This window comes from Pseudochaenichthys georgianus, chromosome 15, assembly GCF_902827115.2.
Source record: "Pseudochaenichthys georgianus chromosome 15, fPseGeo1.2, whole genome shotgun sequence".
Classification (NCBI taxonomy): domain Eukaryota; kingdom Metazoa; phylum Chordata; class Actinopteri; order Perciformes; family Channichthyidae; genus Pseudochaenichthys; species Pseudochaenichthys georgianus.
The window spans coordinates 22,453,499-22,525,587 of record NC_047517.1 but is presented as its reverse complement, the minus strand read 5'-3'; the positions used below and the strand labels follow the sequence as shown (position 1 = coordinate 22,525,587).

General features: G+C 43.7%; 1 protein-coding gene across 1 annotated transcript; it reads left to right on the top strand.

Annotated features, from left to right (window-relative positions):
* Positions 1-39,863: 39,863 nt before the first annotated feature.
* hcrtr2 (hypocretin (orexin) receptor 2) lies at positions 39,864-71,689 on the top strand. Its single transcript, XM_034101437.1, has 7 exons — positions 39,864-40,074; positions 62,741-62,919; positions 68,022-68,265; positions 69,930-70,045; positions 70,151-70,371; positions 70,629-70,750; positions 71,532-71,689. The coding sequence occupies exons 1-7, from the start codon at positions 39,864-39,866 to the stop codon at positions 71,687-71,689; spliced, it is 1,251 nt and encodes a 416-aa protein (XP_033957328.1).
* Positions 71,690-72,089: the final 400 nt, after the last annotated feature.

Genomic DNA, 72,089 nt, shown 5'->3' with positions numbered 1-72,089 from the left:
TAAAAGCAGCTGGATAAAAAAAGTTAGGAAACGCCCCTATAGGAAACGCCCCTATAGGAAACGCCTCCTTGCTGCGGTCTGCAGACAGACCCATCTCCATAGTGCTGCCATCCCCACCATACGTCATCTCACATCATTCAGAGCTGATTGGCTGTAAGTACGTGTGCCGCGAAAAGTGTGGTGTGTGAAGAGGAGACGAGAGAGATGGGCTGCAGTCGGATAGTTTAAAAATCAGCTCCTAAGTTCTAACCCTATCGTCTATTCCTTGACCTCTGAGTGAAACGTCACGGGGTTAAGGGATAGTGGATAGGAGAATTAAAAAGGACTTAGGAGAAGAGACTGAGGTACTTTAGAGAATCCGAATGCACTTTCACTATCCAACGTGTTTATGATGCGCCAGCGGACGCCATTGTGTGCGTCTGCTGCTGTGGGGAAACCATGGAAACCACAGTTTTCTATACAGCGGACTACAACATGGATGTTTAATAAGAACGAGGGACTACTGTAAACTCATCCAGAGACTCTGCTCCGTGCTCTGATGCTGCTGCTTTGCTTTATGAACGGGGACAACAGAGAAACATATTCTTCATGACCAAAGTTGGAATTGAAATAAAAAAGGAAAGTGAAACTTATGCTCGTCACCCTCTCCCTCCGGTCCACATTAATACAAATGATCCCAATACGTATGATTGTATGAACTAAAGATCTAAAAATCAATACAGATGTATTTATTATAAACGTTAGTCCTTAACATCTATCACTGTGTAAATCACCATTCAAACATCTTTTAAAAGTTGAACAAACTCCACACAGCTCAGTAAAGACTGAAATGTTGACTTTATTTGATCATGTCAGTAAAAACTAACGTTCATATTTCTCTTTTTGATTATAATACTGATGAACGTTCAAAACAAAGCACCTTGGCAACTTACCACCTATGTTTTAAAATGCTTAATAAGCACCGTAACTTTCATGATATAATTTCTCCGTCATAATCGGTTGTTTCCGTGAACGGCCGACTGTTGAGTGACGGCAAATGCTGCGGCTGCAATGCATTGTGGGGCAGCATTTTCGCTTCTCCTGTCGGTTAGGGAGGTCCAGTGGTTCCTAAGCTAAAGGAGGTTATAAAGGAAGTTTGAAACCTCCTTTCCTTTCATTCTCATCATTCTAGAGAATTCGAACGGCACTTATCATGGCTGCCACTGAGGGACTTCCGGGTCATTTCACTCCTTTAGGAAGGTTCCTAAGCTAAATGGACTATTCGACTTCAGCCCTGCAGTGAGGCGTCCTAAAACCCGGAAGTAAGCTGCGCATGGCTTCCCTCGACAAAAAAGCAATGATATTTCTCCATAGGATTTTAGAAAATAGCTCCAAATAAGGTCTGTGGGAAACAAATATGTTAGATAAATGAATGTTTTGTTCAGCCGGATAATATCCACATGTCTACCCTACTTTTATAATTTTCGAATCATAAATCTATTGATTAGATTAGATTTATGATAGACTTTTGAAACTACAAGAACATAAGGAGGACTTTTACAAAAAAGTAATAGCGATTTTTGTCCAGAAGGATAGGCAAATTGACTTAATCTTCAAGTCAAGGTAAGACCGCAATTTTATTGAAAATGGGATCTTACTAAGAGAGAACAATTCAATATTTAAATGATAAAATTACATTTTTTGGGTATCCTTCTGTTGAACTGTCTGTTTAAAATTAATTGAAGCATCAGACAAAAAAAGCTTTTGAAAATAATATTATATTTTGATTTAGGTCAAAATATAATATTTGTAAACCTGAAGAGTCAGTGCCAGTGCTTCACTAGCCATGAACCTCACTGCAGAAGCTTATATATAGACATCTAAGTTTTTTGTGCCCCACCACTTTTGTACTAGAAACGCCACTGCCAAGAAAAGCCGGCTCTTTCGGCTCCCAAAGGGCTCTTCAGTTTACCACATATTATACCTTTTAATTAAATAAAATGTAGCCCTGTTTTGACTAATGAATGATGTATATGTGTACACATATATCACTTAAATTATTCAATACATCCTTTGTACTGAAGTATTCAAAAGTAAAAATTACATGTTTAATATAAATTATTTGCTGTGGCCAATTGTTTTCATTGCATTTACAGACCCGTGTAACTCTCTGATACCACCCAATGAATGCATTGACTTGCTTGTAGAACCACGCTACACAAAACAGATAGCAACACCTATAAAAACTATTTTAAAAAAGGGGCTACTGTATCAACCTATATAAAGTATATAAATATAGTTTTTCTCCCTGCAGGAGAGGGGAGCGTGCTTTGAGATTAGCTGCTAGGCTGCAGCGGGGAGAAGAGGGGGACAAAAAGAAATCTCCGTCATCCGTGTTTTATTCTTATAGAAGTAAGAAGAGAAGTAATGGGGCAGAAACCCTCCTTTTTACGCAGTGGTCCAGACATAGACATCAAATGGCGACACATATTCAGTTGCCAGTTACTTTTGGCATTAGGGCAGGGATATCTAGATACTTTCCAAGGTTTGACATAATGAATTGTGCTACTTTTAAAGCAAGCAACGATGTTTTCAAATCTGTAATCAAAAAGCTCCTCAAAAACACTATAGAAGCAGTTCCTGCCGTTGTTACGTTAGTTCAAACAGTAACAACGGACTACTTTTCTTAGCGGATGCATGTCAATTTAAATCAATACATAAAACTATTTTTTAAATCAATAAAATCTATTTCTAAATCCATAAAAGCATTTCAATTATTATTTGGAGTCATGAAGCTTAGCGCAAGTTCAGACAGGAAGACCTAACACTCCGTATTGCTCGTTATGGCAATACTTGCTCGTCATGGCAATACTTGCTCCCTGCATCTAAATGACAGGGAGCGCCACTCCTCAGCTAACCTATCACGCCCCTCCATTTACAAGCCTAATTATCGCACCTGTTAATCCCTCTATATATGCTCTCCCCTTTCCTATCAGCTGTCTTCCAGGTGTCAACGCGCAAATTCCAGGTGTCAACGCGCAAGCAACAGCAGGGCTTCGTCCCAGCTCCATGCATTATTCACCAGCTCCGCAGTCTGGCGGATTAAGCTACAGGCGGCGTTCCCCAGTCGGCTAGCGGTTCCAGCCGGCCGCCCCACAAACCCGGACGCGGGAGGAAAAGACAAGGAAATCGGGCTCCACGGAAGTTCCTCCGGCTTAATGGAAACGGGCTACTTCACCCAAACAATTGACGCACGCCTTCAGTCTCTCAAGAGGGCATCACTGGCTTCAGGGCCGCTCAAATGCGGCGCTTCCGGCTTCACGCGGAAGCGCATGCGAAGCTTTACTCATTCTGGCTTCAAACCACAATCCCTCCTGCAGGCAGGCAGGGCTCAAGCTACATCCCATTGAAGCTACTTCCTCCTGCGCCTCACTGTAAAACAGGCGTCAGGGTAGCGCTGGCAAGAGGCAGTTGCAGCAATTCACGAGATGTTTAGTTATATTGTCATGACATTCGGGGCATGCAGAGCGAGATCACTACCCCTTTAAGAGAGGGGTGTGGCGCGTGCAGGTGTGCTGGGCATGGTATGGCAGAGCGAGCGGGATTCATGTTTTCTAGTAATAAACGAGGCAGCAGAAAAAGGAATGTCTGTGATCTTACGAAACAGAAGAGCTAAATAAATGCAACGACCTCCCAAGAAGAGCTCGCCTCTCTCCAGTCTTTCCGATAAAATGGGTTATTGAACCCGAAGCGTGTTGCTTCTGCCCTGGGAGACGACAGAGTCACCCCCCCCCCCCCCCCCCCCGTCTCCTCGACTACGGTCTGGGAGCCGACAGGAAGCTCAATACGATGCATTGCTACCTTTAGTTCAGGGTAAGGTGAGTTCCACGGCAGTGTTGGGTGTAACATGTTACAGTATGGAGTTTCAGTAACGTATTACTTGCATTACTAATGCAGTCGGGTAATTACTACCCATGCTCAGTAACTAACGCAGTTTCAAGCTTCAACACAGCGTTACCTGAAATGAATGGCGCCAACTCATTTCTAATATGCAAAAGACAAACAAATGCCTCTATGATGTATTTTCGATCAGACGAGATCTCTCTCCCCGGTCTGCGTGCGAGGGGGCGGGGCAGTTTACACACACACAGCTGCTACATGCAGCGGAGCACTCTGCGGAGGTGGCGGAGAGAACGCGCTCCGAGGTGTGGTTAAACTTTACCCGTCTCGACGAATGCTCGTTGCCAAAAGTGCAATAAGAGTTTAGCAATTTGTCTAAACAGTTATCAGAAGTGCTGCACATTCAGACAGAGGAATGCACCGTTTTCGACTGTCTAGCAGCTCTGTAGCCCCATCCACGAGTAACGTTTCCACGTCAGGTGTCATGTATGCTAGCAGCAACACACAGAGTTCACTAAATTATACAAACATGGGTTAATGATTAGAGGAAACTGAGTATTTTATTTTGTTGGGCCTAGAGTCTTTCCCACGCTGTTTTCCGGGAATAATAGTCAAAGCCGTCAGATTTGTCATAACTTTAACGAAAACGTCTGCTCTCACCCATATTGTACATTCCTCCACATCTGCAGTTCTGCAAGGATGCTCATCCGAGGTCTGTATGCCCCAGGCGCAACCGCAGCTTTACCAGTACCTCGCGCCAGGAACCACGTGGCAAATAATCTTTCGAACCCCCCCCCCCCTACCCCATTAACGCCACACATTAGCAGCGGCCGTATCTACTCACTCAGACACTCAATGAGTCTTCGTTTTTTTTGTGTTTTATTCACGGATGCTGCCCATCCGTGGTTTTGGGGGGTTTCTTCAGGGAGAAAGAGAAGTTCACGTAAGATGATAGAAGACAGTCTAATCACCCAATCAAGTGCATCTATGTCTCACCGTGGCGTAATTAAACTGCTAATTAAGCTAGTCCCATATCATGGGTCATGTTTCAGTATTTACCTAAGCATACATCATTTTATGCTGCGCATATTGCACTCATTTATATTGGTTTCATGCTCACATGGCTTACGATAAGCCAGGGTATAACATTCATGTATCATTGTACTCAAGCTAACAGCTGCATTACATTGTCTACATCTCCCTCTTCCCCCGGACATCGACTCGTGCCGGCAATCCAAGATCTCTCCAGTGTACCTATGGTAAACATGCATATAACTGGTGGTGGTGTCTTAATAGCATTTCAGGGCTTCGTCCAGGATAGGTGCAGCAACCCTGCCGCAATCAAGGTAATTATTCCTCATCCCTACAACAACCAGACGGCCATCCAAGATCTCTCTTCCCTGGTATTTATGCATTTTAGTGGTAGTGTTCATCTGTGCACGTTTAACCCTGCATCGCAGGTCATCGACCATCGTGTCGGCAATGTTTAGTGGTAGTGTTCACGTAAGCCCGGCGCTGATTCCGGCCGTCGACTTCCGGGTCAGCATCTTATGATGTACAGTAAGCCCGGCAGCGATTCCGGCCGTTGTTTAGTGGTAGTACGTAAGCCCGGCACTGATTCCGGCCGTCGGCTCTCGGGTCAAGCATCTTATGATGTACAGTAAGCCCGGCAGCGAACAGTAAGCTCGGCAGCGATTCCGGCCGTTGTTTAGTGGTAGTGTTCTCGTAAGTCCGGCGCTGATTCCGACCGTCGACCTTTGGGTCAGCATCTCATGATGTACAGTAAGCCCGGCAGTGATTCCGGCCGATTGTTTAATCCACATGTTAATCTCTCATTTCATCCATAGATCACCGCAGTCCGGAACCTCTGCCCAGGAGCCAGCGCTCAACCCGTCAGGATTCCTCCCCTGCATCTCCTCTCTCTCTCTTAAATAGAAGCCCCCTAGAAAGGCACCTCGAATCAGCCAGGTTTTTTATGAGGAAGGGCTTAGCCGCGTCCACCCTCAAAACATATGATTTCGCTTGGAGAACGTTTGCGACGTTTTGCTTTTCCGTAGGCATCACACTTAAACCTGTTCTCCTCTCCACCGTGTGTGCCTTCATGTGCTACTGCGCCACTGATCGCCACCTCAAACCCCAATACATCCGGGGCCTCTTAGCAGGAGTTCAGTTTAACGTTCGCTGTTCCGATCCCGGCTTTCCCAGCCTGTTCGCAAACCAGTCAGTCAACTCATCCTCAAAGGTCTCATAACTTTTCCCCCCGTCTTAGACCGGAGACGCCCTATTACACTCTCCACTTTACGCCTCATGCTCTCCAAACTTAGAAGTGGGTTATTCTCCCCTTATATCGATGCGCTACTCGATGCTCTATTTCTCCTAGCTTTTTATGCCTTTCTCAGACCAGGCGAATTTAACACAGCTTCCCTTACTTTCGATTCCAATCGAGACGTCAGCTTTTCTGACATATCCTTTCACGCTAGCCACTTTAGCTTATATCTTAAACACTCCAAATGCGGCGGCGCCTGCTCCGTCATCGCCGCCCGCATCGACTCCCAGTTCTGCCCTTATAAGGCCATGATCAAATTGCTACATCTTAGACCTACCTCTAATCCTCTCACACCATTATTCCTTATCTCAGGGAATTTTCCTTTAACTCAACGACAGTTCAATGTCTATTTAAAACAAGCCCTCATTAAATCCGGGTTATCACCCCTTCTATACACGGGGCACTCCTTTAGAATAGGCGCAGCTACTTCCGCTGCTAATCAAGGCGTCTCATCCTCATCCCTGCAACAACTCGGACGGTGGTCCTCCTCCGCTTTCTCATCCTACATTCGCCCTGACCTCAATGCTGTGATGGCTATCCAAAGGTCTCTCCAACCTTAACAAATTGGATGCACCGGGCGCCCCGCAGGTCGGGTCGCCCGGTGCATCCGGGTAGCCCCGTTCGCCCGGGATGCCCCGTACGTCCGGGACGCCCTGTACGTCCAGGATGCCCCGTATGTCCGGGACGCCCTGTACGTCCAGGATGCCCTGTATGTCCAGGATGTCCGGGATGCCCCGTATGTCCGGGACGCCCTGTACGTCCAGGATGCCCCGTACGTCCGGGAAGCCCTGTATAGAGAGGCGAAGTCACGCCCATCTACTTCCGGCCCATGGGACCCCGGAAGCGAAAAATTAACATTGAATTCAATGGAGAGAGAACACGTATCTTTTGATCCCGTTTGAATTGTGCCACGAACTACACATATGATGTTTGTCAATCTTAAACAATAAGTTCCATGTCAAAAAAGTCACATTTTGTTGTAAAACTGTTGAAATATAAGACTATGAAAAATACGCGACTACAAAGACTACAAATCCCAAATCCCATTCTGGCTCACGTAAGTGATGTCACAGGCGATAATGCTCCAAGTGGTTGCGACTCGTAATTAAAGCGAAGAAGAAGAAGATCTCATAACTGATTTATTCCCTCCAATAAATAAGAGATTGCTAAAAATAAATTCACTTTTACAAGATGCCTGTGTGCTTTGTACCAGGTTGTAATCACAAAAGTGATCATACCACTTGCTCTTTCTATCGATTCCCGTCTGATGAAAGGACCAGGAGTCGCTGGATCAGACATATCAGGTAATATCATAGGTAATATACATGTTGTGCATGGAACATATATAGTCAAGTTAGCTACCTAGCTAGTAGCAACGAGTAGCGAGCACGTTAGTTAGCATTACATTACTTAGCCTTGTCATTTTTAGTAGCCTTACCATGAAGTTATTATTTTTATTACATGAAGTAAGAGCAAGAGTAGTCATGATGGTAAGTATTTCGTGAAACATTTGAAGAGTAGCCAACCGCGCCATCCACCGGGTGCTAAGGAAGCAGTCAGGGAGAGTCGAAGGCAGGCAGGGAGCTTTGCATGACATTCTTCTGGACGTATTTCCTTGTGATGACAGTAAGGGTGAGTCAATCTGTTTGTTGGAAAGACAGTAGTTGAGTGATTCCTGAGAGAAAATTATTAGAAGAGATAATTATTCAAAGTGTTGTTACTTTAAATTGTTGTTACTGACCTTTTTCTCTTTTATTTTCTTTACCTCACCTGTAACTGCTGAGACGTTGAGGAACATGCACACTGACCTGCTCTGGCAACCTGATTTCCACTGTACGTAATAGTATTTGGTTATGGTATATTATTTATATACATCAAAGGAACAATGCACCCCCCAGAGACACACATGTATTAAGTGTGATATTTTGCATAGGTCAAGTGAAATCATCTTTACATACTAGAAAACTGTAGGAGCGGCAACTTGTTTTGAAAATAGAATTTTTAATATCCGATAATGAAGTTGATCTGTTTTCTTTATTCTTCTCTCTTCCCAGCTCAATCCATCACCGTTCTCTGTTCCTGCAGGTCCTGCTTGCTAATCAATGCTTTATTTTTTTACACAATTACAAATAAAGTCAATGTATTGTATGACATGAAGTTGTGCTTCATTCTGAGTCAATAATAAATTAATTCTGCCTTCAACTGCAAAATGATTGTGGACTGCACCGACATCCATGTAGCTGCCCCCCCAGTAAGCTGAACCAAGCAAAGTTGACAGTCAACATACAGCTGTGCTCTTAAGTTGACATGAAGAATTTGTGAACTATTGGTAATTATTTGGAAAAAATGACTGAAGATGCAGAAAACCTTTTTTATTTAGTAACAGTGGTCAGGTGAAGCATTTATCCCTACATATGTGTCACACTTAAAAGGCCAAACACACTGTTTGGCCTTAAGAGCTCTGTCTTACTTCCTCACTCTTGGTCCTCTTCTACCTGGAAAGAAAGACAACTAAAACACATACAAGCTGAATGTTACAAGTGCTTCACAAGATAAATACAAGAGTGCAGACTGTATAAACTATGGGCTATTTGGCAGGTTTAAATGATTGTTAGTAATGAATTATATAATTTTCTCATTGTAGACGAGCAGACAGGGAGCCAGATGAGAAAAGCAGAATATGCAGCTGCCATTTTCCTCATGGAAAAGAGAAAGGGCCAACTGTATTTGAGTGGACCAAAGAGAAAGGGAGCTCAGCGGTTAATCAGTCCAGCGACCACAGCTACAGCAAAGGGCCAGAGTCTGCAGAAACTGACCCCAAATTCTCCAACATGCAGTCCACAGACACCGAACCTGGACCCTCCAGTGTGCAGTCCAGTTGTTCCGCAGACCTGGCAGGGGATACTTGGATGCGAATGGCCAAATATTCAGCAGCAGGCTTACCTGATGATGTCATCCGTATGGAAACAGGGCTTCCTGATCAGGCCATGTTTAAAAGGGTGGCGGGGTTGGTGGAGCGCTTTGAGGGCTCCATTGTTTATTTCGCTGGATGGAAAGTGGAGGGCATCCTGCTGGCAGACCAGGTCTTCATGGCTATGATGAAGATCCGGCAGAATTATCCTCACCTGCACCTTGCACAGCTGTTCCACTGCAGTACCGCAACAGTGGGTAATGTGGTGAACACCATGGTCCATCTGCTCCACAGGTTGCTGTTCAAGAAAATGATGTCCACTGTGCCCAGTAGGCAAAAAAAAAAAAACAGCATGCCTGCTGCTTTCCAGTCCTCTGCCTTCAACTGCAGAATGATTGTAGACTGCACCGACATCCACGTGGCCGCCCCAAGTCAGCTGGACCAAGCCAAGCTGACATACTCCACCTACAGAGGGATGCACTCCTTTAAAGTGCTCATCTCTGTGGCCCCAAATGGAGTCATCAACTTCTGCAGCCAACTCTTCCCAGGCTCTGTGTCTGATAAGGCCATTATGCAGCATTCAGGCATTCTGGAACATTTAGTGGCTGGCGACCTTATCCTGGCAGACAAGGGATTCTTAATTTCTGATATTGTGCCAGCGGGTGTGATTGTGAACATTCCCCCTTTCCTGAACAAGGGTAAGTTCACAGAGAGTGAGGTGATAGCTTCCAGGGAAATAGCCAAGAACAGGATCCATGTGGAGAGGGCAAATGCCAGAATAAAGGAGTTCAAGATTCTGGACCTGATTCCTTGCCACCTCAGGAACACTGCAAATGTGCTGGTACAGCTTTGCTGTGCCTTGGTAAACCTGCAAAATCCCCTGATAAAGGAAGTAGCCAGCACCCTCACCGTTGACTAAGCCAGCGGTTCCCAAACCTTTCAGCCTGCGATCCCCGGGGGGAACATCCAGCTAGCCCGCTGCATCTGCGGAGAGGGCTTAAACTGCTGAGACCAGCCCAAAGTCACACAACGGCTCTTTTAAGAGCCACCTACATATTTTTTAAAGAGTTACAATCCTAAGTTATTATAATGATTACACTGGTTCATATTTTACTCAGTTTACTGAACTGTGATGCATGACACCAGAAGGGGAATTGTTGAGGTTTACTGAAGTTACAAAGATATTAATAGATATGAGTATAACAGGCAGGGCCGTATTCACCATATACATTGGGGGGGACACATCCCCCCCAATATTCAGATACACTCAAAATGTCCCCCCCCAATAAATAGAAAAAAAAGTTTTTATTTAAATAAAATTGCTATTCTATGACTTCTTTATTTTGGTTATCTGTATACTTGAAAATCTATATTTTCTGTTATTGTGAGCTTCACCAAAATGGTTTCTTTTCATATGTAAATTGTTTCCTTATTTTGTACCCGCGGGTGTATTTCGCTGTTGCACGTCTGAGTCCACCTTCAGTTAGCTTGATGCTCCAAGCAGGTCAGCCATGTTTTAATTTGCCCTCCATCAGTTCTGGTATCTTTTCTAGTTAGCCCTAAAGTAATCTATATTATTTTATTTCGTAATGGTAATGTTAATGAACCCTCCGGTTTAGCTTCTTTGTGTAAGTAACTTGTAGTTCTGATGTTAAAAAACGAACTTTTCAGGAATAGTAGCTAACTAGCTGTGGGCTAGCTGGTTTCAGTTGTTAGCCAGGGTTTGGCGGGCTAGTGTCAGTATATAATATAGATATCAATATAGATGTTTTTAAAGTAAATTCAGATTGAACATAGTAAAAAAATGTAAATGATAGTGTCCGTGCAAAAAATAAAACATTACTTATTGTGAAAACCACCCTTGAATGATGGGATAGTAGACTAAAAGCTTTAGGAATCCAAACTATAACATATAATAAGTACCCTGTATCAAGATTGATGCAAAACAAGTATTTCCAAGGCACACCTTTATATGATCATTATAGTTATACAAAATATGAGAATAACAGAATAACAGGTATGAAATCATTCCAACTCATACTACAGTTTAAAAAGGGAGTGATTTGTAAAATATGCATAAAGAAAATGTAAATCTCTTCAGTTCTGTTTCACATGGGTGTTGTTGAGATGTATCCATAGATTTAGTCCCTAATGTTGCTCTCAAAGTGCACTAGATTGATGCTTTTAACTTCAACATTTAAAAAAAAAATCTTCCCGGGGGAGCACGCCCCCGGACCCCCCTAGAGGAGGTTAGGTCCCCCACCCGCCCACACCCCCCATCAAATTGTCCCACTCACATTGAGGATGCTTCCTACACCCATGCCTGAGACACAGTTTTGTGACTATTGTTGTGTTTTGCGCCCACGAGCAGGGGCATGGAGTTTAACAGGTTTTAAAGTATCCAATGTGTTAGTGATTTTTATGTATTTTCCTTTAGAATGGCAGGAAATTAGTATTCACATTTGTATTACATTTTTGGTCCCCCCCAATGTTGACTCCATGAATACGGCCCTGATAACAGGTCAGTGTAAAAACAAGCTTCAGTCAGTCATGAATCATTCAAACTATTTATATAACCATGTAATACAGTTATGTAGTAGTTCAGTAAAAGTAATTCTTTATTTCTATGTCTTAAATATCCTTTATTTTAGAGGGGCCTGAGACTTAACATGTTCATTGCCCAAAACTGCACTGTAGTTATTGTGCATGTGACAATAAGGCCTTAATATTAGGGCTGCACGATATCAGGAACACATAACACGATAACACTTGCTATATTTGAACAAAAACGTATACATGCAGCATTATTACTTTTCCAACAACATGGGATTTATTGTTAAATATTGTTTGTGTGTGTGTGTGTGTGTGTGTGTGTGTGTGTGTGTGTGTGTGTGTGTGTGTGTGTGTGTGTGTGTGTGTGTGTGTGTGTGTGTGTGTGTGTGTGTGTGTGTGTGTGTGTGTGTGTGTGTGTGTGTGTGTGTGTGTGTGTGTGTGTGTGTGTGTGTGTGTGTGTGTGTGTGTGTGTGTGTTTATTTACATGTCCTCCTCTCTACTGGCCAACACAGGGAGCATATGCTGGGTGTAGAAGTTCTCCAGGAGGAGGAGATTTCCATGCCATGCAGGGTCTTTGGGGATGGGGATGATGATCGCCTCCTTCGTGGTCCACACAACAAAATAGCAGAGACTCCGGTCTGTGATGTGCAGCTGCCCTTGGACCTGGTGCCAGTATGGGTGATTCTCCTTGAGAACAAGACCCACCCTCCTCACGGAGACAGAAGGATGGTAACAGGACTGCCTCTGCGATGGTCATGTTCCTCTGGCTGTGTGGACACTTCACCTCCAGCGGGGCAGATGGCTGCACAAGTCCATCGGGGGATGCTCCTAAAACACCCGACTCACTCACAAAGAGACCAGCGTCGATCACTGTCACCCGATAGGCCTGCACAAAAGCCTTCACCCCTTCGGCCTCGTTTACAACTCCCCAGTTGACAGCCATGACTCCGTCCAAGTTGTACCCCCCAAGCACCCTCTTCATGAGGGACGCGCATGGAGTGGATGAAAGTCCCGACCTCAGCACAGCACCAAAATTGCTGGCTGTCAACCTGCCCCGCCTGTGTAACTGCCACTGCGGATTTGTCCGCTGTCCTACGGTGGCTGTCTGGATGGCAGCTTGCTGGTCTCTTGTCAGTCGCATTGAGGCAAGAATTGCCTCAAGCCCCCGACCCCCATGCTCCTTCACCAGCTCCGGCACGGTGACAATGGCCTGATGTTGAGGCTGCGGCTCTGGCTCAGGTGATAAAAGCCATGCCATGCCACACTGTGTGCCCCTCAGTGCAGACCTGAACCAGTCTACATCCTGAGTGGCGATGTCTCTGGCCAGTGGGTTGTAGGTCTCCTCTTGCTGTTGATAGAGTTGAGACACCGGCTGGACTACTTTGGAAGTGCCAGGCTTCCTCCACTGGCACTCCACATCTGTGGAGCTGATCTGCCACATGGCAAATATTGCCAATGCTGCAGCGTGGCTGCATTTGTACATCCCCCGTGCACAATCACAGACAGCGCTCTGTATCGCTCCATCGTCTCCCATGCAGATCTGTAAAAATATAGTAAGTACCATGTTTGTTAGCATGCTATAATAGATTGAATGGGCAATACAAGGATGGTCAGGATCTGGGGGTGGGAGGGTTTATTTTTCCATAGTTTTGTCTGATTGTCTGATTGTTGTTATTGTTTGATTTTTCTGTATTACCTATGAGGTTGTTGTGTTTAATATTCATGAGAATATTTGTCATTGTTCAAATGATAATAAACATTTGCATAAAGCATATTTGTCCACTCATATGTTGATAAGAGTATTAAAAACGTGAAAAATATTCCTATAAGGTACATTTAGAACAGATAAAAAATGTACGATTAATTTCCGATTAACTATGGACAATCATGCGATTAATCGCGATTAAATATTGTAATCGACTGACATCCCTAATTTTTTTAAATGTGTATGAATACATTTTTGAAAAACATTTGATCAACAAAAAAGAAGGATTTGATCAGGATCTAGACTCAGTGTGTAGTTTATTAATTAATCAATGCTCTCTACATTAGGAAAACACATACCAGTGTACCAGAGGGAGTCACACACAGCTGTGCCTAGATAACCAAACAAATTGACAAGATAACCAAAACCCTTGAATCTACACACAGCAAATAAACTCAAATGACACGAGATCACACATACAGTATAGTCGATATAAAACTGGCCGCTTCATGAAGAGCAACTAAAACAAAACACGGGAGTGTACCTTGTTCTTGTGAACACTAATGTTATCCACAGCATACAGAGAGACCACGAAGTTCTTAAGGAGAAAACTAGTTGCTAAAACAAAACACGTTAGTGTACCTTGTTAGCTAATGTTAGCTAGCTGACATTAACGTTACACATTGCACTCATATTACTCACCGAAACCTTGTAAAGCCGGTCCCGCATGCTGACTCTTACAGAACCGACTAACTCCCCTTTCCTATATGTACAGCTCTCAACGTGTCCAGACTTGTAGTGATTTTCACCTCGTTGTATACTTTTATTCTCATTCTGAAAGAATGAGGTGAAATTTGCCAACGTGACGGCCATCTTTATGTTGGTGACGCGTATTGTGCGAGACCAGACACCTGTAGTTCACTGAGCGGTTTCACACAAAAAAATGTGTAACTTCACAGTTTTACGACACATTTTTATTTTTTTTACTTGCAAAATATTCTTTTAAATTGACAAACATCATATGTGTCATTCGTGGCACAATTCAAACGGGATCAAAAGATAACCTTTCTCTCTCCATTGACTTCAATGTATAATTTTACGCTTCCGGGGTCCCATGGAGGCTCCCGGAAAGGGAGGGACTTCGCCTCTCTATGTCCTGGTCGTGAAACCTCCGGTCCGTATAATGTGTCCCTGCTAAAGTCAGGTTGCCCCGCACGTTCGGGAAGCCCTGCACGTTCCGAGCGCCCCGCACGTCGGGTCGCCCGGTGCGTCCGGGATGCCCCGTACGTCCGGGATGCCCCGTACGTCCGGGACGCCCTGTATGTCCAGGATGCCCCGTATGTCCAGGATGCCCCGTACGTCCGGGACGTACGGGGCATCGGAAACGGTTCTTCCCTTCCCGATTGATATCCTACAAAACCTGGGCCTAATCGCCAAAACACCATTTCATTCACTTGTTATAAACTGTCATCATTATGTTTCATTTATATAATGTGACCGATAATAAATATGTATTCCATACATCACGTCTCTCCTGATTGAAATGTCGTTACTTTGTTGAGAATGTGGCCATGTGTAATAAGCGGGATAATGTTCACATTGCAGGTAAAAAAATAGTATGCTTAAATTGTACTAAGTACACTTTTAGATAAATGTGCTATTTTGGTCACATTCAAGTATACTAAAGTGTACTCAAGTAGTACTGGAGTACTACTTAATCATTAGTTGAGTATACTTGAAGTGTAAATAGTGTGCTAAATTGGCACAACTTTTTGTAAACTTTAAGTGTACTAAAGTACACCAGTTAAAGTCATGATTTATGTGCATTCGAAACACACTTTAAGCACAATTGTATTATATCATCAGTGTGTTGGAAATATACTTAAAAGGGCATTCGAAACATGCTTTAAGTATAATTGTATTGTATCACCAGTGTTGGAAATATACTTAAAAGGGCATTTGTGTGCATTCGAAACATGCTTTAAGTATAATTGTATTGTATCACCAGTGTGTTGGAAATATACATAAAAGGGCATTCGAAACATGCTTTAAGTATAATTGTATTGTATCACCAGTGTGTTGGAAATATATTTAAAAGGGCATTCAGCTCAATTCATAGTAATTCATAAGTGTGTTTTCAACATACTATTATCATACTTATTCAAGCACACCTGTTATATTTCCAATTAACTTCAAATGCACTTTCTGACTGTATTTAATACTTTTAAATTGTGCTATCATGTTAATAAAAATGTATTTATAGTAAGGTTCTATCACAATTTAAGCACCATAAATCCATGTATTTTAAGTATAATGTTATTATACTATAATGTAGAGTAGAAGTGTATGGTATCACTGCTTATACTACAGAATAGAAGTGTATTTTACAATAATGTTACCACTGCAAGTACTGGGTTATGTGTTACAGAAGCATAGTTACAATACATCACCAGAGTTGGGTGTAACGCGTTACTGTAATAATATGACTTTGTCGGTAACGGAGTAGTGTAACGCGCTACTTTTATAATCCAGTAATCACACTACAGTTACTAACATTGCCCCGACACGCGTTACTTCGTTACTTTCTAAAATCAGTCATAATCAAACCTCAACAAACACCTGCAAAGAACACATGCTAGGTGAAGCTAACGCACATAGCTGTTGTTTATTTATATCACACACACACACACACACACACACACACACACACACACACACACACACACACGCACACACACACACACACACACGCACACGCACACACACACACACACACGCACACACACACACACACACACACGCACACACGTAGTTCTTCTTCTCTGTTTTCCGGTTGTTGCTTGTTTTGAATGACGAATACACACTACCGCTGCCTGCTGGTAAGGAGAGTTATTGCCACTCACGCATGCGCAGTTCGTACGTGCTCGGCTGAAGTCTGGCTCCAGTGCAACACATGGCCAAAACGCAGGAGAACACGCTGACGCAACAGCGTGAGCAGAGATAGACTGCGCAAAATATACAGATAGCAGGAGACAGAGGACAGCCACGGTCAGATAGCAGGAGACAGAGGACAGCCATGGTCAGATAGGAAAACATTCAGGAGCTATCTGGATCAGTCTTATGCGACAATGGAAACTGAACTAAAGAGAACATTTGAAACTTTAGCAGTCTGCGTGATCTGCCTGTAGGGAGGGGCGGGCCGGCCCTGCGAGTAAAGTAACGAGTAAAGTAACGAATTACTTTATGTAGATAGTAACGAAGTAGTGTAATATATTACTTTTTTTTAAAGTAATATGTAATATGTAATATATTACTTTTTTTTAGTAACGACCCCATCTCTGTACATCACTATTATACTTCATACACTTTAAGCTACTTCCGGATACCACTTAAGTACACACCAAGTGTGCTATTCTGTTTCATGACAAATTGCACTTCAATTATGATAAAAACATAATTTTAATGACATAAAAACAACAACAAACCAAAAAACGTGTTTATACTAAATGTAACAAGTAACAAAACATGATGATTAAACTGACTAACTAACTTGCAAAGTCTATATAAACTAAATGGTGACCATCAGTGAGGAGTAACGTTGCTTGTATATCTCTCGTTGTTGTATTTCCTCCGCAGCAGGGCCCGGATCGCACTCACCTCGGCGCCCGGAAACTTTTCTCTCACGGTGTCTTACAAAACAGGAAGGAAGCATAGGATTTAATACTTGATAATATAGACAATATATTAGATTGAAATCCATTCATAATGATAACATTAATACAGAATATCTGTACCTATAATGGCATTGACTTTCTCCGGGTCAAGGGTCTCTGCGGTTTTCCCCTTCCCAGTAAGGGTAGACTTCGCCAGGGTCTCTTTCCCAAAGATTAGTGTTGCTAGTTCCTGGGCAAAGAGAGACATCCTTCTGTTGCCTAATCTGTGGAAGAGGCGCGTGGAGACCTGGACGGAGGAGTTGCCTAGGAACATCTGTAAAAACAAAGAGGCGGATTAAAACAAGATAAATTCCAAATATTGTACCTGTACCATCAAATGAATTTATATATTTGTAATGGTAAATGGACTGTACTTGTAGAGCGCTTTATCTGGTCAGCAGACTACTCAAAGCGCTTTTACACCACATATCACATTCACACACTGATGGTGGAAGATAAACCATCAGAGGTAACACATTCACTCACATCCACACACACAGCGTTCTGAGGAATTTGGGGTTAGGTGTCTTGCTCAGGGACACAACAGCACATGGCTGCCGGTGGCGGGGTGGGGATCGAACCACCGACCTTCCGATTGGTAGCTGACCTGCTCTACCACAGCGTTCCCCCGTAATCAAGTCAAGGTGTACTCAAATAGTACTCGAGTACACTTCTGTTCTGTATATTATGTGGGGCAGCTCTCGTCTTGGCTTCAAGGGTGTGAAAATACAATTCCATTGATCCGCAGAGATTAATTGTGTATAAAACAATAGCAATAGAGTATCATTACTATGTAGGTCATACCAAGTCATTACTGCCAGTATTGCGGCCAGTTTGCTGGGAGTCACCGTGGCCACTACTGGAACAAGATCCTGATGAGGACGACCCTGAAATGCTGTCCAGTGCTGTCTTCATGGTAGCCACCAATCTTGGCATCTCTAAAAAGTGGGTATAAAAAAGTATTTAGGTGTAAATAACAAATTCAGACATAAAATAGTGTCAACCACTAAATACTATGATTGACCATGGTGAATTCCAACAGTCCTGATTTTCTGAAATTCCTTTCTTTTGCATTTGTTTACTGTTGTATAAATGCAATAGATAGTTTATTTTCAAATTTGTAACATGTGGGAAGTCGGGTCGGGTCTCAAAATAAATGTGGGAATTCATGAATTTTACTTCACAACTTCATTCAAATTATTGCAGGTGGGTCAATAAACTGTGTGGGATAGGGATGTGCATCTCCATCACTGAGGCCGATGCGATGCGCATCTCGATAAGTTGCCCAGCGATAAGATACCTTTGAAGCACCGGGCGATGCAATACGATTCACCCTATTGCCATACAGTTCGATACGATTTGATTCAATAATATGCGATTCGGGGCGATACGATGCGATTCAACACGATGCAAAATAATGATATAATTCAATATGGTACAACAGAGGATTTTGTTTTATTCCTTCAATTCAAATTCAAAACCTTTATTTATCCAGGTAACATCCCTTATTGACCAGCATTAACAATGTGCAAAAACAATTACCATATAGCAATGACCATACAACTGCCAAACTGACGTACATAACACTCACTCAGTCAGTAGGCTAACTCACCAGTAAGCAGAAAGCAGCGGTTTCTATTATGAACATATTATAAATAATACAAATAACCTTTCACAAATACGTCTTAATAACTGCTTACAATTGTAAGCAAGACAATTAAACTATTATTGGCAGTCACAGGCTGCTGTAAAATAAAAACCACTCTCACTGACATAACACCTCACTGAGTGATTTAACTCATATGTCTAGCTTGCAGGTATTTCTTCAGGAATATTAGTTGATCAACATGATCAGGATGAAGCAACCTGCGCTTAGCTGTCACTACATAGCCGCGGGAAGTCATTGGACTTAGGGGGTGCGGTGAATTGTCAACGGGGAGGGGGGGTAGCCTCGCTGCGGGGACAAGGTGGACCTCTGTCGCCTGTCAACACAACTTCAATGATGCCGTTTTAAGAACACATTCAGGGCGGTGCCGGCCGTGAGCACTGTGTATTTCGTTCTCCTCGACTTCCATGTTTATTGATAACTGTGACGTGTCTCGTAGTAGCGAAGCAAAGATCAAAGATCGTCTCTGCAGAGTGCTGACAAGTGGATGAGTGAATAATATGATATCAATTAATCAGTTTTTACCGATGCAAATGACGCCACAATCGATGCATCGCGAGTTCAACCCAAACTGTAGCCGATGTGCACTTTCAACCGGTGCACTCGCATCTTGAACATTTATGCCGGTGCACCGATGCGAATCTTAACATCAGTGTGGGAGGATTCAGGTTAGGGGTCGACCGATTATCGGCCTGGCCAATTATCGAGGCCGATATCCCGCATTTGACCGATTATCGGTCTCAAATATCAGAAAAAACAAGTTTTAGTAGTTTTTATTTTATTTTTTAATTAATTTTACTCAGGGTCACAGAGAGGAAAACAGTTTTAAGATGTTGAAAAGTTAATTAAACATATGCTTAAAGGCATTTCAAAGAAGTTGTGTTGGAGTTTGGGTTATTCTTAGGGATGCACGATATTGGGTTTTTGAAACCGATACCGATAACTTCCTGCTTCCTGCTTTAACGCAATTAACGCATGTGTATTTTTTTACCTTGGCCGCCCGGTAGTTTCAGAGCGCATCGAGTTTAAAATACCATCTACAAGCTGATGCTGACAGCCCCGCTCCTGCCGCCCGCTTGTGGCAGACCACACTTCCACGCTCACCGGCAGGCACCGACTGGCCATCTGGAGGACCGGGAGGGTGTGTATGTGTGTGTGTGTATGTGTGTGTGTGTGTGTGTGTGTGTGTGTGTGTGTGTGTGGCCCGAGCGAGCGAGAGAGAGACCTTACGTGCATTGTTGTTGTTAGCATCTGGTGCTAGCTAGCTGCGCTAACGGATATAAGGAGCTGTTTAAATGAAAACAGAGGAGCGACATTTCGCCACAACTGCGCCGAGCACTTGACTTTATGCAGGAAGCCAGACAGTGGGACATTGTAGGAGAAGTCAGCACACAACATGATTGCAGCGTCCAGGCAGCTCCGGTTCGAGCATATGCCTTGAGTTGCACATAGCTCCAACGCGCGCGTGCAGACACACACACACACACACACACACACACACACACACACACACACACACACACACACACACACACACACACACACACACACACACACACACTTTGTATTGTATTATTGTCTTCGTACGCTTTTAACACACCATCGTAGCGATGGCGATGTTTCAGGTGACTGATCAGGTTCGAAGTATTAGGGAGCGCTGGATTTGTGAAGAACTCCCCTCTTCCTAAACCCACTAATACCACAGTACTGGCAAAACGGGAGGAGCCGAGTGAAAAACAAGCGCCCCTCATCCCAATCCACCCACACCGCAGTATTTTTTTCTTTTTTTTTACCCAAAAAATATATTGTATATTATCGGGGCTATTAATTAGACCCTCCAGAAAAACGCGGGCAAAAATCCTTGATTATGCGGGCTAAAATCCTTGATTATGCGATCAAACATGCGGGGTTTTATGTGATTTTATGCGGTGAAATTGCGGGGAGTTGCGAAATGTGCGGAAAGTTGCGAAATATGCGGAAAAAATAAATATTGGGCTGTCTTATTTATTTATTCTCTCTCACACACAACCTGCCACTAACGTTAAACCCCTTTACTATTCAATTAAACACATTCAATGTTTATTTATTGTAAAAGCAATTGGGCTATTTTAATCACACTCTCTCTCACACACACACACACACTTCTCCGCCTCATTCTGTTTTCATTTACTCGTTCGTTATCTGACCAGCTTCAATCTTGTAGGCTTCTCACCTCGTTTCTTGTAGTCCTCGAAAGGGTTTTGGAGGTTGATGCCTCGGTGAACGTGAGTTGTTTGGCTTTCTTGTCCGCAGCAGCAGAAAGCATTTTCGAATGTTTGAATGAATCAAAGTGGGTCGTCACCGTGGATTTTCTCTGATGCTCCAACACAGTTGCACGGGGTGCAGAATAGTTTCCCCCCACTTTCGTGCAAGACATCGGGGAACTGCTTTGACCGGTCTTTAGCAGAGATGTTCGTCATCTTGGTCTTTTCTCTCTCGTGAGAGCTCCACACGTTCACTCTACGGTGTTGTTTACCTTCTGTGATGCGCGAGCTGATGACGTCGCGTCATCATCACTTCACGTCAAGAGGAGTTAACTTTTTTTTCCTCAACTTTGTGTGGAAAAATGCGGGGATTATGCGGCCTTTTGATAAATATGCGGCCTTTTAAAAATCTGCGCCATTTTGCTGATTATGCGGTAAATTCTGCGATCGCAGAATCGCGTTTTTCTGGAGGGTCTAATTAATACTGGTATCGGGTTTATCGGGATGACGTCATAATTCCTAATATCGGACCGATAATTATCGGGCCGATAATTATCGGGCCGATAATTATCGTGCATCCCTAGTTATTCTACATTTTGACACCAAGATTTTCTGATTTTACTGCAAATGTATATCGGTTCCAAATATCGGTTATCGGTCTCCTTGATTACTAATAATCGGTATCGGCCTTGAAATAGCCATATCGGTCGATCCCTAATTCAGGTGGCTGCAGAGCTAACCCAGGCATCACTAGCATGCACATGCACCAACCCACCTTTCAGAGCCTCCAACGTTTCCTGATCCAATTCCACCCAGACCTTCTGTGGTTGCTGCTGGCACGCTGGCTCCTTCTGTGGAAGGATGCAAGTGTCCTCGTCCTCCTCGTCCTCCTCACTGGTCACAAAATAATATTTGCGAATCTAAAATGAGAAAAAGAATTTTAGTGCAAATTTCACACCACAAACTATAAAACTTATATGGGAAACACTGCACATCAATTTGAAACAAACAGTTAAATATTTAGACCTACAAATGGTTGCTTTTTGATCGGCTCAAACAGGTCAATCGAGGTGACATCAGAATCTGAAGAGTGTTGAGGTGTTCCAGATGTCACCTCTTCTGAGGGCTTGGAGGTTCTCTCAGCCTGTAGGGATCTCTTGAGCTGTTCGCCCATGGCAGTTACCATCTGTGAACCAGACTGACAACATACATCATGTTTGAGTGTGCCTTGGAAAATTACCACCCAAACACCAGGCTTAACGCTTGTAACTTAAAACAACATTTCACCCACATTACATTTCCTCATATTAAGACTACACTTTTCCATTAATCCACAGACGTTGCATGTATTTAAAAAGAGCATTTGGTAATTGTAGGATGAAAATGTAGTGGCCTGAAAATACAAAAAAACATGCGTTATAACAAAAAGCCATAGCTGTCAATATCATTCAAGGTGAAATGGAAAATTATTTGTCAGTGAATGTTATAGCAATAAACAAAATCAGTCAATGTCATTCTATTCAATCACAAACTATCAATCTTTTTTTTTGTCCGTATTTGGGCGAGTTCGACTGATGCTGATGTCATTGTCTTATCAGAAACGTGGCTAGATAAATCCATTTTATCTCTGACATTTACATAAATGGTTACAGTGTATATCGTACTGACCGGCCTAAAAAAGGTGGTGGCGTTGCCATTTATGTGAAAAATAAGTTTTGTGTAACTAATATGGTTTCCAAATCTGTTAGTAAACAGCTAGAATTTTTAGCCGTGAATATTGAGGTAACAAAGGGTCAACAGCTCATGGTGGTGAGCTGCTACAGGGCCCCTTCGGCTGTCAAGGACTCTTTATCGTCTTTGGCAAAACTGTTATCGCAACTTTCCTACAAGGAAATAGTGCTGCTTGGTGATTTTAATTGGGACTGGTTAACTTCTGTGTCAGAGGATTTTAAAAACCTGTGTACCTCATTGAATTTTACCCAGATTATAGACAGTCCTACTCGCCCAAATATTAAGTCCCCAAATAAATCCTCCTTAATTGATCTAATTTTAACAAATGTTCCACATAAATACTCATCTGTGGGAGTATTTGCTAATGATGTGAGTGACCACTGTGTTGTGGCCACAATTAGGGACACTAATGGCGCATTTCCACTGCAACGGGGTAGCCCGTTTAAGCGTCCCTAAGCGTCCTCGCTCAGGCCTCGGGCTGCCTCGCTGGCCGGCCGAGGCCGTGGCGCATTTCCATTACAGTTTAGGACCTGGGGTAGCAACGCAGTGTAGGCGGGGCGATCAGCTTTTTGGTCGGAGCGACGCTGGGTAAAACTGCAGTGGCGTCATCTTCAATGCGATACAACTCACAAAACACACACAACAATGGAGGATGTGGAAGCGATCGTTTACTTGTTTCTTGGTGTGTGGCTTGTTATCACAGCAAGAAGGAAAGTGATCACAGCAAGCATTGTATTGTATTCATTGTATTGAACATAAATAAATCCTTTTTTTTTTCAATATACATGTGTTTGTAAAATGTTTTAAACAAATATTATCTGAATTGAATATTTGAAATTCAAGCACCAGTAAGTACTGCCCCATAATAACATTTGAGGAAATATCAGATCATGAAAAGAAAATCTTTCTAATCAATTAAGCAAATATCAAAGCTAACTATAAACATAAATACTAAAGTGTAAAACACAGCAAAACTATATTCATAAATGCAAGTGTAAAATAGTGTGGACAATTGTAAACATGGATGGAGACTAAAGTATCCACAACATATAATATATTAAATATAACCTCAATCTTTCTTCTAGACATGTTAAAAGCTTGCTTGAATGGGTTATAGGTTTATTTTGTTCTCTCGTCTTTCAAATATATAAGGAATGTGTTGTTTGAGTCTAGTAGAAGGAGGGTATTACAATTGAGCAATTTCTACATGTATTATGTATTTATTATGTATTCTTAATACCATTACAAAATAAACATGTAATAATGTTTTAGAGTAGGACCTCAAGCTAGAAAACTCAATTTCTTGCTTTAAATCTCTTAAAAGTAAGGGGCTTTTTCCTAACTGATGGTGTTTGTTATTGCTTTATAAATTCATGTATGTTTATGATTTTTTTATGTTGGGTGCCATTCATTATCAACAAGAAATAAGATAAGTCAAAGAAGTACTTTATTGATGGCAGTATAAAAATACAAATGTTGTATCAAAAAGGCATGCCATTAAACAATCCAAATAAAAAATGTAAAACTGTATTGCAGCCAGCATAAATATACATGGAATTGTAAATATAAAATGAACATTTTAAAGAAAATAAATAAACAAGGAAGTACAAATGTTGCATTTAAAAATTAACTAGATAACAAATATATAATATGTACAATAACTATTAAGGTTTTTTGAAGTATCAGGGAGGAGACGGGCCACGTCGGCTGCCCAGTCATGGTGCCGTTCCTGCTGGGCCCGATCCTCTCCTCCTTGTTTCCTCTTGCCTGGGTGACAATAAGATAATAATTAGCAATAAGGAAAACACACAGGACAGGTACAGGTCACACAAGGATATAAGAATAACATGTATAAACAGAACAACAGTAAGGTGAACTAAAGAAAGTTCTGGCCCTAGATGTTTACAATGATTGTGAAAGTGAATTACATTATGTCCAGCCTGTTGATAATGAATATAAATATATGTATATGATAGGATGTCACACACAACTGTACTAGCTGCTTACTAGCTAAGACTTTACTTGTAACAGAGCATTTCCACACAGTGATATAGCTTATTTTAATTACTGACGATGGATGATCCACGGTTTAAAAAAACAAAAACACAATTCCAGTCGTTTTGCCATTTCTATTTCTTACCTAGAACCACACGCTGCGGTGTCGTGATGGCACTCGGTGTTGGTGGTTGAGTCGGTGTCGATTCTTCGGCTGGGGTCCGTTCTGGATTCAATGACGATGTGGACGGAACACTGCCATCACCCGTTGTTCGGGAATGTTCCTCCTCACGAGTCCCAATGTAATCATCTAGAACAGCAAAATGACTTGTTAATTCCACAAACTACTGCAGCACAATACTAAATAGCAACAACAACTATAGAAAAGAAAAACTGAACGTAAACAATGGCACATATGGTGTTAGCAAACAATAGCTCTAGCTAAGGCTATCTGCCTTAGCTAGCTATGTAGCTCTTTGGGGCTCCATAAAAGCACGGGTTGTCGAACATTAATGTAAGGATAAAATAGACTTCTTTGTTAGAAGTGAGCGTACCTTGCAGGGACTCCAGTAAAGCCGTTCCGTTTTCCCTACATCGCAGGAAAATCCGCGCTCGGACATCTGTGCAGAGACATCCTGGAACACTTTCACATTTCGCGTTGTTCCGTCGAGCTCCCGCTGGATTTTATCATCCCCAATGAGATGTAGGAACGTCGTCACCTCCTCGGTCGACCACGGTGTGCTTTTCTTCGACGTTGCCATTTTTGTAGCTCCTCCGTTTACAAAATGCTGCAAGCTTGCTTCTTGATATATATGTGACGCGAGGGATGATCTCGCGCGCGATCTTGTGACGATTCTCTCTGACCAATCAGCAGTCGAGTGTTGACGTCACAGCCCTGGCCTGGTCTGATAGAACCACGATTTTATGGGGCCGGAAAAAGAGAGAAAAAGTACCCGCTAGCCGGTACTAGGCTATATGGAAATGCCACCAAAAACTGGCCTGGCCGCTTGAGGACGGTCCAGGACGCTTAAACGGGGCTACCCGCTGCAGTGGAAATGCGCCATAAGGTCCAAAAGGTTAAACCACGTGTCATCACAAAGAGAGACAAAAAACACTTTGTGGAGCAGGGTTTTTTACATGATCTGTTTGATTTTGATTGGGGTAGAATCAATGTGTGTGCTGATGTAGAAACTGCATGGTCTTATTTTTATCTTGGTTTTATGAAAATTATAGATAGACATGCACCTCTGTGTAAATTTAGAGTGAAGGGACGAAACAATCCCTGGTTTTCTGCTGAGCTGTCCAGTCTCCTTCATGAGAGAAATAATGCTTGGGCTAAGGCTAGGAAATCAGGCTCAGAGGTAGAATGGCTACGTTTTAGGCAGCTAAGAAATAGCTTCACATCTCAAATAAAAAGTGCTAAATCAAAGTACTATTTGTCGGTTACCACAGAAAACCTGAATAATCCTAGGAAATGTTGGAAAGCCATAAAATCGATTTCCACTGGTGATATCCCAAATGAGCTACCTCCGTGCCTCACCACAGCATCTGGCACTATATCAGACAGGGATACTATGCTAAATTGCTTTAATGAGCATTTTGTGTCTTGTGGCTCTCTGTTTGGCTGTGTGGCTCCTGTGAACGCTCCAATCCTTGACTCTGAACAATGTGGTCTGGAAAACCCTTTCAGTTTTACTCCTTTAACTGTTGGTATTGTTCATGAAGCATTATCCAAGTTAGATCCTAGGAAACCGGCTGGCCCGGACAACGTAGAACCTTTCTTTTTAAAGATAGCTGCAGATGTTATTGCTCCACCTCTTACTTCTCTTTTTAACCTCTCCCTCAGCACGAACACAATTCCAAAAGTATGGAAGTCTGCTTATGTCTTGCCTTTACTGAAAGGAGGGGAGGCAACTATTTTAAATAACTATAGGCCAATCTCTAAATTGTCAGTTCTGGCTAAGGTGCTCGAACGCTTAGTGAGTGAACAAGTAAATGAGTTTTTATGTATAAATGATATCCTGTCTAAACATCAGTCAGGATTCAGAAAGAAACACAGCACCATCACTGCAACAATGAAAGTGGTAAATGACATTACTACTATTTTAGATAATAAGCAGAGTTGTGCAGCTCTGTTTATTGACCTTTCCAAAGCATTTGACACCGTTGATCATCGCATTTTAAAGCAGAGGCTACTCAGTATTGGCATATCCAGCAATGCAGTGGGGTGGTTTGTAAACTACCTCTCTGAAAGGTCCCAATGTGTTCATTTTGATGGACTGTCTTCTGAATGGTTAAACATTTCTAATGGTGTACCACAAGGTTCTGTTTTAGGACCACTTTTATTCTCCATATATATTAACAGTGTAGGTGATAATGTGGATGAAGCTACTTTACATTTTTATGCGGATGATACTGTGATGTATTGTGCAGGTCCCTCCATTCAGGAGGCTGTTGTTAAATTACAAGCTGTTTTTAACACTATTCAGACTCAGCTCTCTGAATTAAAGCTTCTTTTAAATGTGGATAAAACCAAGGTAATGCTCTTTTCAAAAGCTAAAAAGACACCAGAGCCTGTTTTAGATATTGTAACTACGCAAGGAACAAAACTTGAAGTTGTTGCCTGTTACAAATACCTTGGTATCTGGCTGGATGATTGTCTCTCTTTTAAACTTCATGTCAATAACCTGCTTAAAAAACTGAGGGTTAGGCTAGGTTTCTTTTTCAGAAACAAGTCCTGTTTCTCGCTTGAGGCCAGGAAAAGGCTAGTCACTGTGACCTTTTTACCTGTGCTGGACTATGGTGATCTGGTCTATATGAATGCACCTGCCAATTACCTGAGCAAATTGGATGCTGCGTATCACAGTGCTCTGAGATTTGTCACAAATTGTAAAGCGCTTACACATCACTGTATACCAAGGCAGGTTTACCATCACTCTCTGTACGGAGGCTCAGTCATTGGTACACGTTTATCTATAAAGCTTTGTTGGGTAAACTCCCGTATTATATCTGCTCTCTGATAACACAGAGAGTTGCAAGCAGCTATTGTCTGAGGTCACATGATGTAGTCTTGTTAGATGTGCCAAGAGCAAGGACAGCTTTTATGTGCGCAGCTCCACTTGCTTGGAACAATCTTCAGCAAGAATTGAAACTGAGCAATCTCATTCCTCTGCATGTTTTTAAAGCTAGGGTAAATGAAATGCTTGCTGATACAATGGGCACTTGTAAATGTCTATAACTATGTATCCTGTAAATATAATGTATAATGTCCTTTATTGTTTTATGTTTCATGTGGAACTTATATGCTGCAGGTCTCCCTTGAAAAAGAGATCTATGATCTCAATGGGACCAATCTGGATAAATAAAGGTTTGAAATGAAATGAAATGAAATCATCAAAACACACCAATGAAACGTACTGCCTTTCCTTGGTTTGTTTTTTGTACAGCCTCCTTCACATTTTTGACTGTACATGTCTTTCTTCTGCTGCCTCTTTTCTGGGACTCGGCTACCGAAAATATGTCCTCCCCTCGGATGAAAGCATCCCGCTTTTGAACCACTTCTTGGTAGACTTCTGTGAACAAGATCCAGTTCATTCTGACATTACAAAATGTAAGCACTTTTTCGTGCACTATTGTTCACACTGATACACACACCATATACAGGGTAAAATGTAAATTATAGTGCCCATCCAAAAAACAACCATTATTTAAAGTGAAAACCACCCTTGAATGATGGGATAGTAGACTAAAAGCTTTAGGAATCCAAACTATAATATATAATATGTACCCTGTATCAAGATTGATGCAAAACAAGTTCAATTTTACCTTTTTAGAGAGGTTTAGAAGAAAAATAACCCACTTCTGGAAGTTCTGGGGTCATTTGGGTGGATTTGACCTATCTCTGGCCCCCCTTGTTCGATTTTGATGATTGACATCTCTTTTTAACAGTTAGAGCTAATAGAATCGAGGGGGCGTTCCTAAAATCCATCTAAACAAGACCCATTGGTGAATGAGTGCTGCACCCCTGAACCGGAAGCTGCGATACGCTCTGGCTGCTATCATTAGCAGCTAATATGAAATATCCGGTTTTTACATAAAAATGGAATGAAGTATTATCAGTAATACTTTCTAAGTGACACAGACACATAGGACTAACCTTCAGCCGCGTTTTTATCGTTTTATAATAATAAAATAATAAGGCTATTTTTTACCATGAGTTCTGGGCTAAGTTTGTTAGCATGTTTTCGCTCAGGGCTAATTTAGATGCTTCTTGTGAGACTTGTGCTTTGATTTGGAAAAAATGGTTCATATCTTCAGTTAGCTGAGTTTATAACCAGTTAACTGAGTATGACACATTAATAGGTTTTTAAATATTAAGAAGCCTTGAGAGTGAATAAACACAAGGTGAGCACATTCAGTGCCTGCAGGAGCTCACAAGTCCTTATTTGCATATGTGAAAATAACAATTAAGATATTATCTAAGAGATAAATATCCCACACCCCTAATTTGAACATATGTTAACGTTATAATTTACCACCACCTTATACACATTTTTACTGAATAGAGCTTCATAATTGGACTCAAGCTAACGTTAGCTAGCAAGCTAGTTACTAGACAATAAAGCAACTCTTTCTACTAGCATTAAGTTATCAGTTACATTTCTAGAGAGACTATAACCAAAGTTAGCTAACGTTATAAAGATTTTTTCAGAATCATTTAATTTGTATTTTTAACTTACCTCCTACGAACAGCAATTTGGCTGCAACTGGCTTCGACCCCTTTTGCGGTCGACGTTTGGCAGGCCAAATCACCTCTATCCAGCCTTGCTCCACATCGAGGTCTTCCCTGCAGGTAACTGTAACTTTTGCAGCCCTGTTTACATCCTTTATGATAGATGTATGTTCTACTCTAACCGACCCGTCTGGGAAATAGAACAGTCCAAATATTGGTAGATCCAGGAGAGACATGTTGAATTGTTGTAGTCTGGCTGCTCAATTTCAAACAATAACCGTCCGTCCACCGATGCACTTGGATCCACCACAGTTGGCGCGCAAACTGCTACATTGTGATTGGGCGTCGTGAGTGACCTGCATCACGTGATGCAGGTCCAGTATTATTCGGTTTCAGCCGTTACTTTATAGCCCTTGGTCTGGTTTAACGCTAGCTAGTTGTTGTAGCTAATGACTAACAATTATATATTATAAATATGCCACCAGTACAGTCAATATGCATTATTATTACATGATGGTAATCAGGGTGCGAACTGGAGGGGAGCAGGGGGAGCTATAGCTCCCCTAGTGGTGACATGAGCTCCCCTGGGAACATGGTTTGTGACATTTGGGGGGAGCTCTCTAAAATACTGATATGATGACCAAATAAATTCCATTTTGGGCATGTTTTTTTTTCAAAGGTGTAAAATAAGTGAAATAAAATTATATTTAGAGTTTATGATTCATGAAAAAAGTGTCGCCTGCTTGCACGCTGCCCGCAGCTCCACCCACTACCCACTCACTCACAAGCTCGTTTAGTTAGCACTGCATGTTTACCAGGCATTGTTGCTGCTGCTGACATGTCGAAAAGAAAAAAACAACTTAGGCAATTTCTTTAAAAAGACGGCTAAACAACCTGATCAAGAAGACCAACCGAATGTAGCTGGTGGTAGCACATCGTACGTTGTGACTGCTGCTACAACAGAACCGAGAGAGGAGGGAGCTAACGTCAGTGCTAGTGCTAACTTGACAGCTAACGTTAACTTGGGGGCTGAAGAGACACAAGAAGACGAGCCAAGAGAAGCTAACTTGATGACTACAACTACCATACAGTAGTAGAGATCGAAGGAGATGTGGAAGAAGATGATGATGCTGCTGATGACCACCCCACCTGTTCTTCCTCTTCCTCCTTGCCTGCTGCTCGAGATGGGGGGCGAAGTTGCTGCGGTGGTCCCGTGGCCGCCGGCTGGCTGGACCAGCCAACAGTGTAGTGAGTGGATCACATTTGAGTCATTTTAAGTTCCATCCATCCATCCATCCATCTTCTCCCGCTTATCCGTGGTCGGGTCGCGGGGGTAGCAGTTCCAGCAGAGAGCCCCAAACTTTCTTTTCCCTGGCGACATCAACCAGCTCTGACTGGGGGATCCCAAGGCGCTCCCAGGCCAGCGAAGAGATATAATCCCTCCACCTGGTCCTAGGTCTACCCCTTGGTCTCTTCCCAGCTGGACGTGCCTGGAACACCTCCCTAGGGAGGCGCCCAGGTGGCATCCTAACTAGGTGCCCGAACCACCTCAACTGGCTTCTTTCGACGCGAAGGAGGAGCGGCTCAACTCCGAGTCCCTCCCTGATGACCGAACTTCTCACCTTATCTCTAAGGGAGACACCAGCCACCCGGCGGAGGAAACCCATCTCGGCCGCTTGTATCCGCGATCTCGTTCTTTCGGTCATGACCCATCCTTCATGACCATAGGTGAGGGTAGGAACGAAAATGGCCCGGTAGACAGAGAGCTTTGCCTTCTGGCTCAGCTCCCTTTTCGTCACAACGGTGCGGTAAAGCGACTGCAATACCGCTCCCGCTGCTCCGATGATCCGGCCCATCTCACGCTCCATTGTTCCCTCACTCGAGAACAAGACCCCGAGATACTTGAACTCCTTCACTTGGGGTAAGGACTCATTCCCTACTTGGAGTGGACAGTCCATCGGTTTCCTGCTGAGAACCATGGCCTCAGATTTGGAGGTGCTGATCCTCATCCCAGCCGCTTCACACTCGGTTGCGAACCGATCCAGTGAGTGCTGAAGGTCGCAGACCGATGAAGCCATCAGAACCACATCATCTGCAAAAAGCAGTGGTGCAATCCTTAGTCCACCGAACTGCAGACCCCCCCCCCCCCACGACTACGCCTCGAAATCCGATCCATGTATATTACAAACAGGATTGGTGACAAAGCGCAGCCCTGGCGGAGGCCAACCCTCACCGGAAATGGGTCCGACTTACTGCCGAGGACCCGGACACAGCTCTCGCTTTGGGAGTACAGAGATTGAATGGCCCTGAGCAGAGACCCCCTCACCCCATACTCCCGCAGCACCTCCCACAGTAACTCCCTGGGAACCCGGTCATACGCCTTCTCCAAGTCTACAAAACACATGTAGACCGGATAAGCGTACTCCCAGGCCCCCTCCAGGATCCTTGCGAGAGTAAAAAGCTGATCCGTCGTTCCACAACCAGGACGGAATCCGCATTGTTCCTCCTCAATCTGAGGTTCGACAATCGGCCTGACCCTCCTTTCAAGTACCTTGGAGTAAACTTTCCCGGGGAGGCTGAGTAGTGTGATGCCTCTGTAATTGGCACACACCCTCTGATCCCCCTTTTTGAAAAGGGGGACCACCACCCCGGTCTGCCACTCCTTCGGTACTGTTTCCGACTTCCACGCAACGTTGATGAGACGTGTCAACCATGACAGTCCCTCAACACCCAGAGCCTTCAGCATTTCCGGGCGGATCTCATCCACCCCCGGGGCTTTGCCACTGTGGAGTTGTTTGACGACCTCAGTGACCTCCCCCCGGGAGATTGGTGTTGATCCCCCGTCATACTCCAGCTCTGCCTCTAACATAGAGGGCGGAGTTGTCGGGTTCAGGAGTTCCTCAAAGTGTTCCTTCCAACGCCCCAACACTCCATCAGTTGAGGTCAACAACGTCCCATCCTTACTGTACACAGCTTGGATGGTTCCCTGCTTCCCCCTCCTGAGGTGTCGGACAGTTTTCCAGAACAACTTTGGTGCCGCCCGAAAGTCCTTCTCCATGTCTTCTCCAAACTTCTCCCACACCCGCTGCTTTGCCTCGGCCACGGATGAGGCTGCTGCCCTTCGGGCCTGTCGGTACCTTGCAACTGCCTCGGGAGTCCCCCGGGATAACAAATCCCTGAAGGCCTCCTTCTTCAGTCGGACGGCTTCCCTGACCACCGGTGTCCACCAGGAGGTTCGAGGGTTACCGCCCCTTGAGGCACCTAGGACCTTGAGACCACAGCTCCCCACCGCGGCTTCGGCAATAGAGGCTTTGAACACCGACCACTCTGGTTCAATGTCCCCAACCTCCACAGGAATGCCCGAAAAGCTCCGCCGGAGGTGTGAGTTGAAGGCCTCCTGAACTTGGGCCTCCTCCAGACGTTCCCAGTTCACCCGAACTACACGTTTGGGCTTACCAGGTCTATCCAGAGGCTTCCCCCGCCACTCGACCCAACTCACCACCAGATGGTGATCAGTTGACAACTCCGCCCCTCTCTTTACCCGAGTGTCCAAAACATACGGCCTCAGGTCCGATGATACGATAACGAAATCGATCATGGACCTTCTGCCTAGGGTGCTCTGGTACCACGTACACTTATGAGCATCCTTATGTTCGAACATGGTGTTTGTTATGGCCAATCCATGACTAGCACAGAAGTCCAGTAACAAACCACCACTCCGGTTTAGATCAGGGGGGCCGTTCCTCCCAATCACGCCCCTCCAAGTGTCTCCATCATTGCCCACATGTGCGTTGAAGTCTCCCAGCAAGACTAAGGAGTCCCCTTCAGGAGCCCCATACAGGACTCTTTCCAGGGTCTCCAAGAAGGCCGAATACTCTGAACTGCTGTTGGGTGCATAAGCACACACAACAGTCAGAGTTTTCCCCCCCCATAACCCGCAGGCGTAGGGAGGCGACCCTCTCGTCCACTGGGGTAAACTCCAACAACGAAGCACCTAACCGGGGACTTGTGAGTATCCCCACACCCGCCCGGCGCCTCACACCTTGAGCAACTCCGGAGAAGAATAGAGTCCAACCCCTATCCAGAAGTAAGGTTCCAGAGCCGACGCTGTGCGTAGAGGTGAGCCCAACCAGATCCAACTGGTACCGCTCCACCTCCCGCACAAGCTCCGGCTCCTTCCCCCCCAGAGAGGTGACGTTCCACGTCCCCAAAGCCAGCTTCTGCCGCCCGGGTCTGGTCCGTCGAGACCCTCCGCTTTCACTGCCACCTTTCTGGCAGCGCACCCGACCCCATCGATGTTTCCCGTAGGTGGTGGGCCCGCGGGACGGAGAAGCGGAGGTGTTGCCCACGTTGCCTTTTCGGGCTGGGCCCGGCCGGGCTCCGTGGCAAGCCCGGCCACCAGACGCTCGCCGACGAGTCCTCCTTCTGGGCCTGGCTCCAGAAGGGGACCCCGGGCTTCCTCCGGGCCGGGTATCCTCACTTCCTGTGTCGTCTTTCATGAGGTCTTTTGAACCAATCTTAGTCTGGCCCCTTGCCTGAGACCAATTTGCCATGGGAGACCCTACCAGGAACACAAGGTTCCAGACAACACAGCCCCCAGGTTCATCAGGGCACACAAACCTCTCTACCACGGTAAGGTGCTGGTTCTTCTTCTTATCATTTTAAGTTGATTAATTAATTAATTAAACAGTCAAACGTTACATTGGTGGTCCGTGGATTATTTATTATCAAGTTGATTGAAGTTTGCGTAGCCCATACATGCTCGGGAAATCTGTTGACATTTACATGATCCATCGGGACGTTTCATGTACATGTAGACCTGTGGCACCACCCCGTGTGCAACAGATTTTCTCTTTATAATAGGCCTATGTCTGTGCTGTTGCTATTAATGCACGGATCAGCATTTACCCCCCCCCCCTCCGCAAAAAAAAAAAAATCCCGGCTCCCCCGGAGACCGTGGTATAGTTCGCACACTGATGGTAATAGTCCAGACCTATACACTTCCCAGAGGTGTAAACAAAGTACACTATTCACAAGTGTTATAAAATAAACACTTACAAACAAAGTACATTGAAGTGCAGTTTAAAATGAACTAACATTAAAGTGCACTGTTTGTAAGTATACTTATGTACACTTCTAATGGAGTGAAATTCAAGTCTACTTAAATAAAGCATACTAATAGTGTATTACAAATGACTTGCAAATATTGAACTTTTCAAAAGTAAACTAACCGTACCACCGTAAGTATTTGCAAGTTAATATACTTTTTAAAAGTACAATGAAGTATGAAAACGTATATTAAAGTGCACTTTTTATAAGAGTACTTAAATACATTTCTAATGAAGTGTATTTAAGTACTTGTTATTAAAGCATGCTAATAGTGTATTACAAAATAGTAAAAAAAGAATTTTACTTTCGATAAGTATACTTAATGACTACTATAAGTATTTGCGATGTAGTACGTATAGCGAAAGTGTACTTACTTGCAATTCACAATACACTTAGTTTCAAGTACACTTTTAATAAGCACACTGAAATACCACTTTAAGTATTTCAGAAATAGTATATTTATATTTAGTACATTAAAATTGAACTAAATGACATCTATTTTGAATTATACTTTTTAAAAGTACATTTAAACATACTTTCAATTAAGCACAAAAAGTAGAAGTATACTTGTATACACTTTTGTATACTTACATTATATTTCTAATACACTAAAGTATACTATTTTTTTTACCTGGGTGCACATTGCATAATGTGCCTTCATGCCGATCTAGATCCCTCCGCAAAAACAAAACAAAAAACGGCTCGTTCGCGGGCGAGAGCGAGTAGCATGAAGCTGCAGCGTCGGAGACAACAGTTATAGGACCGCACTTGTAGAACCGCACACACAGGTCCCGCGTGACGGAGCACGTTCACATGAATGTGAACGTCAACGCAGAGAATGTGAGTAATGTGAAGTGCTTTTACAGTTTTATTTGTTTAACATTAATAACAATTCCGGTGTCTTGAAATGAAGTGTGATTAGCTAACATTAACTATGATAGTGTTAAGGCAATACAAACAAACATCTGTTTGCTTATGATAGCTTCTAACCGTATTCAAGTCTCTAAAAACAACTATTCGTTAGCTATAGCTTTCGGCAAAAGCATTACCAAAAGCATTAGCTTCGTTAGCATATTTGATCATTTGTTTAATGAAACTAGCGTGATTTTGGCAAGCCCAACTAGGTGTCATAGTTGAGTAATTGAATCACTAATTACAGTAAGAGTGTGAGTAATGTGAATCATGTTTTTTTTTAAGTTAACAACTATTCTGTTGTATTGAACAGCCATACAAGCAACAAGTGCTAAATGTAATCTGTTAGCCTATGATGACTCGCTGCAAAACCAACTGTTAACCATTTTGTTTATTTGTTTAATGAAACTGTATGTTATAGTTATGTTATTTGACAGAGGCTTTTATCCAAAGTGACTCACAAAAAACATAAAATAACCATAATTAACATTAGAATTTCAATACAAATAGTTACATAGTCAAGTTACATTACTTATTACAATTTAACAGGGTAATTACTCATCTGTAACTACATTTAAAAAAAGTAAACTTCCCAACCCTAATGATTAATTATATTCAGCTAATTAATTAAACTTCAACGGATGACAAAAGCATGTCAATATGTCCACTACATTAAATCAGCAGTAGCCTAAGTTCTGTCTTCAGTGTAAATGCTTCTTTAATAGTCATTGTATTACAATTTGAATTCATTGTAAATAATCTTTACTGTGCTGACTGCCTGTTTACCGTTTATCAGACAGTGTCATCATTTTGACATGTTTTGTAATATTGCATGAGGTGTTTTAGTCAGTTATTGTTGAGATTATTAATGCATATCAATTGTGCACCAATGCCTTAGCCTATGCAATACTTTAGATGACGTCTTGTTCTTATTGTTTCAAAGGCATGGCCAAAGGTTTGCCTTCTGGACTCTGGAGGGGCCAGAAGCTTGCTGGAGGGAACCCTTCAGCCAATATTCAGAGTGCCACGACAGGTTATCTCCCTCGAGAGGGAACAGCAGACCCCGCCTCACCCCCAGTGAAGAAACAGCAGACCCCGCAATAAAAATAAATAAAAATGTATTCTGAACTGAAATGCCTCTCGGTCAAACTGCTTGTTTATCTTTTGCAGGCTGGTGCATGAACACACTAACAGTTGTTTTTCAGTAATCTAGCACCTCTTCGAAGACACCTTTGATTTATTAATAATAATAATGAAACGAGAATTATGATACTGTAGAAGGAACAGTGTTTAACAGTGTTGTTTTCTTTTGAATAATAATGAAACGAGAATTATAAACATACCCAAAACTAAATTAACAGTGTTGTTTAATATACATATAAAATACATAAAAGACTATATTTTTGAAATTCTCAACTAAATTAACAGAATATATATATAAACATTCATGTGAACGTGCGTTGACCGTCACGTGCTCCGTCACGTGACGCGGGACCTGTGTGTGCGGTCGTGACGCGGGACCTGTGTGTGTAACTGCGGTTCTGTAACTGCTGTCTCCGACGCTGCAGCTTCATACTCTTGGCGAGAGCCGGCTCCCGTCGTTCACTATTGCGGCTTTCACACCAGCGCTTTTCAGTTTGTTGCTCCGAGCGGGAGCTTTTCTGGTTCAGCTCCGGTTTCCCTTTTCAGCTCCCGCTCTGTGCACACCACCCACTGGCGCCCCAGAGCTGCCCTTGCTGCGTCATGACGTCACCATTTACATCGCTGATTTGCTCCCCAACGGCAGCTCACAACAACAACAACAACAACTGCGTCGGGTCGATGATCGTGTTGCTTTTAATCACACGAAGCCAGAATAAATTGAATAACGACTTCTCCAACCTTATACTTTTCTCCAGAGTGCCGTGGTTCATTGTTTATTAATGTGTTTCTGCAGCATTTACCGACCGCTGCAGTATTGGCTGCTCTTCCACGGGAGTTTATTCTCCCGTTAGCTCCCGGTTAGCTCACACTGCAGCGGCCGCTCTAAAGTATTCACTGTCCGACTCACACAAGCAGCTGATGCATATCCCCAGTTCCCCTTAGCCTAAGTGAATGTGTGTCAGTCTGAATTGACACTGTTTGGTATCACAACGCTGTTATGAAAGTTTCCCTGGTATGAAACGGGTGATGTTAGCATAGCAACCGAAGCTAAACTGACTACTTGCATCCGATCAGAGATGGGGTCGTTACTAAAAAAAAGTAATATATTACATATTACATATTACTTTAAAAAAAAGTAATATATTACACTACTTCGTTACTATCTACATAAAGTAATTTGTTACTTTACTCGTTACTTTACTCGTTACTTTACTCGCAGGGCCGGCCCGCCCCTCCCTACAGGCAGATCACGCAGACTGCTAAAGTTTCAAATGTTCTCTTTAGTTCAGTTTCCATTGTCGCATAAGACTGATCCAGATAGCTCCTGAATGTTTTCCTATCTGACCATGGCAGTCCTCTGTCTCCTGCTATCTGACCGTGGCTGTCCTCTGTCTCCTGCTATCTGACCGTGGCTGTCCTCTGTCTCCTGCTATCTGTATATTTTGCGCAGTCTATCTCTACTCACGCTGTTGCGTCAGCGTGTTCTCCTGCGTTTTGGCCATGTGTTGCACTGGAGCCAGACTTCAGCCGAGCACGTACGAACTGCGCATGCGTGAGTGGCAATAACTCTCCTTACCAGCAGGCAGCGGTAGTGTGTATTCGTCATTCAAAACAAGCAACAACCGGAAAACAGAGAAGAAGAACTACGTGTGTGTGTGTGTGATATAAATAAACAACAGCTATGTGCGTTAGCTTCACCTAGCATGTGTTCTTTGCAGGTGTTTGTTGAGGTTTGATTATGACTGATTTTAGAAAGTAACGAAGTAACGCGTGTCGGGGCAATGTTAGTAACTGTAGTGTGATTACTGGATTATAAAAGTAGCGCGTTACACTACTCCGTTACCGACAAAGTAATATTATTACAGTAACGCGTTACAAAGTAACGCGTTACAAAGTAACGCGTTACACCCAACTCTGCATCCGATAGCTGCAATAATACAAAACAACACGTCTGCCTCTCTCCACAATGATCGATAACAGCGAACGGATGGTCAAAGTAAGGCACAAATAAACAGAATCACACGAAGCCTGGTTAGTGTTGCCTGACTTTATAAAGTGTGTTTATAGGCACTACTGCTTGTAGGCAGGCATAACAGTCGACCCATGGGAGGTGGGTTTAGTTTCCTGCACGCCTAGACGTAAGAGAGACGTAAGCGACGTCACCTCTTAGCTCCAAAGCTCTTGCCTCTGGACCGACAATTTTTTGGAGCTGGAAATGAAGCGGATTCCGGAGCTAAGAGCCGGCGCAGCTCCGGTGTGAACTGGAAAACCCAGCGCTTTTCAGGCTCTAGCTCCGAGCCGGAGCTGAAAAGGCGCTGGTGTGAAAGGGGCATATAGGATCCGCCCCTATACGATCCGCCTCCTTGCTGCGGTCTGCAGCCAGACTCTATTGCGGAGGACGGCGCATATTGTTGTTTATCAACATGTGATTGTAGTTCGTTGTCAACCTTACCACGGTACATAGGAGACTTCATTTGTGTGTGAATAACGTTTTGTTCATGAGTTATTGATCCGTGAAATCCGAATCTGCCAATATCGTTCTAACTTTACTCAACTGCTTCCTTGATGGCTTCCACAGGATTGTAGCTGACATCCTCGTGGATTCATCTTCTTATTACAGAGTCTAGACACATGCATTTCCTAACATTCGGTCTATATGCTGTAAAATGTATTATCTCTTCGATTTACACACGGCATCTATTGCACGTCTGTCCGTCCTGGGAGAGGGATCCCTCCTCTGTTGCTCTCGCTGAGGTTTCTCCCATTTCCCCCCTTAAACTGTGGATTTTCTCTGGAAGTTTTTCCTTGTACGATGTGAGGGTCTAAGGACGATAGAGGGTGTCGTTTTTCTCATACTGATATTCTGAACAATCTGTGCAGTTGTATTTGCTGTAAAGTGTCTCTATTTGTATACAGCACTTTGGCTCGACCAAAAATCGTTTATAAATGTGCTACATAAATAAAACTTGATTTGATTTTGATTTGAATATGTCATTTCAGTTCTCTGCTTCCCCTCCTGCTTTTTTCCTTTTCCGTGAGGGTTGCTCCCTGTGTTGGTGTGTGAGTCCTGCTGCGGTCTTTCACGGAGAAGGAGAAGATATCAGCGTCACACTGACGGGGTGTGAGGAGCGCGTTATTATCGCTCCACTCCGCCGCGTCTCCACTGGCAGTGCTCCTCAACCCGCCGTCACTGAAGACACTCGCTGAACAGCAGGAATACAACAGACACATAAATACCTCGAAGGATGTCTGGGATCACAGGGAATTCTGATTGCGAGGAGTGTTTATCTTCGGCACATGTGGCCAACATCAGCGCGGAGTTACACCCGCATGATGATGACGACGAACTTCTGAGATACATCTGGAGAGAGTACTTACACCCCAAGCAGTATGAGTGGGTTCTCATCGTTGCTTACATTATTGTTTTCTTCGTTTCTCTCATTGGAAACTCCTTGGGTAAGTTGCACCTCTGTAATGTCCTTTTCCATGCATGCGCAATCTGTGCTGTAAATATCCTACAAAACACTTTTGACAACTTTTTGGGAGAATGTGAATGAGCACAGTGTTACTAGGACAAAAAGCTGATCACCTGGGATGAAAAAACGAAATAATTACGTTTTTTTATGATCAGTGAAAGTGCAGCTTCTGATGGAGAAGGATCAAGGAGGAGAGTGCGTCTTTTGGTGAAGCAAAGTGCACATACACATTTCCTGAATTGGATTCAAACTACAGACATAACACTTATACCACAGTGTGAGGGGGCACGTTTGATCTCAGGCTAAGTGGGGGAACAGATAGCTTTATATAATGATAGAATTACGTGGTGCCCCAATTACAATTGTGTCTCAATTTCATGTAATCTCCACAATTGTCTCTTATTGGGCTGTGTTGCTATGTCGGAGGTATTTGAGAAAGCCATTTATAATCAGATTTATACTGAACATATGAGGCAAAGGCAGTGCGAGCTTTTCTACAATGTAAAGTGGACTCAAAACGACAATTCAGTTGCTTCTCTGTCTTTTATTGACCATACCTTAAACTCACATGGTTGCAATTTATAGAAAAACATATTGTGAAATATTTGGCACTATTCTTAATTTGTTTTATATACCAGTGACAGGAAGTGAGAGTTATTGCAATAAGCTGCCCAGTCTGATCCATTTGATCTCAATTCCCCAAGGCTTTTTGTGCCAATATATGTTTTTCATCGCACTGCAGGATTCCTCCCTCTCTTATTAACTGAAGATTTTCGACTTCACTGGAACCATTGTTTTGATTGATAACACAGTTTTGTCATAATTGCTCACCAATTAATTGGTTCAAATATTTGTCTGAAAAATGCAGGACCTTTGAAACAGCTGTGCATGTTAGCTCCTTCTTACAACTATCTCTTAATTTGCAATTAGATGAAATGAAGTATTTATTCCTAAATCATTAGATAAAGTATGTGTCATGCATATTTCATACCTGAAAGGTTAATGAAACAGTTCATATACATATTTTATTGCTGAGGTGTATTTGTCATTGTATAGCAGTGTGGCAATATATCACATTTCTTCCTCACTTTATGCAGCACAAGGGAGAATACAACCATTCAAATAGTCTTACTATAATGAATGAGAAATGTAAATGTGAAGTTAATTTAGGCCTTGTAACTAATTCACCAGCACTTACAATGATCAGCTTGAAGTGAATATATCTGTATTTTCTTTGTACTTTGAATCTTTAAGGTTTTTGCACTTATTGTATGTCGCTTTGGATAAAAGCATCAGCCAAATGAAATGTAATGTTATTTATTTATTTGATTGAACATACTGTATTTAAAGAACCTTTTCTCACTGCAAAAAAATACTGCTTGAGTCAGAAAAAAAGTGTAATATTGTTGAAGGAACACACGCTTATTCTTTTTGGGTATCAACACATGCTGAATGTTGCAGACTCACAGAAATAATCCATACAGCTCAGTGCAGCAGGTATTTCTGTCTGACTGACCGATACACTGTCAAAAACATGGAGCTGCACACGTTTGGTTTGGCAGTAATCCAACACTAATATTGATCACCCCAAATGTTTTCAAACAAATCATTCCTCAGTTTCATATCAAGTTTGTAAGGTCAGCAGCTCATTGGCTATTTATTTGGCCCTTGAAACTCACATATTGCCAGTAATACTGCAGGCTTATAGGATTTGAATATGTCCATACCACAAATAGCAAGCAATCACATTAGGTTGTCTTCTCTCTCCCATTGAAAGAGACAACATAAATATACGTAATTATTACTCCATGATTTGTGCAGAGGCTAGCAGATGAACCCTCATTTTTATTTACAAGTGAAATTTGCATTTGTAGGTTACATTAGTTTCAGAGCTGACAGGTTTTCATTATAGTTGTCTCCATTATAATGTGAAACATCGCTTTTATAATCATCCTAGTTTCTAATTCTTTGTCATTTTGTGTCTCACACTTTGTTTTTTTAATGCAGTAGCTTTTAGTGAGTGAAGTAAATATGGCCAAATTGATTTAGAGAAGAAAGCTGTAATGGGGGTAAGAATATGTTGTCTCTAAATGGCACTAAATGTAATAGAATCAAGCTATGTAGGAGTGGTCTGTGCAATAAACAGTGTTACATAAAGAACAGTATTGTGTAGTGTAGCCTGTTAGTAAAACAAACAGAAATGTAACATCCGAGAACAATGGCGCTTGCAAATTTCACACAAAGGAATTGTAAAAGAAAACTTCTAGCGACATATCTGAGTCAGTAGGGCAATCTCTTATAAACGACTGCATTTACTGTGCTGCATCAGCCAGAAAAAGGAACAGTGAAAAGGAGAGTGATACTGTGGTACTCTAGACCAAGCAGGGTTCGGAGCAGCTTGGGCGAAGGGCCGCTGTTGCGGAGGCAGCGGCTGGACCCTTCGAGGGAGACAGAGGTGGAGGGCCTCATCTTCCTTCTTTTTCGACTCGCACCTCCTCTGCATGAAAGCGAGAGCGGAGCCGAAAATCCCCTCGGGAACGATGGGCATATCAAGCACATCTTCCTTTTCCCGGTCCGGGAGGTTGGTGAGGTTGAGCCATCTAGCTCTTTCCTGCACCACCATGATCCCCATCACCTTGCCCGTGGCCTGGACGGTGCAGCGTTGGACATGGAGACAAATGTCTGTGACCGCGGCTATCTCGTCCAGAATGGCCGGTCCAGAATTGCTCCACAGATCCTCACAGAGCTCCGCTTGGTACGCGGTTAGCATCGAGGAAACGTTCAGAGCTCTGGCGGACAATGCTGCAGCTTTGTAGGCCCGTTCCGTCATGGTCGACTGGAATCGGTCCGTCTTCGCTGGCAGTGTGGGGTTCCTGCTTTGTGACGGGCCCATCCTCGGTAGGAGGTGGGCTGCCACCAGCGGTTCCATAGGCGGTATGTGGAGCAGGCCGAGCCTCTCCATACCGTCACAGTCAAGGGAGGAGGCACCCTGGATTGGGGCCTTGTTGCTAAAGGGCCGGTCTCTCCACGAGACCGACACCTCATCCAACATCTCCGGGAAGACCGGGAGGAGTTGCCTCTTTGTCCTCGTTGTTTGGGAAAAATGTTTTCCCTCGTAACGGGACCTGGAGGTCTCCTTGGCCACTTCGGGCCATGGGATGTCTAGTCTGGCCACAGCACGCTGACACACGGCTTGTAGGTCCATACTGAGACAGGGCGAAGCTGGTGTGCTATCGCCCGAGAGAGCAGCCATCGCTCCCGGCTTTGCAGCCTGAGCTGGTGACACGAAGACGTCGTCTTCTTGCTCGTCCGAATCAGAAAGGAGGAACTCAGAGGCATCCTATTCGTCCTCCATGTAATCCAATTCTAGGACATCCTCCGCGGGTGAAACCATGGTGAGGTCCAGCCGGGAGCCCCAGCTTGGTATAGCGTGGGGTCCCGTTCCCGCGTCCTTTGCCGCCACCGGGTCCCGGCCTGATATGGCGCGGGAATCCGGTTCCGTGGCTGCCGCAGTTGATGAGCCCCAGGCCGTGAAGGTGAGGGACTCAGTCTCTGCGGCGGACGCCCTCGTGTCTTGATTGCCAGCCGGCCAATCAGTGGACATGAGGGGATCCTGTCCCGACAGGCTAGCTTGTCGTGCTAACCGTCGGCGGAGGCTCTTTATGGTGAGGCGGGCACAATGCCCGCACGAGCCGGGGTTGTCGATAGCCTCCTGGGCGTGTTCCAGCCCGAGGCAGGACGAGCAGACCTGGTGTGAGTCTGTGCCTGATATCTTCAACCCGCAGCCGCAGAACCGAGCCTTCGAGTCCCTGACTCCTCTGGTGTGAGGGAGAGAGGCGTCCATGGAGAGGACCCGCTCTTAACAGGTACGTCGAGAAAAAGTGTCCCAATCTGTCCTTTATCCGGAGAAAAAAGGTAGTGTGGGTCTTTTCCTCTCAAAGAATATTACCTGGTGTGGCAATATTCTTTAAATACTTTTCTCCTCCGGGGAAGAGAAAAGAAGAAAAAACGTCCTCGCTACCGTGGTGTCGGCAGTGAGGGAAAAAAACACAAGCTAGCAACTGGTGTGTTGCTAACTTGAAAGTCAAAATCTTACCTTACTTCCAGAGGAAGAACGGCGAGGTTGACTATAATACTCTTCTGTGAGAGAATAGGGTAGCCGGCTAACGCCCGTCGACCGAAGTTAGCTTTGGTTCAGTCTGTGGACTGTTAAGCTAGCCCGGCTACCATTAGAGATGTGCTCTGAAGCGAGAAGAGGTGTTTGAATGACGCATGCGTCGTGGCGCAATCTACTTATAGGGGGTGATTTCCCCTGACGTTGACGTCAAGATCACCAGCCAATCAGGATTGGCGTAATGAGATTGATGCTTCTGTTTGCTCCGCGATGAGGCGCATCCCATAGTGAGACATCGAACGGAGTGTTATGAATGAGAACTGCCGTTGCAGGAAAGACGGCCGGCAAAAATCACCGACTGTGTGAACGTGAAAATTAATAGAATATCACCTCCCATCTTCAGACCAATCTGACTATTATAACATTAGCGTTAACAAAGCTTACTTAAATATCTGCCACAACATAACTACACTGAGTGCAGACGTCGATGTGTCCCATTATCATTCATATCACATCATATCACATCATAATGTATCATATAATTCCTTATCTGAGTCAGCTGAGCCGTATCTGGCCGTGCAACACTCACAGTGTCACATACTGTATGCAGAAGTATTATTTTAAGCAACACATTAAGTTGACGAAACACTCGAGTCAAATGTAATTAAAGTCAGATCCACTCGGGTCTTAGACGGGGCAGTGATATCATAAACCTGTTAATGTACGCATTCAAACACTTTTCTTTTGCCAGCTGTATTCACCTTGAAGGTGCAGCTATGTGGCTTTTATCCTGGATAAAGTGTTTAAGTCATGGTAAACATCCATGACTTAAACACTTTATCCAGGATAAAAGGCACATAGCTGCACCTGCAAGGTGAATACAGCTTTAAAGTTTAACTTCTTCATATTTGACTAATATTAAAGTTCACTTTTCATTCAGGAAGTATGACGCTGCGCTGTCAGTGCGCTTCTCCATGTCTGTGATTGGTCGAATGCTCCAAATACCTCCCCTTTCATGTGACCGCGCACCTAACTAGATAGGACACGGCTGGCATGAGCGATCCACTTGATAACCAGCATCGTAGTACAGTTTAGCGATAGCGCGTATGTTTTGGATTAGGCCAACCAGCTAACTCAAACATATCCAGGTTAGGAAAATCCAGCTTCGTAGTACAGGCCTCTGATGCTATCATGCTCTAAACAAACAGAACAGTTAACCTACAAGCAAACACAACAAGCTTGTAGATTGACACTTTGAATATTCTGGTTTACTGTAATTTATATAAACATATAATCAGTCTTACTTTCTTCAAACAGATGTCCCTCATTGAATTCACACAGAAACACAATTTAAATAGCTCAATATATAGAGATAAAACACTGGAAACATGTACAGTGTCACGCAGGCTGAATTGGAAGCTCTACGAAATAATATAGTATCTATTTATGTATTTATGATCAGTGGCTACTGGTCATTAGGGGCAGGTGGGACACAGCCCCACCTAGTGTCAGCAGAAAGTATTAAAATAATGATTACAACAAAATGCAAAAAATAAATTAAAAAATATATAAAATATATTTTAAGATCATGTTTAATCATCTGATTCGTCTGTACATTGCTGTTTTAGTATGTGTTCTTCTAATTAGTGTCTACAGTGTGTGCCTATTGAGCTGTTTAGAGCCATGTGGGACAAAACCTGATCCTGCCCCTCCCTCTGACTGTCTAAGTGAACGGTGACTGCAAAAACTACACTGCGCATGCTCAGAGTATTTTCCTATTTAATGTGTGTGGCAAAAAATAATGACCATAGGGGCAAAGTGCTGCCATCCCCACCATACGTCATCTCACATAATTCAGAGCTGATTGGCTGTAAGTACGTGTGCCGCGAAAAGTGTGGTGTGTGAAGAGGAGGAGAGAGAGCTGCAGTGAGGCGTCCTAAAACCAGGAAGTAAGCTGCGCATGGCTTCCCTCCACAAAAAAGCAATAGAGGCTTCTCAATACTCAAATTTCCCCTCCTCAACTCCTCGACTCCTCGGTCCTCCGGTAGTGACCCGGAAATGAATTTCAGCGCGCCATTTTGAAGGACGTCTCATTTCTCTAAATGCACACCGAGGACCGAGGATCGAGCGTCGAGGAGGCTCTCTGGAGGAGCTATAACCGAGGATACACTGATGGTTCCTCCATGGCTCCTCCGCGGATGCATTTCCGGGAACGGTGGAGGCGTGACGCACGGCCGGACTTATCTCAGCCAATGACAGCTCTGCATGCATCCCCTGGATATTATTTTAGAAACTGCTCTCATCGCAACGTGATGTTTACAGTGAGAACAGCTGTGAGGCCCGTGCAGAAAGCAGAGCAGTGTGTAAAATATATATCACTCAGTATAACAGACCTACTCTCTTTATTTGCTTTAGTTTAGTAGATATCTACAAAGAGTCGATATTTTTCTAAGACCATTTAGTGCTTCACATAATAAAATACACAACGGCTGTAGCCTGATTATGCGTTAGGAGCTGTAGGTGTGTGTGGTACAGTGTCGGTGCGTGTTGTACAGTGTTTAGGTGCGTGTTGTACAGTGCGCAGATGCGGCGGACAGACAGGTCTCAGTTGGTTTGGTGTCCTCTGCTTACTTTTAATACTTGCAAATACAACTTTTGGCCCGTAATTTCAATTCCCCATTTCAGCGACCAGAGAGAGGGGGGGATATATCCAGTCTCTGATTGTGTTACATTATTATGAGAGTGCTCTCATACTTTAAATTGCATATATTTATATACATATATTTGTGTGTGTGTGTCTGCATCTGTAGCCTGTTATTGTCTCATTATACCGCACTCTCAATGAATTCAAAGTACATATGTGGGGGAACAATGTTCAGTTGATCTAACAGAGATTATAAAATATGACAAAACACTCGACAGCTGATGCAGCTGTTGGCACGTAATAATGAAAGGACGTCGCTTTAATATGACCGCTCAGAGGAGAGGAGTTCTCATTTCTTTAAACGTCTGCTGCTTCCCCTCCTCTCTCCTCGGTTCCCCTCCTCGGTCCTCCGCTCGCATCTCCTGTGGGCGGGTCTAAGTATCGAGGAGGGGAGTCGAGGAGGGGAAATTTGAGTATTGAGAAGCCTCTAATGAGATTTCTCCATAGGATTTTAGAAAATAGCTCAAAATAAGATCTGTGGGAAACGTAGCTGTTAGATAAATGTACGTTTTGTTCAGCCGGATAATATTCACATGTCTACCCTACTTTTATCATTTTCGAATCAAAAATCTATTGAATAGATTAGATTTATGATAGACTTTTGAAACTACAAGAAGATAAGGAGGACTTTTACAAAAAAGTAAGAGAGATTTTTGTCCAGAAGGATAGGCAAATGGACTTAATCTTCAAGTCAAGGTAAGACTGCAATTTTATTGAAAATGGGATCTTACTAAGAGAGAACAATTCAATATTTAAATGATAAAATAATTTTTTTTTGGGTATCCTTCTGTTGAACTGTCTGTTTAAAAGTAATTGAAGCATCAGACAAAAAAAGCTTTTGAAAATAATATTATATTTTGATTTAATATATTTGTAAACCTGAAGAGTCAGTGCCAGTGCCTCACCAGCCATGAACCTCTCTGCAGAAGCTTATATATAGACATCCGAGTTTTTTGTGCCCCACCACTTTTGTACATATAGAAACGCCACTGTTTATGATGCACTGGTAAAACCACCCACATGTAAGAAAAGACTGGTAACATTTGAAGGCACCTAAAACGTATCATCAGAAGTAGCATTGTTGAGTACAGGACAATTAGCTGTGGTTAGCGTGGCATTTAAAAGCTGTAATAAAGGTTGAGAACAGGCGGATAAAAACAACATTTACGATTATTGCTTTGTTGCATCCACTCGACTTAGCCAATGAGGCCAGAGGACAATAAATAAAAAAATAAAATCCCCATGAAAAGTCATAATTATGAGATAAAAAAGTCGAAATAATGAGATAAAAAGTCATAATTATGAGATAAGAAAGTCGAAATAATGAGATAAAAAGTCATAATAATGAGATAAAAAGTCATAATTATGAGATAAAAAGTCATAATAATGAGATAAAAAGTCATAATTATGAGATAAAAAGTCATAATTATGAGATAAGAAAGTCGAAATAATGAGATAAAAAGTCATAATTATGAGATAAGAAGTGCGCATGCGCTGCAGTGGCGCTGTCTTTAAAGGTCCCTTCATCACCTTGCTGCTCTCCACCATGCAAACAGCATCTATCTAGTCCTAAATAAGGTAACTATTACAGGTGACTTTTGTAAATGTTAGATGTTACATATAGCCTATATTGCAGCTAAACTACAACAATGCAGTGTATAGCTTTGACATTACCTGTTATGAACTATAATATATATGCTTATAGTTTTGTGGTAACGTTCACGCCACTAATGACAATAGTGTAGGCATACTGCTGCTGTGAGTTGCTCTAACTCTAACCCGTGAACGTTACCACAAAACTATAGGCATATATATTATATATATTATATTCATAACAGGTTATGTCAAAGCTATAAACTGCACTGTTGTAGTTTAGCTGCAATATAGGCTATATGTAACATCTAACATTTACAAAAGTCACCTGTAATAGTTACCTTATTTAGGACTAGATGCCGTTTGCATGGTGGAGAGCAGCAAGGTGATGAAGGGATCTTTGAAGACAGCGCCACTGCAGCGCATGCGCACTTCTTATCTCATAATTATGACTTTTTATCTCATTATTATGACTTTTTATCTCATAATTATGACTTTTTATCTCATTATTTCGACTTTCTTATCTCATTATTATGACTTTTTATCTCATAATTATGACTTTTTATCTCATTATTTGGACTTTCTTATCTCATAATTATGACTTTTTATCTCATTATTTCGACTTTTTTATCTCATAATTATGACTTTTTATCTCATTATTATGACTTTTTATCTCATAATTTCGACTTTCTTATCTCATAATTATGACTTTTTATCTCATTATTTCGACTTTTTTATCTCATAATTATGACTTTTCATGGGGATTTTATTTTTTTCAAGTGGCGGAAATGGGCTTCCATACGTTGGCACACCAGTCACAAGTAAAAAATCCAAACAGAGCCACAGACTCTGTTAATTAAAGGGGACCTATTGTCAGGATCCGGGAATATTAGGACTCAAATGCAGTTAAAAAGGGAAGCGGGTTCCAAAACAAAAGCGAGCTGTATTCAAACAAAGCTCTTGGCATGAAAAAACAAGACAAAAACCGTGAATCATAAACAGGTAGCATGAGGTAAGTGACAAACATGGAGAGTGAGAAAATACAACGAACCGACATGGAGCACAGGGGAATACAAAACTAAATACACAGAAGGGTAATCACAGGACAAGACACAGCAGGGCAGGGGAGGCAGAAACACAAGGGCAACAGGTGAACACAATGAGGCACAATCAGACACAGGAGGGCAAACACAGGAAGGAAGACCAGACACAGGGAGAACAGAATTTCAAAATAAACCCATAACTTAACACACAACTCAAATCATGGTGGGTGGAGGGGGGTCCGGAGGACGGGTTTGAGGCATGGCAGAGGACCAGGAAGGGGTCTCGGGCAGACGACCCGGGGGCAAGGCAGAGGAACAGGAGGTGGTCTCGGGCGGACGGCCCGGGGGCAAGGCAGAGGAACAGGAAGTGGTCTCGGGCAGACGGCCCGGGGGCAAGGCAGAGGAACAGGAAGTGGTCTCAGGCGGACGACCCGGGGGCAAGGCAGAGTTCACTGAGGGAGTCTCGGATGGACGGCCCGGTGGCACGGCAGAGGCAGAAGCAGAGAAGCGGCTAAGGCCACGGCGGGCATAGTCAGGGAGCCGGGCACAAGGACGGAACGGGTTCGTAGCCGGCGGAGCCACTGGCAGAACAGGAACCAGTGTTGTCCGGACAGGAACCCTGGACGGGACATGGGCTGGTGTCAGTGGGACCCCGGACGGAGCAAGGGCTGGTGTCGATGGGAGCTCCAACAAGCCAGGACATGGGGCTGGCAGGAAATCCGGCGGAGTAGGTGTCGGCGGGACCCCCAACAGGACAGGACCTGGTGTTGGCAGGAAATCCGGCGGGGCAGGCGTCTGTGGCACCCCCAACAGGACAGGACCTGGTGTTGGCAGGAAACCCGGCAGAGCAGGTGTCGGCAGGACCCCCAACAGGACAGAACATGGTGTTGGCAGGAAATCCGGCGGAGCAGGTGTTGGCGGAAACCCCCAACAGGACAGGGCACGGAGTTGGCAGGACCCTCAGCGGAACAGGACATGGAGTTGGCAGGAATCCCAGCGAAGCAGGTGTCGGCGGGACCGCCAACGGAGAGGGGACTTGAGAAGGGACTTGAGTCAGGACTTGAGAAGGGACTTGAGTCGGCGGGACCACCGATGAAGAAGGGATATGAGTCGGCGGGACCACCGACGGAGGGGGACTTGAGTCGGTCGGACCGCCAACAAGAGACGGGGAGCTGGAGTCGGCCGGTACAGGGCAGGACACGGGGGCTGGAACTGGAGCCGGAACCATGGCTGCTTGGGCCAGAACTGGAGCCGAGACTGGAGCCGGGACTGGAGCCGGGACTGGGGCCGGAACTGGAGCCAGAACCATGGCTGCGTGGACCGGAACTGGAGCAGAGACTGGAGCCGGGACTGGAGCCGGAACTGGAGCCAGAACTAGGGCCGGAACCATGGCTGCGTGGGCCGGAACTGGAGCCAGAACTGGAGCCAGAACTGGAGCTGCTGTAGCACGGGCTGGAATCCTGGCATTGCATCTCCCGGAAACCTTCCGGAGGATCCGCGAACCTCCCAAGGCCAGGCCAGACCCCAGGAAAGGGTCAGAGGCCACTCAGGCAAGGAGCTCCTGAGCCAGGGCATGCAAACAACCTCCAGGCGTCCCTCCTTCAAAGCAGCCTCTTCATCCCGTCTGGATGAGGCTGCCAACCAAGTATAACAAATGTACTCTCGTGCGTACTTGAGGTGATCCGCCTGTTGAGCCAACGAAAAAGAAACTGCTGAGTCCATTACTGGTTGGTTGGTTCGTTCTGTCAGGATCCGGGAATATTAGGACTCAACTGCAGTTAAAAAGGGAAGCTGGTTTCAAAACAAAAGCGAGCTGTATTCAAACAAAGCTGGCATGAAAAAACAAGACACAAACCGTGAATCATAAACAGGTAGCATGAGGTAAGTGACAAACATGGAGAGTGAGAAAATACAACAAACCAACATGGAGCACAGGGGAAGACAAAACTAAATACACAGAAGGGTAATCACAGGACAAGACCCAGCTGGGCAGGGGAGGCAGAAACACAAGGGCAACAGGTGAACACAATGAGGCACAATCAGACACAGGAGGGCAAACACGGAAGACCAGACACACGGAGAATAGAATTTCAAAATAAACCCATAACTTAACACACAAAACTCAAATCATGACACTAATCCTGCAAAATGCACTTGTTTATGTCTGTTATACATAAATATGTGTCCCCGGTGTGTCATGGAACTCACAAAGTGTCAGAAAACAAAACCCTCTCTCTTTCCCTCCGTACCCAAATCTCTAAAAATAGCGGTACAACGAAGCTCATCCAGATTTGCGTCCGATACGATGTAATATCGGAAATGTGGACGCACAGCACTATCAGAAATGTTGCTATCAGAAACAATGACCGACGTGTTTTGGAAGTAATATGGTCTTTGTTTACATTAGCAAGCCTCGCGAAGACTCAGAGCTAACCTGTACTGAAGAGAGTATGTGTAAAAAAGCAGGAAATAAAAAAGGAACTCACCTTGTGGTAAACCTGGAAGAGAAATCATTTGAGCTACTGTTTCAGAAATACTGTTTCAGAAATAATCCTTGATGTGGTTTGGAACATGATATGGCGTTTAATCACGGCAGCGTTTAGCTGTATCTCGTAGAATTATGAGCAGGCACAAGCTCCCCCTCCTCTTTTTTCTTTCAAGCTAAGGGCCCCGAACCTGCAGTTTTCTAACAGGGCTGGAATAGAGTGATATGAGGGATGTCTAAAATGCATTATCTGTTTGGTATTTTGAGCATAACACATCATAGACATGTTTTTTATATATTTTTATATATCTGAGACCCATAATATATGCAACCCGGTATCACGGCAAGACGTGAACATGTGACGATGTACCATGCTGGGAGACGTGAAGATGTCACGATTTCAAACGTGACAGTTACACGGTATTGTTAACCCATGTTAACCAGTGGAGAAATAACCGGAAATACCAACCAAATGCTACTCCGACGTAATGATTTATTTTGTAATAGTCACACTCGATTACGCCGATTTTCTTGTTGCCCCAGCTGGTCGACACCTCTTTTAGCAGAAACAAAGGCTACATTAATGTATTAAATCGATGTTAATCCATGTGTGTGAATGTGGAATTAACGGACGTGACATTGTGCGATTGAGTTGCCAGGCAACAGCTTCGGTTCATGTTATATTCGGTTCATGTTATATTTAAAAACATGTTAGAAGGCCTCACGAAATACTTTAATGCAAATTAAAATGTAAATGTGAAGGAATGTGTGTATAATAAAATATATCGGTCATAAACTAAACCAGAAACAGACGTAGGCAAGATCCTCAGCTCGATGATTGGATGGTTTAGCCGCAATGCATGCTGGGATTTGGTGTTTATGTGATGTGAAATCTGAAAACGTTTTTTAAAAATAGAAAAATACTTTATTCCGAGTGTGCTTGCTTTTCTCTTTGAAAGTCATCACATAACGGCATTGTAATACACGGTTCGGCTGCATTAAATATTACATATCTGCCGTAATTCTCTATTTATAGAGCCCTGCTGAGAAGACTTCTAGACAAACAGGTGAACTGCCGCCAAAACTGAAGATGTAACGTGGATCATAAATATATAAGCAATTAAACAACATCTTACATTTCTTTTCACACAATACGTCTCCTTGCAGTATCAACACTAATTCGGCTGACTTTTATATTTGATCCAATTGGTAGATAGGCTGTATTTACACCATAACGGTGCACAGCTGATAGAAAGGGACACCTGGTGGTTAAAGCACGTTATTGAATTGTCTTATTTTATTATTAGATATTAATAGGAGGATGTGCAAAACAGACAAACTAATAAGGCTTAATTTAAACATTAAAGAGTACTTTAGGTTAAGGTCTTCTTTTGAATAAGAACAAAGCTTTAAGAAGAATATGGAGGGATGAAACCCTCTTGAAACCGCAGGTCCTTCCTTCCTGCAGCGGTCAGACTTTACAACCAGCACTGCCCCTAGTAGACCCTCCTACACACACCACAACACAGACTATAACACCCCTTGCTGCTAAATACAAACCAACTTTGTGCAATATGTGCTATATGTGCAATATATATATATGCCATTAATAACTGTGTCATTTATACCTGGCCACTAAATCAATATATATATATATATATATATATATATGCCGTTTTGTTTTTTATCTGTATATTTGAAAATTATGTAACTTTTTATCTTTTTTTTAGCATATTGTTTATTATACTATAACGTAGTACTTTTTTAACACATGTAAGATATGCAACACTAAGCTGTCTGTGGCTCTTTCCTGCTGTAACGCTGCACATTTCCCCTCTGTGGAAATAATAAAGGTATTCTGATTCTTTAATGGTCACACATGCAGAGCACACAGCACACAGTGACATTTGTATCTACAGATTAATATTAAGCCTGACAAAGTACTTAACGTCTAATATATTGCTTTCCTGCAATGTTAACTATGTTTCAGCACTTATTTGTTTATTATTTGTTTATTATTAAACTGTATTATACTCTTATAAGCTGTATGTAGAAAGTATAAGACATGTGCAGAGTGACAGTTTAATGGTGGAGTACACACACATATTGATAGATGTCTTGTAATGCACTGTTGAGGAATCTGCGACCCAAGTTCTTCATTCATTGCATACAGTAGTTGTGTATAATATGATTTCAATCAGGAGAGACGTGATGTATGGAATACATGTTTATTATCGGTCAAATTATATAAATGAAACATAATGATGACAGTTTATAACAAGTGAATGAAATGTGTTTTGGCGACTAGGCCCAGGTTTTGTAGGTCATCATTCGGGAAGGGAAAGAACCGTTTCCGATGAACCCCCCTGGGTCTAGACCTGGTGGTGGTGATAAGTGGTTAGGTCCGGTTGGAAGGGAGAAGGTTGAGCTTGGCCCTGAGTTGGAAGCAGGAGGCGAAGGGGTGGAGGAGGGTTGCGCGTTGACGCCTGGAAGACAGCTGATAGAAAAGGGGAGAGCATATATAGAGGGATTAACAGGTGCGATAATTAGGCTTGTGAATGGAGGGAAGTGATATGTTGGCTAAGAAGTGGCGCTCCCTGTCATCCAGTGGAGGGAGCGAGTATTGCCATGACGAGCAATACGGAGTGTTAGGTCTTCCTGTCTGAACTTGCGCTGAGCTTCATATGTCAATACACCTTAGCTTAGAAAATCTTGAAAAGGATGTGCAAACTAGTCATTATATACAGTCATTAATGAACTATTAGTAGAGAATAACGAATAATGAATATACTTTATAGAGATCCTATTCATATCTAATAATAAAATAATAACATGCTTTAACCACTAGGTGTCCCTTTATATCAGCTGTGCACCTTTATGGTGTAAATACAGCCTATCTACCAATTGGATCAAATATAAAAGTCAGTCTCCTTGCAGTGTTGATACTGCAAGGAGACGTATTGTGTGAAAAGAAATGTAAGATGTTGTTTAATTGCTTATATTTATGATCCACGTCACATCTTCAGTTTTGGCGGCAGTTCTCATGTTTGTCTAGAAGTCTTCTCATCAGGGCTCTATAAATAGAGAATTACGGCAGATATGTAATATTTAATGCAGCCGAACCGTGTATTACAATGCCGTTATGTGATGACTTTCAAAGAGAAAAGCAATGACACTCGGAATAAAGTATTATTGTATTTTTAAAAAACGTTTTCAGATTTCACATCACATAAACACCAAATCCCAGCATGCATTGCGGCTAAACCATCCAATCATCGAGCTGAGGATCTTGCCTACGTCTGTTTCCGGTTTCGTTTATGACCGATGTATTTTGTTATACACACATTCCTTCACATTTACATTTTAATTTGCATTAAAGTATTTCGTGAGGCCTTCTAACATGTTTTTAAATATAACATGAACCGAATATAACATGAACCGAAGCTGTTGCCTGGCAACTCAATCGCACAATGTCACGTCCGTTAATTCCACATTCACACACATGGATTATCATCGATTTAATACATTAATGTAGCCTTTGTTTCTGCTAAAAGAGGTGTCGACCAGCTGGGGCAACAAGAAAATCGGCGTAATCGAGTGTGACTATTACAAAATAAATCATTACGTCGGAGTAGCATTTGGTTGGTATTTCCGGTTATTTCTCCACTGGTTAACATGGGTTAACAATACCGTGTAACTGTCACGTTTGAAATCGTGACATCTTCACGTCTCCCAGCATGGTACATCGTCACATGTTCATGTCTTGCCGTGATACCGGGTTGAATATATGCCAAAAAATTGCATGATAGGAGACCTTTAAAGCGAACCAGTGCCCTTAGGTTATGTCAACCTAAAGCATCTTATTGGCTTTCCTAAAGTTTTACTACTTTCTGTTCCAATGTTTTTCACAATATTATAAGCAAACAAAACCAAGTGCAAGAAACAGACCCTGAACACAAACTCAAGACAGGAAATAAAGCAACACACAGAACAATTAAGACAGTTGAAACAGTTATATTCTGTATTACTTTTTATTTTGAATTAACTGTGAATATGGGTGGCCTATTAATGTGGATTCAACCATCCTCCCGGGATTTATGATAATGTTTTCTTTGATGTGTAGTTCTCAGAGATCAGATGTGGTCTAGATACTTCTGTATTTTTTTGTTAGCGCCTCTAGCAACTTGGTTCCACAAGCAGCACGGGGAGCTGTAAGGGAGACATGCTGGATCAAAAGGAGCTTACTCATGTCCTTCTCCCAACTGTACAAAAAAAACATATGCTTCCAATTTTAGTAGGTTACCATTATTGTTGAAGCACAAATGGACAAAATTGTCTGTAGTCTCATTTATCTATTTGTTAACAACCAGCTTTTAAAAAGCTTCAAAAGTAGTGTAAAGGCAACCGAACAACAAATATTTGCCTTTGAAGGATATGGTGTGAAGCTTTTCCAGACGCGTGGTGTTGACAGCAAATCAGGTCTTCTCTTTGAGTGCATTTAATATGTTTATTTGGATTGCAGGATGATGACAGCAAAACAAGAGCCGGGTGTTTAACTGATAACTAAACAACTAACTGTGATAAAGAAATAAACCGAAATTAACTCAAAACAAACAGAAAATAAGCGAAAACACGCACGGTTGAAAAACTGTGTGGCTTCCCTCTGGTGATTCCCAATCCCTAATGCTGTGCCCCTGTGTCCTCCCCTGAAATTGGCTGAGTCCCCGCTTATGCCCAGGTCAATTCAGTAGTATCACAGCACCTTCATATACAAATATTAAAATACATCAAATTGGCTGCAACAAGTAGTTTTAGACATGACTTGATAGGACAAGCACAGATGTATAAATAACATTATATTACATGTCACTTGTTAGGCGCTTTTACCCGAAGCGACTTACATAATTAATACTGTGGGCAATCCCCACAGGAGCAATTTGGGGTGAAGTGTCTTGCCCAGGGACACTGCAGTGGGGATTGAACCAGAACTCCTCTTATCTGAGGATCAGTGCACTGGGCCACAGCCTCCATATATATACTGTATTAACAATATTTTATTCACAAATTCCATGTAGCTGCTTCAGTTTCATTATCGAATAAATATCACATGTACCAACGCAAGAGCACCGTGAAACATTGAACACTAAATGAAAAGGCTCTCTAACTGCCACTGCTTGCACTCAATATAAGAGGATTTTTTCCTTTGGGTCCTGCCTGCTTCACTCAACCCTGACAGTATGGTTCTGATGAGCAGGTGGCACCTTGTGTAGTAGCCTCTGCAAAAACTGTATTTAGGTGTGTGTGAATAGGAAAATGTCTGCTTTTTTTGTAAAGCTCTTTGAGTGGTATAGCTAAAGCTTTAAAAGTGCTATATAAATGCCGTCCATATACAGTAGGTCAGCCATCTGATCTGCCTCTTTTAGAGCAGGGTCAAATCAAATGTATCTGCTGAATGTGCTGACATGCTACAAGTATAAGGCAGCACATTCAGAGTATACTGCAAGTATGGAGAAATAGTTGTATCTAACTTTCAAGCCATTAAATCCAATTCCAAGTACTTATTTAAAGGTTACATGATTGGTGGTTAGGGTTAGGTTCCATCTTCTAATTTACAGTATATTCCAGGCAAAGCAATTAGCCTGTTAAAGGTGGGGTAGGTAAGTTTGAGAAACCGGCTCGAGATACACTTTGTTATATTCCATGGAATGCTCTTACCATCCAGATAGCAATGAATATCTGAAGTGCTTTGACAAAAAATCCATAAGAAAAAGTCATCTGTGGAAGCCGTAGTACTGTAAAAAGCACGACCAATCATTTTAGCTGGCCCGGCTAAAATAACTGGATGGCCTACCTGCCTGTCAGCCTTCCATCTGTGCAAAAACTTATCTCGTGCCCTCATTGGTCATGTGCACGTCCGTGTGTTGGAGGGGCTCTGTAAGGAAGTGGCAGAATTTTTGCGGTTGTGTATTTTCAAATTCTAGCGCACTTGAGCTGGTTTCTCCAAAATGACCTTTAACATTCAAGGTACCGTCTCTTGAAAATAACCTAATGGACATCTTGTACTTTATATTGTACTATTTTACCAGTGGCAGAAATATATTTTCTTTCTTCTTAAAAAAAAACAAAAATATGGTTTTTGTCACGGATGAGTGAAGGAAGCAGGACCCAAATGCAGATAACCTTTGAGAAACCCTTTATTTCAAGGATAAATGATATATACAGAACAGAACACTCTCCGGTGAACTCCGTCACCAACAAACAATGACCCAACACTGAACACAGACAGAGACAAGACTAAATACAAGAAGGGGTAATCATGACAATGAGAAACACCCGGGCAGGGGAGGAGAAACACAAGGACAACAGGTGAACACAATCGGGTAATCAGGGAGGGAAACAGACAGGCAGGAAATGGGGGTGAACACTTAACATAATAAGACAGGAAACCCAAAGACAAGAAAAACACCAACCCAGACAAAACTACAAACGTGACCTAACATGTGAATTGTGACAGAACCCCCCCCTCAAGGGACGGATTCCAGACGTCCCTAAAAAAACAAAAAAAAGTCCAAAACCCCAAGCAGGGTGGGCGGAGGGGGTCCGGAGGACGGGTCTTGGGCTGACAGCCCAGGAACACAGCGGAGGACCAGGAAGGGGTCACGGGCGGACGGCCCGAGGGGCAAGGTACAGTCCAAAAAGGGGGATTCGGGCGGACTGCCCGGGGACAAGGCAGAGAACCAGGAAGGGGTCTCGGGCGGACGGCCCGGGGTCAAAACAGAGTCCAAGGTGGGGACCATGGAGGACCGAAGGCAGCGGTAGGAAGAGTCAGGGACCCGGGTCCGAGGGCGAAGGCAACGGCAGGAAGAGTCAGGGGGCCGGGCTCGAGGGCGAAGACCGCGGCTCTCAGGGGGCCAGGCTCGAGGGCGAAGACCGCGGCTCTCAGGGGGCCGGGCTCGAGGGCGAAGACCGCGGCTCTCAGGGGGCCGGGCTCGAGCCGGTGTTGACCGGACAGGATCAGGAGGCCGGGCAGGAAAGCGCTGATGGGCCAGTTCCGGAGATCAGGCAGGACCCGGTGTCGGCCGGACAGAAACCGGAGCCGGTCGGACAGGCTTCGGCAGGATCCCCCACGGAAAAGGACCAGGAGTTGGCAGGAACCCCGGCGAGACCGGTGATGGACATGGGGCTGGCAGGGCCCCCGGTAGAACCTCCAACGGCACGGGATATAGGGTTGGCAGGACCCCCGGCAGAAGAGTAGACGGCGGGACCTCCAACGACACAGGACACAGGGTTGGCAGGACCCCCGGCAGGGGAGTATTCTGCGGGACCCCCAACGGCACAGGACACAGGGTTGGCAGGACCCCCGGCAGGGGAGTAGATGGCGGGACCTCCAACGGCACAAGACACAGAGCTGGCAGGACCCCCGGCAGGGGAGTATTCTGCGGGACCTCCAACGGCACAGGACACAGGGTTGGCAGGACCCCCGGCAGGGGAGTAGACGGCGGGACCTCCAACGGCACAGGACACAGAGCTGGCAGCACCCCCGGCAGGGGAGTAGACGGCGGGACCTCCAACGGGACAGGACACAGGGTTGGCAGGACCCCCGGCAGGGGAGTAGACGGCGGGACCTCCAACGGCACAGGACACAGAGCTGGCAGGACCCCCGGCAGGGGAGTAGACGGCGGGACCTCCAACGGGACAGGAGAAAGGGTTGGCAGGACCCCCGGCAGAAGAGTATTCTGCGGGACCTCCAACGGGACAGGAGAAAGGGTTGGCAGGACCCCCGGCAGGGGAGTAGACGGCGGGACCTCCAACGACACAGGACACAGGGTTGGCAGGACCCCCGGCAGGGGAGTAGACGGCGGGACCTCCAACGGCACAGGAAACAGGGTTGGCAGGACCCCCGGCAGGGGAGTAGACGGCGGGACCTCCAACGACACAGGACACAGGGTTGGCAGGACCCCCGGCAGAAGAGTATTCTGCGGGACCTCCAACGGCACAGGACACCGGGTTGGCAGGACCCCCGGCAGGGGAGTAGACGGCGGGACCTCCAACGGACACAGGGTTGGCAGGACCCCCGGCAGGGGAGTAGACGGCGGGACCTCCAACGACACAGGACACAGGGTTGGCAGGACCCCCGGCAGGGGAGTAGACGGCGGGACCTCCAACGGCACAGGACACAGAGCTGGCAGGACCCCCGGCAGGGGAGTAGACGGCGGGACCTCCAACGGGACAGGACACAGGGTTGGCAGGGCCCCCGGCAGGGGAGTATTCTGCGGGACCTCCAACGGCACAGGACACCGGGTTGGCAGGACCCCCGGCAGGGGAGTAGACGGCGGGACCTCCAACGACACTTGCGTAGGGGCTTGAATAGGGAATGGAGAGGGAACTCGAGCGGAGACTTGAGAGGGGACTCGAGAGGAGACTGGAGAGGGGACTCCAGAGGGGACTAGAGAAGGGAACACGAGAGGGGATTTGAGAGGGGAACTAAAGAGGGGACTCGAGGAGGGACCAGAGGAGGGAACTGGAGAGGGGACTCGAGAGGGGACTCGAGAGGGGACTCGAGGGGGAACTGGAGAGGGGACTCGAGATGGAAACAGAGGGAACTCGAGAAGGGACTACAGAGGGGACTAGAGGAGTAACTAGGGAAGGGAACTCGAGAGGGGAACTAGAGAGGGGACCCGAGGAGGGACTAGAGGGCCTAAAGGAGGGACTAAAGGAGGGAACTGGAGAGGGGACTCGAGGGGGAACTGGAGAGGGAACTTGAGATGGAAACAGAGAGGGGACTCGAACAGAGACTAAAGAGGGAACTAGAGGAGAGACTAGATGAGTAACTAGAGAAGGGAACTCAAGAGGGAAACTAGAGAGGGGACTCGAGGAGGGACTAGAGGAGGGACTAAAGGAGGGAACTCGAGAGGGAACTGGAGATGGAAACAGAGAGGGGACCCGAGGAGGGACTAGAGGGCCTAAAGGAGGGACTAAAGGAGGGAACTCGAGAGGGGACTCGAGGGGGAACTGGAGAGGGAACTTGAGATGGAAACAGAGAGGGGACTCGAACAGAGACTAAAGAGGGAACTAGAGGAGGGACTAGAGGAGTAACTAGAGAAGGGAACTCGAGAGGGAAACTAGAGAGGGGACTCGAGGAGGAACCAGAGGAGGGAACCCGAGATGGGACCGTGGCAGCCGGGACCAGATCCGGGTCTGGAACCAAGGCAGCTGGGGTCGGGACCATGGCTGCTGGGACCAGAACTGGGGCCGAAACCCTGGCTGCAGGGACCGGAATAGCCGCCAGAAACATGGCTGCTGAAGCCAGAATCCTGTCTATAAGCTCCAGCTTCGACGCCGGAAACACGGCCGTATAGGGCGCTCCCGGAGCCGGGACCATAGCCGCTGGGGCCGGCCCTGGAGCCGGAAACATGGCTGTATGATCCAGCTCTGGAGCCCGGATCATGACTGTGTGGGGCGGACTCGGAGCCGGAAACATGGCTGCGGGAGCCTGCACTGGGGCAGGAACCATGGCTGCTGGGGCCGGGACTGGAACCGTGGCTGCTGGGGCCGAAACCGTGGCTGCTGGGGCCGAAACCGTGACTGCTGGAGTCGGGACCGGAACCGTGGCTGCTAGTCTGGACTTGCGACTCCCTCTCTTAGGAGCCTTTTGGAGGCTCCGTGGGCCTCCAAAAGCCAGAGTTCCAGAGAACGGCTCCTGGACAGGAGCAGGAACTGGGGAAGAAGCAGAGGTTGACTCCAGACGGAACACGCCGAGACGTATGGTGTCAGGTTGGGAATTGGGAGGTAGGGAACTAGCATGCCTGGAGCTAGCAGGCCGGGAAAGAGGTTTGACCTCAAAGCTGCCCAAAAAGTCCTCCACCCACTCGGGGAGCAACTCCCTCAACCAGGGCCTTGAGGTTACCTCCTGGCGTGCCGCAGAAATAACTGACTGCCTCTCTTCAGTACTGGAGGCATATCGAAAGTCATTCCTCAAGCATGTTAACTTGTACTTCACCGCGTACAAACTGTCTGCTGGGTCCATTCCTGGTTGGGTCATTCTGTCACGGATGAGTGAAGGAAGCAGGACCCAAATGCAGATAACCTTTGAGAAACCCTTTATTTCAAGGATAAATGATATATACAGAACAGAACACTCTCCGGTGAACTCCGTCACCAACAAACAATGACCCAACACTGAACACAGACAGAGACAAGACTAAATACAAGAAGGGGTAATCATGACAACGAGAAACAGCCGGGCAGGGGAGGAGAAACACAAGGACAACAGGTGAACACAATCGGGTAATCAGGGAGGGAAACAGACAGAAAGCAGACAGGCAGGAAATGGGGGTGAACACTTAACACAATAAGACAGGAAACCCAAAGACAAGAAAAACACCAACACAGACAAAACTACAAACGTGACCTAACATGTGAATTGTGACAGTTTTATTGCATTGGCAGATTCAAACTGCAACAATAGCAAGTATTTTAACATCATCAGATGATATATTTTTATTTCATACTACATTTTCATTGTCTGTAGGCACATTTCTAGTCGATACATACTTGCCAGAAAATATGTGAACAAGACCAGCATTAATTTAAATAAATTCTATGATTGACAGAAATGCCTTCAATACACTATTAATGAACATTTAAAGATACATGTTGACATCTATTGTGTCCTGGGGTTATCTTTTGATTGTGCACCATTTTCAGTTTGTTTTGCAGTGTGGAAAAACCGTCACATGCGCACCGTGACCAACTACTTCATAGTGAACCTTTCCTTTGCCGATGTCTTGGTCACCATCATCTGCCTCCCTGCGAGTCTCGTGGTCGACATCACAGAGACCTGGTTCTTTGGAAAAACTCTTTGCAAAGTTGTGCCTTATCTGCAGGTAAGAGGAACAAAATTAGGGTATTAGAAATGTTGACGAGATGCAAACCACTCATCAAAAAAGGTAAATGAAGCATTATGAAGTGGCAAATAAAGTAATATTGTGCAGAAATCAGTAATGTCGGTTGATGCATGGACGAGGGAATGTTAAAAAGCATCAAACCAAACAAACCGAGGGGGATCAGGCATGCCAGCTTTGAAGGCTTCAAGCCCAGCAGCCCAGGTGAACTACCTCCAACTGATGCTTTCTTCTCTGCTTGGCTTTTTCATGAAAGAAAAGGAGGAAAGAAACCATGCAAACCATGCCAAGCAGAGCAGGAAGGGAAAATGCCAAGACCTTTAGTTTTTTCAATTACTCTATTTACTGTCATCCCATCACATTTTCCCTTTGATGTTAAACCCATGGATATTGAATGGTTTGGGGTTTTTTGTGTTGCTTTCTCCATTTGTTTAATTCTATGCAGCATTGTCCCCACTGTGCCAGCACATCGGCCTATAAGAATCATGTATTCAATCGAATGCTTGCCAGATTTATGTTTACACTAAGTGGATGCAAACACAATCTTTACTAATCCTATATTCTATCCACTTATATTTCATTTTTTACAACTCTATGTTATCTATCTATCTAAAGACCTCCACCGCATCACAACGAATGGTGTGACGTACACAACGTCTTTTGAATGGATGCAGCTGTAAACAGGGATAACATTGATTGAATTTATTCAATACATGGGAAATATTTTCCTGCTGGGCTGGCTACCACACATCTCATGGCATTGAAATAGCAGCTTATTTGAAGTCCTTCATGGTCATATTCATGCCATGTCCTGTTGTGTGCTTACTGAGCCACCTCATGCTAATCCAACAGGAGGATCTTTTTTTCCAAGATGTATTCCCACTGCACTGGGGAATTACTTAAATTCTCCCTGAATTTTAATCAACAGTCGCCTGGCTTTTCCATGCTGCAGTGCTGTATTACCTTAGAGGGGATCATCCCCAAGACGTGAAACTGTACTGCTATCTTCTTTCGTAATACATTATGTTGTAAATCCAATTCCTGAAAGAAATGATAAAAACCGTAGAGGAAAGTGAGTTATGAATAAATGTTTATGTTTATTGTGCACAGCTGTATCCCCTCTCATCGGGCTTAACTGAAAAACCCCTTTGAACCGGCCCATTTGTTGTTAAATATTTATTTAAATGAATGAATCTTTCTCTTGTTAGTCAAGGAATTCAATGTATGATGGTTGGTCCTGCTTTTGTGTTCCGTTTTGGTGTAAAATGTAGCCTACATTTAAATACAAATATAATTATAGTAATGTGAAAGCCTTTACTCTGAAAATGTGTGTCCTGTAGATCCCCACGTTCACCACAAACCCACATTCAGGACTGTGAATTTTAAATCATTTAACTCCTGAATATCTTAAACAAAACAATACAAATAATTGTTATTTATCAAGATCTATAGATTGCCATTTATGAAATAGCTTTCTTAATAGCTATGTTTTAGTGACGTTCAAGATCATTAAACATGACTTAAATTGTTAAAAGCGTCAGCTAAATGCAATGTAATGTAATGTAATACATGAAACTCACGAGAGTCACTCCTCAGTCTATACTGTGTTTTGTTTCAATTCATGTATCATTTAGTTACAAATATGTGATATATCTGAACAACAAAGTGGTCAAAAAATGTTTTATTCATTTATTGGAAACATTTTCATGATCGCTTTTTTCGTTTATCAGATTCAGATTCAACTTTATTGTCATTACATAGTACATGTACTAGTGACGAAATGTAAGTTTAGGCATCTGACCAGAAGTATGCAAAATAGCAGTGCAGGAGTCTACATAATGAGAATAATTATACATGGAATTTTTCTTAATAGAATAATTATAAATAGGCTATAAACAGATGAATATATACAGTGTAAACGGCATTGACAGTAAAATATATAAACAGGTGGGTGGTGGTGAGTATGGGCTTGAGTCTATCAGCGGGCAGAGTTCAGCAGGGTAACAGCCCTGGGGAAGAAGCTGACCCTGAACCTGCTGGTCTTGGACCGGAGGCTCCTGAGGCGCCTCCCCGAGGGTAGGAGGACAAACAGATAGTTTGCAGGATGAGAGGTGTCTTTGAAGATGTTGTGCGCCCTCTGCGAACACTGTATCCCCTGGATGTCCTGGATGGCAGGGAGTGGGACACCGATGATGCGTTGGGCGATTTTCGTCACCCTCTGCAATGCCTTCCTGTTGAGCATTGTGCAGTTCCCATACCAGGCTGTGATACAGCTGGTCAGGATGCTCTCAATGGTGCAGCGATAGAAGTTAACCAGAATCTGAGGAGAGAGGTGATCTTTCTTTAGTCTCCTCAGGAAAAAGAGACGCTGGTGAGCCTTCTTTACAATGCTGATGAGAGGTCATCGGATATGTGGACCCCCAGGAACTTGAAGCTAGACACACGCTCCACCGCCGTTCCATTTATGTGTGTGTGTTGCCTTTCGATCTCCTGAAGTCCACAATGAGTTCTTTTGTTTTTGTTGTATTAAGTGCCAGGTTATTGTCAGCACACCACTCAGTCAGATGCTGAACCTCCTCCCTGTAGGCCGTCTCATCGTTGTTGTGGATGAGGCCGATCACCGTTGTATCGTCTGCATACTTGATGATGGTGTTTGAACCATGTACAGGGGTACAGTCGTGGGTGAAGATGGAGTAGAGGAGGGGGCTCAGCACACAGCCTTGTGGGACACCGGTATTTAGGCTGAGGGTCATGGAAGAGAGATTATCCAACCTGACATGCTGGGGTCTGTTGGTTAGAAAGTCTAAAATCCAATTACAGAGGGGGGCGTCGATGCCCAGGTCGTTGAGTTTTGTGATTAGTTTGGAGGGGATGACAGTGTTGAAGGCTGAACTGAAGTCGATAAACAGCAGTCTTGCATAGGAGTTGTTTTTTTCCAGATGTGAGAGGACGGTGTGAAGTGTTAAGGAAACAGCATCTTCTGTGCTCCTATTAGTCCGGTATGCAAATTGATGGGGGTCCAGTGTCGGTGATAGGCGGAAGATTTAAGCTGTACTATGGCGGTGGTTTTAAAGCACGTGGGGACAACAGTTTGGGCCAGGGACAGGTTGAAAATGTCCGTCATGACCTCAGTCAGTTGCCCAGCACAGGCTCTGAGAACGCGGCCTGGGATGCCATCGGGTCCAGCAGCCTTGGGTGCATTAATCCTGCTCAGTGTGGTGAAGACGTCAGAAGGTGAGAGTGTGAGAGGCTGGTGGTCTGCAGGGGGAACAGCCTTAGTGGCTGTCTCCTGGTTGTCCCTGTCGAAGCGAGCATAGAAATCATTCAGCTCGTTGAGGAAGGAGACGTCATTTGACGGGAGAGAGGGGGTGGTGGGTTTGTAGTCAGTGATGGCCTGAATGCCCTGCCACATTCTTCGGGGGTCGGAGTTATTGAAGTGCTCCTCAATCCTCAGTTTGTAGCAGTGCTTGGCCTTCCTAATGCCCTTCTTTAGGTGAGCCCTGGATAAACTGTAAGCCCGTTCTTCACCTGATCTGAAGGCAATGTTTCGTGCTTTCAGTAGTTGGCGAATTTCTTTATTCATCCACGGCTTCTGGTTATACATTTTAACAATGGCGTTTATCTTTTTTGAGAATGAGTTCTTATTTCATTTAATGTATTTGGGTCTACAACAGATGATACAAATGTTTGTGTCAGTAAATATGTACTAACAGAGGCGGGGGTGTTTGTGAAAAATAATGGGGACAGAGCTGGCTGCTGTCAGACGATCAGCTGTGCGGCATCATCACAAACGGACGTCTCTTCACGTCCGGAAGAAAGGACGTCCCATTGCTCTTAAAACTCATTTCCCTGCTACTCGTGGTTTCCTTGCGTCTCTCCATGCTTCCCTGGTAGGAGGGACTAAACGCAGGGAAACGACGCAAGTGAGGGACGCAAGGATTCCATTTAATCGACCTGAGAAGGACCCATGGTGTATCCTCCCATTCGTCTCCTCCCTCACCCCTCCTCGACTCCTCCGTGTGCGTTTCAAGTATTGGGACGTCCTTCAACATGGCGTGTCTTGATCGATTTCCGGGTCAAGTCCCGGAGGAGGGGAAGAGAGGAGTCGAGGAGGGGTATTGAGATGAACCTATAGGTTCCCTCATTTTTCTTTAGACCTTTTTAAATGAAGGAAGTAAGTCATCAAAGGGGATTAAGTTCACCATGACATCCTTGAGCTAAACATTTCAGAGAGATGGAGCTGACCGTTTATTTCCCACAGGACACAAACCAACCACCACGTTCCACATGTAATGTTCAACTCTGCATTTCACAAATCCATTATTGAAATCTGGCTTAATCTGTTATAATTGTTGCCTTTCAAAGGTTCCTTGCGAGCAAGGCATGTGTGTTTTTCAGACCGAGGCGAGAGAACACTGCTTTCTATCAAAGAGACAACTAAAAAGACGAAGAAAATTGTCTGTGACCCTTGCCTTTTCAGACTAACTAAACCCTTTCAAAGACTGCTCTCTGGGGCTTCACAGTGCATTGATAACCAAAATGCCATCATCTTTCTTACAAGACTAGCTTAATGTGTGCTTGACTTCTACAGAGGTTCAATCATGTATTGTGAAGCAAGTGCAGCAATTGTATTGGCCGAATACAAGTAATTGCTATTTTGATTCACCTAAAATATTTAATGAAAACATTTTTATAAAATCATTTCTCTTTAGTGCTAAATTTACCACCATTATGGTTACGCTGATACCACCTAAATTAATCCAGATACATCATGCTGTATTGCAAACAACGTTACGAAGAACATATTGCCGTTCAGGGTTCCCAAAATCTGTATTATGGGACTTGCAGACTTGACAGATAAAAGCTGTCAATTTCAAATGCATGGAATAAAAGGCAAAGCTACACTTAAAGCAAATCTCTAGCAATTACATATTTGAAATTATGTTCCTGATTAATGCATCATATTTCCAGTAACTTCCCCAAAGTACATCAAATTAAGGCAGAAGTCTCATATGTCTCATTTGCAAACCATAATTTTAAAGCGACGTCTCTATCTAACTGGTGTTTCTTTTTCTTTTCTCCAGACCATCGCTGTTTCTGTATCAGTCCTAACACTGAGCTGCATTGCCCAGGACCGTTGGTATGCTATCTGCCACCCTCTGATGTTCAAGAGCACAGCCAAGAGGGCTCGCAAGAGTATTGTTGTCATCTGGGTTGTGTCGTGCATCATCATGATCCCTCAGGCTATAGTGATGGAGTGCAGCAGCCTGCTGCCAGAACTAACAAACAAGACCAGCCTCTTCACAGTGTGTGATGAACATTGGGGAGGTGAGTTTTCACAAATCCTCCTCAAACACTTGAAAATGTGCCAAATTGCTCACTTGTTGCCAGAGCCATAAATTAATCTAAAACCAAATGAAAGACCAAAAGGATGACTCCAACTCACATTTTCTTTTTCTTTTTCAAAGCGATTCTTAAGAGAGCATTATTTACTACCTGTGCTGAAATAACAGTATACGTGTCTGACACCATTTAGCTAAGAGCAGAGCCCCGTTCACAGGGCAAATAGGGACTAATGAATTAGGATGGATGACTTTTGATGGAGTGCACATAATGAAGTCAGTTTGCATCGCTGATTTATGTCCCCAAAGGAGGAAAGCCAAACAAAAAGAAAAAGCCTTTTAACCTCACCTTCATTAGAGGCAGGTTGATATGAAAATAATGAAACTTCCATGGCTTTCTTTATTGACACATGAAAGGGAAGGTCAATGAAACACTTAAATAAAACAGTAATTACCATGAAAAGTCCTTGTTGTTATTTGTGTTGCGTGTGTGCATAAAATCGCACACTTGCTACCCTCACATAAACCATACATTATCACAGAAACGTGCGAGAAATTATTTGCCTATACCATCTTCGTATTATGATGGTTGTATTTTGACCTCAGAAGATAAAGTACTTCACACCTGAAATCGTCACACAGACAACGCCTGGTTGAGGTGAGGACATTGTCCTTGATAGAGTCTCAAAAGTCCAGAACAATCACAGGAGACTGAAATGCCAAATGGAAAAAACTGGAAATAAAGTTTGATGCAAAAATATAAAAATTTAGCAAAGTAAAGCTGGTACACTTGCCACAAAGTTTCTTAGCCAAGTTACAATACGATACATAATGACTTGCTGTTATCAAGATAAGGCATATCCAGCTGCCTGAAGCAGTATTAAGAATGTTATGTATATATTTATTGTATATATACATGTCTGTGATTTATCTTTAATCTATAAGGCAAATGGTAAATCAGCACACACTGTATTTAATAGACTTTGACCTGACAGAGTCAATGTGACTTCCTTTATTATAATCTTATGAATTTAATTTCACAATAAAGCTATGTTTAAATATGTCGAAATCGATGGACTTCACATTCAGAAATATGGAGAGATTTTGGGAGAGGGTTAACATTGAGAGCGTTTGAGCACATTTTAGAAAAGTTGTATCAAGGTCTGCTTCATCTTCTGAGTGTAAAAAGGAGAACATTGACAATGAACTTCTCGTTTTATCAGTTTTTACCAGCTTTAAATATTATAAGCCCACCTGTTCAAACCGCAAAGTGCTTTCAGAACTTGGAAAAACGGTCAAAAAATACTTCAGGAGAGGAAAATTGTGTTTGTGTAGGAGTTCTGTCTTGTATTTATTTGTTTGAGGATTTACACCCAAGCTGCTCCAACTTAACCTATGAAGTATTGGTTATTTCCTTTTCTCTTGTAAGTGAAACATGAATTTTAAATCTGATTGAATATGACAGCTGAAGTTGTCATTTCTGAAGAAATGTCAGAGACTTATTGTGCAAAAAAAAAGACTGCTTATCTAGTTTGTTAAATTTGTTAAAGATTGACAGGCATGGCAACAATTGAGGGTGTGAGTCCTCGCTAGGTCGCTCTCCAGAAAGTTTCCAATGTTATTAAGATGATGTTTTTCATCTTTCAACAGCTGAGGTCTACCCAAAGGTCTACCACACCTGTTTCTTCATCGTCACATACTTTGCACCCTTATGTCTTATGGTCTTGGCATACATCCAGATATGTCATAAGCTGTGGTGTCCACAGGTTAGCATTACAGAGATTTATTTGATTAATGTCGAAACATCAGTGCATTAGTTCTTCCAAGGCCAAGTTAACACCGCCTAATGTATGCACATATTAAATCAACAGATTCCTGGGAGCACATCAGTGCTTCAGAAGAAGTGGAGGTCCATCCAGCGCTCAGCTTCGGCTCCGGCGTCTGGAGAGCCTGTGAGAGTGAGGACCAGCACGGTTTGTGCTGAGATCAAACAGGTGCGAGCCCGACGGAAGACGGCTCGCATGCTGATTGTGGTGCTCTTTGTTTTCGCCCTGTGCTACCTGCCAATCAGCGTGCTGAATGTCATGAAAAGGTAAACATATCTGCTGCTTCAATCATCAAAGCCATTCAAAAATAGACACTGTGATAAACCACGGGCTCCCAATTTTCATTTATTTTTTAATTGCAGGAGTTCACCTTGTTAGATGGTTTATTAAAAAAACAAAACTGATACAGTATATTTACTGGTGAAATGTTGCTTGTTTTCTGCTATTCAAAAAAGTTATTAAGAGTGTAACTAAAAGCATGCAAACCAGATCTTTAACTGATAAATTACTTCTTTACCTGCAGAGTCTTTGGGACTTTCAAAAAAACAAACGACAGAGAGACAGTGTACGCATGGTTCACTTTCTCCCATTGGCTCATATATGCTAACAGTGCAGCAAATCCCATCATCTACAATTTCCTCAGCGGTAAGTTTGTAACCTCCTCATCACTGACATCAGTTGTGTAGGTTTATTACTTCCATCTAGTGGACAGTGTGCTAACAACATTACAGCTAATTGGTTTGAATTGTTCTCTGATAAGAAGTAATGTATATGCAAATATTAATCTCAGAAAAATATGCATTTATCACCCAAAAATGTAAAATGTATCGTTATTTTTTACGGTGGCTGGCAAGGGCAAATGCTCTACGGCAGCCCAAAACACTTATACCTAAAAAACGATGCGAAATACAAATGTGCAAAAACAAATGCGAATGAAGAAACATATTCACCAACTTGACAACACATGTGCAGCGTTTACCAAAAGCACTGCAAATAGCTGGAAAAAGCTTAAAACACAACCAGGGGACACTAAAAAGTGATGCACACAGCTGGGATCGGAGCACATGTATTTTACTTCGTTTTTCAACAATTTCAGCATTTTTATATTTGCAGTGTTTTTTTACTTGCAGCATTCTGTTCCTGCACTGTTTTTTCCTGCGCTGCCCATATATTGTCACGTTGGATGTTTTTTCATTTGCATGTGTTTTGGCACTTTTGTTAATTTACATTTGCATCGTTTCTGAGGCTGCAGCGTGCTTCTCTTAATGGAAATGTCTTGGGCCATTGTTGTGCATTTGCATCTGTCAGCCTCTATACTTTTTTCTTCAAAATGACATATGCATCTCTAAAATGCCTTTTTTTCATGCAAGGCGTACAAAACGATCAAACTGAATGGTTTCTGTTTGGATTTCATCTTTTTAACCAGGGAAGTTCCGCGGGGAGTTCAAGGCTGCTTTTTCGTGCAAGGGTCAAATTCGAGCGCAGAGGACGAGGCCCATAGCGAGCACAGACAGCCGGAAGTCACTGTCAACGCAAGTCAACAACATGGACAATGTGTCACGCATATCAGATCAGATAGTGTAGTCTTGTGGTCCAGGTGAGAAGTTCTCCTGACTCATTCATCCTCAAGGCATACGTTGAATTGCTTGAACCTTGTTAAAAAAACAGACAGACACTTGAATGGGAAAGAATGCTTCACAAATGAATGTTTTGTGTTTGTTTCACAAGGACAATAAGGAGTTTCAGAGAACTGAGCAGTGCTTTCTGAAAGCTTCTCCCTTTGTTTACATAATGACAAACACATTAAGGACAAGGCATTTGCAATTCACAGAAAGGACACCATTTGAATGTTTAATATTTAAAAGTGCAATATGTATTGGTATTAGGTATTACAATACAGGGCTAGATGGTTATTATGCCCAGTCGGTGGAGTGAATATATTACATTGACGACTTTGTCATTACCTCAAAACTCCTCATATTCT

What these genes read in the sequence shown, in the direction of transcription:
- hcrtr2 (XM_034101437.1), top strand. Translation starts at nt 39,864, where the DNA reads ATGTCTGGGATCACAGGGAATTCTGATTGCGAGGAGTGTTTATCTTCG. An exon ending in TCTCATTGGAAACTCCTTGG is followed by an intron (nt 40,075 to 62,740) that starts GTAAGTTGCACC and finishes CACCATTTTCAG; the next exon opens with TTTGTTTTGCAGTGTGGAAA. An exon ending in GTGTGATGAACATTGGGGAG is followed by an intron (nt 68,266 to 69,929) that starts GTGAGTTTTCAC and finishes ATCTTTCAACAG; the next exon opens with CTGAGGTCTACCCAAAGGTC.